Genomic DNA, 72,089 nt, shown 5'->3' with positions numbered 1-72,089 from the left:
TCTACCAAACCTTGCACCAAAATTGACCTTGCATCAAACCCTGGTTCTCTTGGGTCGACTGGCCTCCTTCGCTCTTCGCTATATGGGCGCCTATCATCATAATGTCGGGGCACATATGATTCGCCCCTCGGAGGGGGCGTAGGCACTCGACGGCGGTCATTGATATGTCTCCGTCGTATCTACTTTTCCAAACACTTTTGCCCTTGTTTTGGACTCTAACTTGTATGATTTGAATGGAACTAACCCGGACTGACGCTGTTTTCAGCAGAATTGCCATGATGTTGTTTTATGTGCAGAAAACAAATATTCTCGGAATGACCTGAAACTCCATGGAACATCTTAGAAAAAATAATAATAAATCCTCGCCAAAGATGAAGACCAGGGGGCCCACACCCTTCTCACGAGGGTGGGGGGCGCCTCCCCCCTAGGGCGCGCCCCCTACCTCGTGGGCCCCCTAGATGCCCTCCGACGCCAACTCCAACTCTATATATTTGCTTTCGGAGAGAAAAAAATCAGAGAGAAGAAATCATCGCGTTTTACAATACGGAGCCGCCGCCAAGCCCTAAAACCTCTCGGGAGGGGTGATCTGGAGTCCGTTCAGGGCTCCGGAGAGGGGGATTCATCGCCGTCGTCATCATCAACCATTCTCCATCACCAATTTCATGATGCTCACCGCCATGCGTGAGTAATTCCATCGTAGGCTTGCTGCACGGTGATGGGTTGGATGAGATTTATCATGTAATCGAGTTAGTTTTGTTAGGGTTTGATCCCTAGTATCCACTATGTTCTGAGATTGATGTTGCTATGACTTTGCTATGCTTAATGCTTGTCACTAGGGCCCGAGTGCCATGATTTCAGATCTGAACCTATTATGTTTTCATGAATATATGTGAGTTCTTGATCCTATCTTGCAAGTCTATAGTCACCTACTATGTGTTATGATCCGGCAACCCCGAAGTGACAATAATCGGGACCACTCCCAGTGATGACCATAGTTTGAGGAGTTCATGTATTCACCATGTGCTAATGCTTTGTTCCGGTTCTCTATTAAAAGGAGGCCTTAATATCCCTTAGTTTCCAATAGGACCCCGCTGCCACGGGAGGGTAGGACAAAAGATGCCATGCAAGTTCTTTTCCATAAGCATGTATGACTATATACGGAATACATGCCCACATTACATTGATGAATTGGAGCTAGTTCTGTGTCACCCTATGTTATGACTGTTACATGATGAACCGCATCCGGCATAATCACTACAGGAAACAGTTAATTTGCCGTCTATGGATTACAGACGGCAAAGACCTAAATCCAGACGGCAAATATTTTGCCGTCAGGAAGCAGACGGCAAACTCAGACGGCAAAGATTAGCCGGCAAAATATACTTTGCCGTCAGGCTTTTGTCGAGATGACGGCAAAGATTTTGCCGTCAGTCAAAAATCAGCTTTGCCATCAACCGAATAATTTACAGACGGCAAAGAAAAGCATCTTTGCCATCAGCCAAACGCCATCTTTGCCATCAACCTCAAACATCACAGACGGCATAGAAATATTATTTAATCAAATAAAAACTGAACCCACAGTGCACAATTGAGATCAGCTAGCCAATATTTCACGGGATGGTCGACGCGGTAATCAAACCCCACTACAATCTTCCTATACAATACACATTATCGATATTTCCAGATTGAAAAAAACCTAAATGATGTACCACACTAGATTGTACACAATACACATTATACAATACCCAATACTACATGTCTACATCACAATACACAACAATATTACACGAATAGCCTGCAAAAAAAACAATACTACACGAATATCTTCTCGATCCACCATAGCCTCAATCTGGTGGAGACGAACACCGTTCTCGATCCGCCGCTCCTCTTGTGTAGGCCACTGCGGGACGCGCTCGATCTGGTGGCGCCGGCAGTGGCGGCCCCCAGCGGGCGGACGGAGCGGGCGGACGCAGGACGGAGCGGGCGGACGCATGCGAAGGCGGGCGGACGTGGGCGGCGCGTGGCCGGTTGCTGGGGCGGCGCGCGACCGGTTGCGCGGGCGGAGGAGGGCAGGCGGCGCGCAGCCGGTGGAACGGGTGGACGCAGGCGAAGGCGGGCAGACATGGGCGACGCGTGGCCGGTTGCGGTGGTGGCACGGCCGGTTGCGCGGGCGGAGGAGGGCAGGCGGCGCGTAGCCGGTGGCACGGGTGGAGGCGGGCTCCAGTGGCGCGGCGGAGGCGGACGGCGCGCGACGGAGGATGGGGTGTGGAAGCCGGCAGGGGCGGCGGCGGGGGATGGGGCAGGGGCCGGTGGCGCGGGGGTCTGAGAGGAAGGGGCCGGGGCTGGTGGGCTAAGGTGGGGGCGGTGGATGAGGTGGTGTCGGGTGCCGGTTGTTGTGGATCGAGAGCAGAGAGAGAAGGGAGAGAGACGTGGTGTGGGTGGGTGTCGGGAGGATAAGGGAGAGAGAGATAGTGGTGGGGGCGCGTGGGGCGTGGGGCGTGGGGGGCGCTGTGGGGAGTTGGGATGAGTGGACTAGATCGTGCCATGTCATCGATCCATGTGATCGATCCGCGTCTTGTGTTTCTTCTTTGCCGTCTGTAAAAAAAACCGCAGACGGCAAAGAGCTCACTTTGCCGTCTGCTAATAAAAACACATACGGCAAAGATTTTTTGCCGTCTGCGAGAGCAAAAACTGACGGCAAAGATTCTTTGCTGTCTGTGATTTGTTTCACAGATGGCAAAGTGCGCTCTTTGCCGTTTGTGTTTTTTTTGCAGACGGCGAAGTATATTTTGCCGTCAGTTTTTCTTTGCCGTCTGGTGATAACGGCAAACCTTTCTTTGCCGTCTTGCCCGATGAAAAGCTGACGGCAAAGACGCCCCCTGATGGCAAATTAGCTGTTTCCCGTAGTGAATTATCCATCACTGATCCGGTGCCTACGAGTTTTCCATATACTGGTTCTCGCTTATTTACTTTCCCGCTGCTACTGTTACAATCACTACAAAATACCAAAAAACATTACTTTTGCTGTCTTTACTTTTGTTGCCGCTACCACCACTATCATATTACTTTGCTACTAAACACTTTGCTGCAGATACTAAGTTTCTAGGTGTGGTTGAATTGAAAACTCAGCTGCTAATACTTGAGAATATTCTTTGGCTCCCCTTGTGTCGAATCAATAAATTTGGGTTGAATACTCTACCCTCGAAAGCTGTTGCAATCCCCTATACTTGTGGGTTATCAAGACCAATTTCTGGCGCCGTTGCCGGGGAGCATAGCTTTATTCTTTGAGTCACTTGGGATTTATATCTGCTTATCACTATGAAGAACTTGAGAGATCCAAAAATCAAGATCTATCCATCAACTACGAGGGGAGGTAAGGAACTGCCATCTAGCTCTGCACTTGATTCACCTTCTGTTATGAGTAAGTTTGCGACACCTACACCTGCTTCTGCTATTCGTTCTGATATGTCGCATGTTATTGATGATGTCACTTCTGCTATGCATGATACTTATGATGAAACTGCTTCTATGCCTGATACTACTGTGCCCCTTAGTGAATTTCTTGATGAACAAATTGCTAGGGCTAGAGAAAAAGAAATTATTGAATCTGAATACGATGATGATAGTGATGATGAAAATATGCCTGTTATTCCTGAGGGTTATCTTTTTGATATGGAATCTTCTGCCGCTATTTTAGCTTGCAAAGATAGATATGAGCTTAAGAGGTTATTAGTTAAATGGAACAAAGAATCACTTAGAGATAAAATGAAACCCGACCCTGCTTTTGCTACTTCACCTATCTGTGTTCCTAATAAGGATTATGAATTCTCTGTTGATCCTGATATAATTACTTTGGTGGAATCTGATCTGTTTTATGGCTATGAATCTGAAACTGTTGTGGCACATCTTACTAAGTTAAATGATATAGCTGCCGTGTTCACTAATGATGAGAGATCGTGTTACTTCTATATACTCAAAATATTTCCGTTCTCATTAAAGGGTGATGCTAAGATATGGTTTAATTCTCTTGATCCTGGTTGTGTGCGTAGTCCCCAGGATATGATTTATTACTTCTCTGCTAAACATTTCATTGCTCATAAGAAACAAGCTGCTTTGAGGGAAATATAAAACTTCGTGCAAATTAAAGAAGAGAGTCTCCCACAAGCTTGGAGGAGGCTTCTCAAGTTACTTAATGCTTTTCCTGATCATCCTCTTAAGAAACCTGAAATACTTGATATCTTTTATAATGGACTAACCGATGCTTCCAGAGATTACCTGGATAGTTGTGTTGGTTCTCTTTTCAGGGAAAGAACACCGGATGAAGCTGAAATTCTATTGAATAATATGTTGACAAATGAAAATAATTGGGCACCTACTGAGCCAGCTCCTGCTCCAATTACTGAGTCTATTCCTAAACCAACTCCGAAGAAGAGAGGTGTTCTATTCCTCAGTCCCGAAGATATGCAAGAGGCAAAGAAATCTATGAAAGAGAAAGGTATTAAAGCTGAAGATGTTAAGAATTTACCTCCTATTGAAGAAATACATGGTCTTAATTCACCGCCTGTTGAAGAAACATATGATCTTAATTCTTTATTTATTGAAGAACCTCCTGATCCCGATATCCCGACACAGGTAGTAAAGGTAAATTCTCTCTATAGATATGATAAAGCTGAAGTCCCTCCTACTAAAATTGCTAGTTAGTGCTTGGATGAGTTTGATAACTTTATGTTTAAGCAAGACGACTTCAATGCTTATTTTGGTAGACAATTAAAAGAAAATGCTTATATGATTAGACGCTTGGGTGATTATATGGCGGATATTAAAGGTGAACTTAAACTTGTTAGCAAACATGCTTCTATGGTTACCACTCAAGTAGAACAAGTACTTAAGGCTCAAAAAGAAGTGCTTGATGAAATGAATAGTAAGAAAAATGATTATGCTGTTAGAGTGGCTACTAGAACTGGTAGAATGACTCAGGAACCTTTGTATCCTGAAGGCCACCCTAAGAGAATCGAGCAAGATTCTCAAAGAAATAATATTGATGTTCCTAGTTCTTCTAAAAAGAAGAAGAAGAAAAATGATAGAACTGTGCAAACTTCTAGTGAACCTATTGTTGAACCACCTGATAATCCAAATGATATTTCTATGTCTGATGCTGAAACACAATCTGGTAATGAACATGAACCTAATGAAAATATTGATAATGATGTTCATGATGATGCTCAACCTAGTAATGATAATGATGTAGAAGTTGAACCTGCTGTTGATCTTGATAACCCACAATCAAAGAATCAACGTTATGATAAAAGAGACTTTGTTGCTAGGAAACATGGTAAAGAAAGGGAACCTTGGGTTCAGAAACCCATGCCTTTTCCTCCGAAACCATCCAAGAAAAAGGATGATGAGGATTTTGAGCGCTTTGCTAAAATGACTAGGCCTATCATTTTGCGTATCAGATTAACTGATGTGCTCAAAACAAATCCTTATGCTAAATATATGAAGGATATCATTACTAATAAAAGAAAGATACCGGAAGCTGAAATTTCCACCATGCTTGCTAATTATACTTTTAAGGGTGGAATACCAAAGAAACTTGGAGACCCCGGAGTACCTACTATACCTTGCTCCATTAAAAGAAATTATATTAAAACTGCTTTATGTGATCTTGGAGCCGGTGTTAGTGTTATGCCTCTCTCTTTATATCGTAGACTTGACTTGAATAAGTTGACACCTACCGAAATATCTTTGCAAATGGCTGATAAATCAACTGCTATACCTGTCGGTATTTGTGAGGATGTGCCTGTTGTGGTTGCAAACATTACTATTTTAACGGACTTTGTTATTCTTGATATTCCCGAGGATGATAGTATGTCTATTATTCTTGGAAGACCTTTTCTTAATACTGCAGGGGCTGTTATTGATTGCAACAAAGGCACTGTCACTTTTCATGTTAATGGTAATGAGCATACGGTACACATTTCGAGGAAACAACCTCAAGTTCATAGTATCAACTCTATTAGAAAAATTCCATCGATTATATTTGGAGGTTTTGAATTTCCTCTTCCTACTGTCAAGAACAAATATGATATTCTTATTATTGGGGATGTGCATATCCCCATTGAGGTAACTTAGTGTTATTTGAAATTTCTCCGGTTTCATGATTATCGGAATGAGTTTGTTTACAAGACTTGATCAACCTTGTTAGTGGATTCTTTTTTATGAGCATGAGATGGATGAAACTAGAAGCACAAACTTTTGTACCCTCTCTATACTTTCTGTTAATTAGTAGAAATAAAGTAAAAATAGTATTTTTCTGTCTGTTTCCTGACTTATCCGAGCAACATAAAAATATCCCAAAAATAAAAGTCCTCAGAATGACATGCCAATTTAATATGATTTTTCCGGGAATATTTGAGGATTTAGTGTGCAAAAATTACCGCAGGAGGAGCTGCCACCTGGCCATGAGGGTGGTGGCGCCCCCCCTCTAGGGCGCGCCCCCTGCCTCGTGGGCCCACGGTGGCCCTCCTCCACTTATCCCAGCACCCATCTTCTTCCTTTGTCTCACACAAACCCGAAAAACCAACTCAAGCACGAGTTCCAGCCACTTTTGCTGTGATTTTCAATCTCCTTGCTCAAGGCACCTCTCGCAAAACTGCTTGGGGAGCTTGTTCCTTGGTATGTGACTCCTCCATTGGTCCAATTAGTTTTTGTTCTAGTGTTTTATTCTTTGCAAAATTGTGCTGCATAGGTGACCATGTTCTTGAGCTTGCATGTCAAATTTATATGGTTTCAAGTAGTTCTAATGCTTGATTTAGGCTTTAGGCACTTGTAGGAGTAGTTGCTATCAATATTATTGAAGTTGGTTCATTTTTGTTTGAAGTTACTAAAAATTTCAGATTATTTCAGAAAAATAATGTGGAGATTTTTGAGGGGCTCATCAAGCCAAAGCTCGAAGGAAAAGGCACCGAAGCCTAAGTATAATTTGCCGCGCACCGCGGAGATTCGGGCGTGTGAATGGCCTTCTGATGATTTCTTGAGAGCAGTCGGTATCTATGAAGATTTTCATGAATTGGCTCACAATGCAGGCCTCACCGCTTTCCTCCACGACCAATGCGATTAGTATCTCTTACTCACAAATACTTTTGTGCAAAACTTTCATTTTCATTCTAGGAACTCACCACCTATGGTGGAGTTTCATTTATATGATGAGCATAAAGAGATGTCACTTTATGATTTCTGTCGGATTTGTTTAGTCCCTTTTGAGGGCAAGACAGAAGAACCACATCATGATGATGTGGCTGGGTTTATTGATACTATCACTGTAGGAGAAACTAGGAAGGTTTCCGATGCACGAATCACTAGCATAGATTTTCCTGTTTTGCGTTACTTTGCATTATTTGCTAGCCGTTGTTTAATTGGACGCGGAAACTATGGAAACCTTAGTATCCCTGGTATAATTATTCTGCACCACGGTTTATACAGTGATAACACTTTTAGTATGGGCGGTATTATTGCTAGACGGTTAAGTATGAACTGTACCAAAGGCCCCATCTTTGGAGGCATCTATGCTACACGCCTAGTCGTACATTTTAACATACCTATTAGGCATGCTGAGAAGGAAGAAAAGGTGCTGCCCCATGTTTATCTAGATCAAAAAAGTATGGTGGCACACGATTTTATTGTTAAGAATAGGGCAGGAGAGCTTAAATATCAATTGTTCTTTAACAAACATCATCGTGAGACTATTATCATGCCTGCTCCTTGTTTGTTTGATTTGACTGTAGGCACGTACCTTGTTCTGTTGACGGCTATTCACGCCTACCGGAACCCTGCACCAGCCGAGGAGCCAGAACCGGAACCACAATTTGATCCTTCACAGCAGTCTAACTATCAGTGGGATCCGGAGATGATTGCCAGCCAGTGGCAATCGGAGCCTTCTTCTTCCTCATCACAGTACGACCCCAACAACTATTATTATGGATATCCGCCAGGCCAGCCGTGGCCATAGACCAACTTAGGCCAAAAGCCTAAGCTTGGGGGAGTACGTATTTCTCACCGACATTACATTTATGTTCACACACACACTCATTACTAGATGTCGGTGCTCATACTTTTTCACTGTAATATCCATGCTAGTTTATTTTCTTTTTCCTGCTTTCTTCTTGTGTGTTTGTTAAACCTTAAGAAAAACCAAAAAAAATTAGTAGTAGTCTATTTTTCTGCTGTATAGTAATAATTAAAAAGAAAACCCAAAAATATGTCCCGTTCTTCTTTTGCTTGTTGGGAGCTTTCCCGTGTAAATAGTTTTATTTCTTTTATTTTTTGGGGGGGTTAGTAGGAGAAGACCATAATTAAATTGTTGAAGTGGCTCTTATATGCATTATTGTTGGTTTAACCAAGAGCCCGTATTGCCTTGTCTTCTCGTGTTTATTGAATGCTCGCAGATTCCAGCTTAGTCCAATGCACGTACACTCTTATTATTATTCACACCGTTCGGTCGTGCAAGTGAAAGGCAATTATGATGATATATGATGGACTGACTGAGATGAGAAAAACTGGTATGAACTCGACCTCTTTTGTTTTTGTAAATATGATGAGTCCCTTGTTCTTGATTCAGCTTATTATGAATAAACATGTTTGCAATGACAATTAGAGATCGTAGTTGCTTGTGCCATGCTTGATTAGCTATGAGTTATAAAGATTTACCTTGTGTGCCAACATGTTATTGAGGTGGTTATGATGTGGTATGATGGGGTGGTATCCTCCTTTGAATGATTTAAGTGACTTGACTTGGCACATGTTCACGCATGTAGTTGAAACAAAATCAGCATAGCCTTCACGATATTTATGTTCATGGTGGATTATATCCTACTCATGCTTGCATCCAATGTTTATTAATTTTAATGCAGGTACATGGCTGTTGTCGCTCTCTAGTTGGTCGCTTCCCAGTCTTTTGCTAGCCTTCACTTGTACTAAGTGGGAATACTGCTTGTGCATCCAATCCCTTAAACCCCAAAGTTATTCCAGATGAGTCCACTATACCTACCTATATGCGGTATCTACCTGCCGTTCCGAGTAAATTTGTATGTGCCAAACTCTAAACCTTCAAATAACCATTCTGTTTTGTATGCTCGAATAGCTCATGTATCAACCAAGGTTGTCCTTATCTTCCGTGTTAGGCGGGTTATTCTCAAGAGGAGTGGACTCCTCTCCTCACTCACGAGAAAATGGCTGGTCACCGGGATGCCGAGTCCCATGCTTTATGCAAACTAAATCAAAATTAATTGCAAACAAAACTCCCCCTGGGACTTGATGTATGTTGGAGGCACTCGTTGTTTCGAGCAAGACATGGATTGATGCTTGTTGGTGGAGGGGGAGTATAAACTTTACCATTCTGTTTAGGAACCGCCTATAATGTGTTTAGCATGGAAGATATCGCCATCTCTTAGTTGTTAAGTTGACAATGAAAGTATACCGCTCAAAATACAATTTATCTCTATTTCAAAACCGAGCTCTGGCACCTCTACAAATCCTTGCTTCCCTCTGCGAAGGGCCTATCCATTTACTTTTATGTTGAGTCATCACCCTCTTATTAAAAAGCACTAGCTGGAGAGCACAGCTTTCATTTGCATTCATCACTATTAATCTATGTTGGGTATGACTATGATTGGATCTCTTTTACCATGAATTACAATGTCTAGTCAGTCCTTGATCTTTAAAGGTGCTCTGCATTTATGTTTTGCGGTCTCAGAAAGGGCTAGCGAGATACCATCTTGTTATATCATATTATGATTGTTTTGAGAAAGTGTTGTCATCCGAGATTTATTATTATGACTTGCTAGTTGATTATGCTATTGATATGAGTAATTATGAGACCTGAGAATTATTGCAAATGTGGTTAGTTATGATCTATGCTGAAAACTTGAATGCTGGCTTGACATAGTTACAATAACAAGAGCAAACAGAGTTTGTAAAAGTTTTACTTTCTTTTTGTCAGTTTGTCAACTGAATTGCTTGAGGACAAGCAAGGGTTTAAGCTTGGGGGAGTTGATACGTCTCCGTCGTATCTACTTTTCCAAACACTTTTGCCCTTGTTTTGGACTCTAACTTGTATGATTTGAATGGAACTAACCCGGACTGACGCTGTTTTCAGCAGAATTGCCATGATGTTGTTTTATGTGCAGAAAACAAATATTCTCGGAATGACCTGAAACTCCACGGAACATCTTAGAAAAAATAAAAAAAATCCTCGCCAAAGATGAAGACTAGGGGGCCCACACCCTTCTCACGAGGGTGGGGGCGCCCCCCCTAGGGCGCGCCCCCTACCTCGTGGGCCCCCTGGATGCCCTCCAACGCCAACTCCAACTCTATATATTTGCTTTCGGAGAGAAAAAAAATCAGAGAGAAGAAATCATCGCGTTTTATGATACGGAGCCGCCGCCAAGCCCTAAAACCTCTCGGGAGGGCTGATCTGGAGTCTGTTCAGGGCTCCGGAGAGGGGGATTCGTCGCCGTCGTCATCATCAACCATCCTCCATCACCAATTTCATGATGCTCACCGCCGTGCATGAGTAATTCCATCGTAGGCTTGCTGGACGGTGATGGGCTGAATGAGATTTATCATGTATAGTATCCACTATGTTCTGAGATTGATGTTGCTATGACTTTGCTATGCTTAATGCTTGTCACTAGGGCCCGAGTGCCATGATTTTAGATCTGAACCTATTATGTTTTCATGAATATATGTGAGTTCTTGATCCTATCTTGCAAGTCTATAATCACCTACTATGTGTTATGATCCGGCAACCCCGAAGTGACAATAATCGGGACCACTCCCGGTGATGACCATAGTTTGAGGAGTTCATGTATTCACCATGTGCTAATGCTTTGTTCCGGTTCTCTATTAAAAGGAGGCCTTAATATCCCTTAGTTTCTGTTGGGGAACGTAGTAATTTCAAAAAAATTCCTACGCACACGCAAGATCATGGTGATGCATAGCAACGAGATGGGAGAGTGTGATCTACGTACCCTTGTAGACCGACAGCGGAAGCGTTATGACAACGCGGTTGATGTAGTCGTACGTCTTCACGGCCCGACCGATCAAGCACCGAAACTACGGCACCTCCAAGTTTTAGCACACGTTCAGCTCGATGACGATCCCCGGTCTCCGATCCAGCAAAGTGTTGGGGAAGAGTTCCGTCAGCACGATGGCGTGGTGTCGATCTTGATGTACTACCGTCGCAGGGCTTTGCCTAAGCACCGCTACAATATTATCGAGGATTATGGTGGAAGGGGGCACTGCACACGGCTAAGAATATGATCACGTGGATCAACTTGTGTGTCTAGAGGTGCCCCCTGCCCCCGTATATAAAGGAGCAAGGGGGAGGAGGCCGGCCCTAGGAGGGGCGCGCCAGGGAGTAGGATTCCTACTCCTAGTTGGAGTAGGTTTCCTCCTTTCCTAGTCCAACTAGGAGAAGGGGGGGAAGGGGGGAAGAGGGGAAGGAAGGGAGAGAGGGGTCGCGCCCCAAACCCCTTGTCCAATTCGGACTGGGCTTGGGAGGGGCGCGCGCCACCTCCTGCTCCTTTCCACTAAGGCCCATTAAGGCCCATATACTTCTTCCTCGTATTCCTGTAACTCCCCGGTACTCCGAAAAATACCCGAACCACTCAGAACCTTTCCGATGTCCGAATATAGTCGTCCAATATATCGATCTTTACGTCTCGACCATATCGAGACTCCTCGTCATGTCCCCGATCTCATCCGAGACTCCGAACTCCTTCGGTACATCAAAACTCATAAACTCATAATATAACTGTCATCGAAACCTTAAGCGTGCGGACCCTACGGGTTCGAGAACAATGTAAACATGACCGAGACACGTCTCCGGTCAATAACCAATAGCGGAACCTGGATGCTCATATTGGCTCCTACATATTCTACGAAGATCTTTTATCGGTCAGACCGCATAACAACATACGTTGTTCCCGTTGTCATCGGTATGTTACTTGCCCGAGATTCGATCGTCGGTATCTTAATACCTAGTTCAATCTCGTTACCGGCAAGTCTCTTTACTCGTTTCGTAATACATCATCTCACAACTAACTCATTAGTTGTAATGCTTGCAAGGCTTATGTGATGTGCATTACCGAGAGGGCCCAGAGATATCTCTCCGACAATCGGAGTGACAAATCCTAATCTTGAAATACGCCAACCCAACATGTACCTTTGGAGACACCTGTAGAGCTCCTTTATAATCACCCAGCTACGTTGTGACGTTTGGTAGCACACAAAGTGTTCCTCCGGCAAACGGGAGTTGCATAATCTCATAGTCATAAGAACATGTATAAGTCATGAAGAAAGCAATAGCAACATACTAAACGATCGGGTGCTAAGCTAATGGAATGGGTCATGTCAATCACATCATTCTCCTAATGATGTGATCCCGTTAATCAAATAAAAACTCTTTGTCTATGGTTAGGAAACATAACCATCTTTGATCAACGAGCTAGTCAAGTAGAGGCATACTAGTGACACTCTGTTTGTCTATGTATTCACACATGTATTATGTTTCCGGTTAATACAATTATAGCATGAATAATAAACATTTATCATGAAATAAGGAAATAAATAATAACTTTATTATTGCCTCTAGGGCATATTTCCTTCACCTAGTACCGAAAGTATGGCACCTCCATGATCTGCACACGTTCGGCTCGGTGACGTCCCACGAACTCATGATCCAGTAGAGTTTCAAGGGAGAGCTTCGTCAGCACGACGGCGTGATGACAATGATGATGATGCTACCCGAACAGGGCTTTGCCTAAGCACTGCTACGATATGACCGAGGTGGATTATGGTGGAGGGGGGCTCCGCACACGGCTAAGGGATCAATGATCAACTTGTGTGTCTATGGGGTGCCCCCTCCCCGTATATAAAGGAGTGGAGGAGGGGGAGGGTCGGCCCTCTACTATGGCGCGCCCTGGGGAATCCTACTCCCATCAGGAGTATGATTCCCCCCTTTCCATGTAGTAGGAGTAGGAGAGTAGGAAAGGGAAGAGAGAAGAGAAGGAAGGAAGGGGCGCCGCCCCTCCCCCTTAGTCCAATTAGGACTAGGCCTTGGGAGGCGCATGGAATGCCCTAGGCAGCCCCTCCCTCTCCCCCTAAAGCCCATTAGGGCCCATATACTCCCCGGGGGGGTCCGGTAACCCCCCAGTACTCCGGTTAATGTCCAAACTCACTCGGAACAATTTCGATGTCCAAACATAGTCATCCAATATATCGATCTTTATGTCTCGACCATTTCGAGACTCCTCGTCATGCCCATGATCACATCCGGGACTCCGAACAACCTTCGGTTCATCAAAACACATAAAGTCATAATACCGATCATCACCGAACGTTAAGCGTGCGGACCCTACGGGTCCGAGAACTATGTAAACATGACCGAGACATGTCTCCGGTCAATAACCAATAGCCGAACAAGGATGTTCATATTGGCTCCCACATATTCTATGAAGATCTTTATCGGTCAAACCGCATAACGATATACGTTGTTCCCTTTGTCATCGGTATGTTACTTGCCCGAGATTTGATCGTCGGTATCTCAATACCTAGTTCAATATTGTTACTGGCAAGTCTCTTTACTCGTTCCGTAATGCTACATCCCGTAACTAACTCATTAGCTACATTGCTTGGAAGGCTTATATTGATGTGCATTACCGAGAGGGCCTAGAGATACCTCTCCGACAATCGGAGTGACAAATCCTAATCTCGATCTATGCCAACTCAACAAACACCATCGAAGACACCTATAGAGCATCTTTATAATCACCCAGTTACGTTGTGACATTTGATAGCACACAAGGTGTTCCTCCGGTATCCGGGAGTTGCATAATCTCATAGTTAGAGGAACATGTATAAGTCATGATGAAAGCAATACCAATAAAACTAAACGATCATTTATCCTAAGCTAACGGATGGGTCTTGTCCATCACATCATTCTCTAATGATGTGATCCCGCTCATCAAATGACAACACATGTCTATGGTCAGGAAACTTAACCATCTTTGATTAACGAGCTAGTCAAGTAGAGGCATACTAGGGACACTCTGTTTTGTCTATGTATTCACACATGTACTGAGTTTCTGGTTAATACAATTCTAGCATGAATAATAAACGTTTATCATGATATAAGGAAATATAAATAACAACTTTATTATTGCCTCTAGGGCATATTTCCTTCACTTACAACTGTAGAACTTGTCGAAGACTTCATATCTCTCGACCCGAGCATGAGCTTGGAAAACCATTTTCAGCTCTTGGAACATTTCATATGCTCCGTGCTGCTCAAAACGCTTTTGGAGCCCCGGTTCTAAGCTGTAAAGCATGCTGCACTGAACCAGGGAGTAATCATCACTACGTGACTGCCAGGCGTTCATAACGTCTTGAGTTGCTGGGAAAATGGGTGCGTCATCTAGCGGTGCTTCAAGGACATATGCTTTCTTGGCGATGATCCTCAAGTTATGAACCCAATCTGTATAGTTTCTACCATCGTCTTTCAGCTTGGTTTTCTCTAGGAACGCGTTGAAGTTGAGGGCAACATTAGCGTGGGACATTTGATCTACAAGACATATCGTAAAGACATTTTAGACTAAGTTCATTATAATTAAGTTCATCTAATCAAATTATTTAATGAACTCCCACTCAGATAGACATCCCTCTAGTCATCCAAGTGATACATGATCCGAATCGACTAGGCCGTGTCCGATCATCATGTGAGATGGACTAGTCATCAAGGGTGAACATCTCCATGTTGATCGTATCTGCTATACAACTCATGTTCGACCTTTCGGTCTCTCGTGTTCTGAGGCCATGTCTATACATGCTAGGCTCGTCAAGTCAACCTAAGTGTTTTGCATGTGTAAATCTAGCTTATACCCGTTGTATGCGAACGTTAGAATCTATCACAACCGATCATCACGTGGTTCTTCGAAACAACGAACCTTCGCAACGGTGCACAGTTAGGGGAAACACTTTTCTTGAAATTTTAGTCAGGGATCATCTTATTTATGCTACCGTCATTCTAAGCAAATAAGACGTAAACATGACAAACATCACATGCAAATCATAAAGTGACATGATATGGCCAATATCATCTTGCACCTTTTGATCTCCATCTTCGAGGCGCGGCATGATCAACTTCATCACCGACATGACACCATGATCTCCATCATAATGATCTCCATCATCGTGTCTTCATGAAGTTGTCTCGCCAACTATTACTTCTACTACTATGGCTAACGGTTAGCGATAAAGTAAAGTAATTACATGGTGTTTTCATTGACACGCGGGTCATACAATAAATTAAGACAACTCCTATGGCTCCTGCCGGTTGTCATACTCATCGACATGCAAGTCGTGATTCCTATTACAAGAACACGATCAATCTCATACATCACATATATCATTCATCACATCCTTTTGGCCATATCACATCACATAGCATACCCTGCAAAAACAAGTTAGACGTCCTCTAATTGTTGTTGCATGTTTTACGTGGCTGCTATGCGTTTCTAGCAAGAACGTTTCTTACCTACGCCAAAGCCACAACGGTGATATGCCAATTGCTATTTACCCTTCATAAGGACCCTTTTCATCGAATTCGATCCGACTAAAGTGGGAGAGACAGACACCCACTAGCCACCTTATGCATCAAGTGCATGTCAGTCGGTGGAACCAGTCTCACGTAAGCGTACGTGTAAGGTCGGTCCGGGCCGCTTCATCCCACACTGCCGCCAAATCAAGATAAGACTAGTAACGGTAAGCAAATTGAACAAATCATCGCCCACAACTACTTTGTGTTCTACTCTGCATAGAATCTACGCATAGACCTAGCTCATGATGCCACTGTTGGGGAACATAGCAATAATTCAAAAAAATTCCTATGTGTCACCAAGATCAATCTAGGAGATGCTAGCAATGAGAGATAGGGAGTGCATCTTCATACCCTTGAAGATCGCTAAGCGGAATCGTTGCAAGAACGCGGTTGGTGGAGTCGTACACGCAGCGATTCAGATCGCAGTCGATTCTGATCTAAGCGCCAAACAACGGCACCTCCGCGTTCAACACACGTACAGGCCGGTGATGTCTCCTCCTTTTTTATCCAACAAGGGGAGAGGATAATTTGAGGGAGAACTCCGACAGCACGACGGTGTGGTGGTGATGGAGCTCGTGGTTCTCCGGTAGGGCTTCGCCAAGCGCTACGGGGGAGGAGGAGGAGGAGGAGGAGGTGTAGGAGAGGGGAGGGGTTGTGCCAGGGGAAGGGTACAGCTGCCCTCCCGCCCCCACTATATATAGGGGCAAGGGAGAGGGGGCCAGCCCCCTAGATGCATCTAGAGGGGTCGGCGGCCAAGGGGAGGCTTGCCCCCCAAGCCATGTGGGGGCGCCTCCTCTAGGGTTTCCCCCAACCCTAGGCGCATGGGCCCCAGGGGGGGAGTTGGTGCCCAGCCCACCTAGGGGCTGGTTCCCCTCTATATTCAGCCCATAGGGCCCTCCGGGGCAGGTGGACCCTCCCGGTGGACCCCCGGAACCCCTTCGGTGGTCCCGGTACAATATCGGTAACCCCCAAACACTTCCGATGACTGAATAAGGACTTCCCATATATAAATCTTCATCTCCGGACCATTCCGAAACTCCTCGTGACATCCGGGATCTCATCCGGGACTCCGAACAACCTTCGGTAACCACATACTATTTCCCATAACAACTCTAGCGTCACCGAACCTTAAGTTAGTAGACCCTACGGGTTCGCGAACCATGCAGACATGACCGAGACATCTCTCCGGCCAATAACCAACAGCGGAATCTGGATACCCATGTTGGCTCCCACATGTTCCATGATGATCTCATCGGATGAACCACAATGTCGGGGATTCAATCAATCCCGTATACAATTCCCTTTGTCCATCGGTATGTTACTTGCCCGAGATTCGATTGTCGGTATCTCTATACCTCGTTCAATCTCGTTACCGGCAGGTCTCTTTACTCGTTCCGTAATGCATGATCCTGTGGCTAACTCCTTAGTCACATTGAGCTCATTATGATGATTGAGGGAGTCCTGGATTAGGGGGTGTTCGGGTAGCCGGACTATACCTTCAGCCAGACTCCTGGACTATGAAGATACAAGATTGAAGACTTCGTCCAGCGTTCGGATGGGACTTTCCTTGGCGTAGAAGGAAAGCTTGGCGATGCGGATATTCAAGATCTCCTACCATTGTAACCGACTTTATGTAGCCCTAACCCTATCCGGTGTCTATTTAAACCGGAGGGTTGTAGTCTGTAGGCAATGAACTCCATACACAACAGTCATACCATAGGCTAGCTTTTAGGGTTTAGCCTCCTTGATCTCGCGGTAGATCTACTCTTGTACTACCCATATCATCAATATTAATCAAGCAGGAGTAGGGTATTACCTCCATCGAGAGGGCCCGAACCTGGGTAAAAAACATCGTGTCCCTTGTCTCCTGTTACCATCCGGCCTTGACGCACAGTTCGGGACCCCCTACCCGAGATCCGCCGGTTTTGACACCGACATTGGTGCTTTCATTGAGAGTTCCTCTGTGTCGTCGCCTTTAGGCCCGATGGCTCCTTTGATCATCAACAATGATACGGTCCAGGGTGAGACTTTTCTCCCCGGACAGATCTTCGTCTTCGGCGGCTTCGCTCTGCGGGCCAATTCGCTCGGCCACCTGGAGCAGATCGAAAGCTACGCCCCTGGCCATCAGGTCAGGTTTGGAAGCTAAACTACACGGCTGATATCCACGGGGACTTGATCTTCGACGGATTCGAGCCACAGCCAAGCGTGCTGCACTGTCTCGATGGGCATGATATAGCTCTGCCGCCGAACAGCGCCTTGGAGGCCGCACACGCATCGGTTTCGACCATTGATTCGAAGCCTACTGCGCTGATCGAGGATCAGCGGTTGGACGCTGCCTCAGGGGCTGCGATCTCAGAGGCGATCGAGCCGAACTCCAGCCCCGCACTCCGCATGGCCCGTGACTCCGAGGAGCCGGATTCCTCTCCGAACTCCGAGCCCCCCACGCCCCTGCCGATCGAATCCGATTGGGCGCCGATAATGGAGTTCACCGGCACGGACATCTTTCAGCACTCGCCCTTCAGCGACATCCTGAATTCTCTAAAGTCTCTCTCTTTATCAGGAGAGACCTGGCCGGACTACGGTCAGCAAGGTTGGGATACAGACGATGAAGAAATTCAAAACCCACCCACCACCCACTTCATAGCCACTGTCGACGACTTAACCGACATGCTTGACTTCGACTCCAAAGACATCGACGGCATGGACGATGATGCAGGAGACGAACAAGAACCAGCACCTATAGGGCGCTGGAAGGCCACCTTGTCATATGACATATATATGGTGGATACTCCAAAAGATGGAGATGGCGATGGCGATGGAACAGTGGGGGATGACGCCCCAAAGAAATAGCCAAAGTGCCGACGTCAGCGGCGCCGCTCTAAATCCCGCCAAAGCAAAAAACGGTGATTCTGGCACGGGAGATAATACTACCCCGGATAGCGTCGAAGAACACCCACCTCAACAAGATTCGGCACGGGAAGATGGAGAAGCCAGCCCTCATGAGAGAGCGGCAGACCGAGAGGTCGAGGATGATAACTATACGCCTCCCTCCGAAGACGAGGCAAGCCTCGATGACGACGAATTCGTCATACCATCAGACCCCGCCGAACAAGAGCGTTTTAAACGCAGGCTTTTAGCCACGACAAGCAGCCTCAAGAAAAAGCAGCAACAGCTTAGAGCTGCCCAAGATTTGCTAGCTGACAGACAGACTGAAGTCCTTGCAGCCGAAGAGTATGAACTCGAACGCCCCTCCAAGAGTTACCCGAAGCGCAGGCCGCTACCCCGATCAGAGGAGGAAGCACCTACATCACCAGCGCATGACATGGCAGACCGGCCACCTCGCAGCCGCGACAGAGAGGCCTGTCAGCCCTCCACCCAAGCCATGCCCAACGCCGCTCAACTAAGGCACGGGAAAATGCGCCCGACCTGCGAGACATACTGGAGGATAAGGCAAGACAAACTAGATCGATCTACGGATCGCGCAGGCGCCCTACGGCATGTGACAATGATGTTCACTCCGGATACAACAAATCCGACCGGGCCGAACACAACAGACATAGCTCCTTTGAGCTGCGTCGTGATATAGCCCAGTACAGAGGCGCCGCACACCTGCTATGCTTCATGAATGAAGTAATGGATCATACAATCCCGGAGGGTTTCAAACCCGTAAACATCGAATCATACGATGGCACAACAGATCCGGCGATATGGATCGAGGATTATCTCCTTCACATCCACATGGCACGCGGCGATGATCTACACGCCATCAAATACCTCCCGCTCAAACTTAATGGACCGGCCCGGCATTGGCTTAACAGCTTGCCAGCAGACTCAATCGGTTCTTGGGAAGACCTGGAAGCCGCATTCCTCGACAACTTCCAGGGCACTTACGTGCGACCGCCGGATGCCGATGACTTAAGCCACATAATTCAGCAGCCAGAGGAATCGGGCAGACAATTCTGGACACGATTCCTAACAAAGAAAAACCAGATAGTCGACTGTCCGGACGCAGAGGCCCTAGCAGCCTTCAAGCATAACATCCGCGACGAGTGTCTTGCCCGGCACCTGGGACAGGAAAAGCCGAAATCCATGGCAGCCCTCACGACACTCATGACCCGCTTTTGCGCGGGAGAAGACAGCTGGTTAGCTCGCAGTAACAACTTATCAAAGAACCCTGGTAATTCGGATACCAAGGACAAAAGTGGCAGGACACGTCGGAATAAGCAAAAATGCCGTGTTAACAACGACAGCAATGAAGACACGGCAGTCAATGCCGGATTCAAAGGCTATAAATCCGGTCAGCGGAAAAAGCCACTCATAAAGAATACTCAGGGCCCGTCCAGTTTGGACCAAATACTCGATCGCTTGTGCCAGATACATGGAACCCCCGAAAGGCCAGCCAATCACACTAACAGGGATTGTTGGGTGTTCAAGCAGGCTGGCAAGTTAAGGGCCGAAAACAGAGACAAGGGGCTGCACAGCGACGACGAGGAGCCCAGCCGCCGAACAACAATGGACAGAAGGGCTTTCCCCCACAAGTGCGGATGGTGAACATCATATACGCAACCCACATTCCCAAGCGGGAGCGGAAGTGCGCTACGGGACGTATACGCGATAGAGCCAGTCGCCCCAAAGTTCAACCCATGGTCCTCCTGCCCGATCACTTTTGATCGAAGGGACCATCCCACAAGCATCCGTCATGGCGGCTTCGCCACATTGGTTCTCGACCCAATCATCGACGGATTTCATCTCACAAGAGTCCTCATGGACGGCGGCAGTAGCCTGAACCTGCTTTATCAGGATACAGTGCGGAAAATGGGCATAGATCCCTCAAGGATTAAGCCCACAAGAACGACCTTTAAAGGCGTTATACCAGGTGTAGAAGCCAACTATACAGGCTCAGTAACACTTGACGTGGTCTTCGGATCCCCGGACAATTTCCGAAGCGAAGAGTTAATCTTCGATATAGTCCCGTTTCGCAGTGGCTATCACGCCCTGCTCGGACGAACCGCATTCGCAAAGTTCAATGTGGTGCCGCACTACGCATATCTCAAGCTCAAGATTCCAGGCCCTCGAGGAGTAATTACGGTCAACGGAAACACCGAACGCTCCCTCCGTACGGAGGAGCATACGGCGGCTCTCGCAGCGGAGGTACAAAGTAGCCTTCTCAGGCAATTCTCCAGTCCGGCCATTAAAAAGCCAAACACTGCCAAGCGCGCCTGGAGTAACCCACAGCAGGACCGCCTGGCACACTCTGAGCAAGCGTAGCAATGCGGCCCCAACCCCAGCTTTCGCGACATAGCGAAACCAGTACCTCGCGTACATAACTACGCCCTTGAAATACCATGGGCACAGGGGAAGGGGCACAATAACGGCACGCCCAAAATACGGCTTAAAACATACTAGGGGCTGCCGGATTCTTTTTTTTAATTTTTTTTCTTACTTTCAGGACTCCATACTTCGGACGACCTGTTCGGAAATTCGACTGCCGCACAAACGATGCAAGATCCAGGGAGGCAGACAAGCCATGCCGCATTATGGAACTCCCAGGTGGTCTCTGTTACGAGCGCTATACCTGTTTTAAATACAATTCCGCGGCCTGCCCCTGGTCAGGACATACTGAATAGTCCAATATCTTTTGCTTACCGCACTATTTGTATCGTTCGGCTTTGATAAATAGCTCTCTATAAACAATGCTTAGCTTTTTGTCTATTTTTTGCATTACTCTCTTTTATATATGTTCATTAATGACATGTTGCACCCGTACACTGTGGTACGGCAAGTACGCCAGGGGCTTCAGTACCCTTTAATATGGTGTGAGAAGTCCGTACACTTTCACAAGTGCGGCACCCCGAACTTGTAGCACTATATGCATCGGCTCTGAATCATGATTTGGGTCAATAGTTGGGTTTGCCCGGCTCCTATGTTTTGGTGCCTTACGTTCCGCTATATCGGCTAAGGTAGCACTAGGAGAATCACTGCGATTGTGCCCCGGTTGAGCTGGGTTAAGCACCTCAGTGGAGAAAGCTAAAACTGACTGTCATGATGAGGCGAGAGACCGGTTGCTGTTCGAGAGGTTTTTCGAGTCCCTAAAGACTTATGCCGCTTCGAGCGAGGAGCCGGATTTGTCCGGCCAAGGCGTGGATAGCGCCCCGAACTCGGTCTTCCGAACTAGGGGCTTCGCCGAAATTTAAAATTATAAAGTTCTATGGCTAAGTGAGAGTGTTCAAACATTATAGTCCGATTGCCTGGTTCGTTGTGCTGAGCGCCTCCCTCGAAGGACCCAACTATGGGAAAAAGAGCGCTCAGGTTTATCCCGAACACCCCAGCACTAGTGGCATGGGGGCAGAAGCCGACGACTGGCCATCTCTCAATTTTTTGATAAACGGCCGCACAGAAAATAATATTTTAAATTCAACAAGCATTGCTTAAGCACCTATGAACAAGTTTTCAACGCACAGGATAAAAACGAGCGAGTTTATTCAAAAATTACATCCTTGGTACATTCATCCGCCACAAGGCGGGCACCCGCAAGAACATCCTTGTAATAGTTCTCGGGCTTGCGATGCTCCTTCCCCGGCGGCGGCCCGTCCTTCACAAGCTTCTCACCGTCCAGCTTACCCCAGTGCACCTTTGCACGGGCAAGGGCCCGACGGGCACCTTCAATGCAGACGGAGCGCTTGATGACCTCGAGCCTTGGACAGGCCTCCACCAGCCGCCGCACCAGCCCGAAGTAGCTCCCAGGCAGGGCCTCTCCGGGCCACGGCCGAACTATGAAGCCCTTCATGGCCTGTTCGGCCACCTTGTGGAGCTCGACCAGCTGTTTCCACAAGATGAGCAGTGCACAGAACAAATCCTTTGACATTGGGAACCTTCTCCTAATTTTTTTAAACCGAACACTGGATTCTCTCCAAAGTAGTCACCCATTAGCTTGTCATGAATAGCTTGCTTGTTTTGAAAGAGTACGATATGCTGAACCTCCCTGCCCGCCTTCTTGTTTGATATTGTGTCCACATATAAAGCAATCACCATTTGAAGTTCGTCATCCTCGTCCGAGGATGAGTCCTAAAAAAACAACTCGACAAGAGAGTTCATCTACAATGCAATATGAGCACACACAATCTCAACAAATAATTCTTTTGGTCATATAAAAAAATGGGCGAAGAAACTCGTCGAATACCTTAGGGATGAAATGGAGCCGAGTGAGCGTTCGGCAGGGGTGGGAGGTGGGCGGCTTGACCGGGCGGCGGGGGCTAGTGCAGGGAGGCAGACGTATGGACGAGAAGTTGGGCATATTATACGAAATCCCTTAAATTTATTTATCAAGTTTACACAGCTGTTGAAACATTTTTTTGACAACTTATTCTAAACTAGGATATTTTTTTTGGATATATGGGAACTTTTGGAGATGCTTTATAAATAGCCAAAATATTTAGAGAACTCCGAAGGCTCTGGTTATTACTTTTTCTCGCTTGATTGGCCGGCGGCCAAGGTGAGCGCCGCCGCGATAGCACCCCCAGCCCCCATCCACAGACCCACACGCAGCCAGTCGTCGCATACCGTGAGGGGCGAGGAGAGTGGCTGACTAGCCATCACCTCCCTCCAGATCCGCGGCGAGCCGTGAACGAGGTACTATCCCGCCGCACGCACGCCGCACGCACATCGCTCTCGTTTGATATCTGATCTGTTACATATGGTTTCTGTGCGTGACGAAGTGTGCCGAATCTTGCCCTAGAGTACTGATGAAATTGTCAACTGGGCCTTCTCTGATACATTTATGGTCGACTATAGCTGATTATAAAACCTAGACAAACTAGAAGAACGCCCGTGCGTTGCAACGGGGCCACATTAACTTTAAGAGTGCAATATTAATCATGTTAATAATACATTTAATATTCTCATACATATCAAGTGACACTGGCGACCTTTTTTGTCAATTTAGCAACGGGCTCAGTTGCAACGGGCTCTTTATACATATCAGACAACTCGCTACTACTTAAACTACAACTATGGCTACCAATATTTTTTTGTCAATTTAGCTCAGCAATAGTGCCTGGCTTAATAGACTGCTTTGTATTCACCCCCTCAAAAGACAGAGAAAACCAACTCAACATGTCAGAAGATTAACAGAAATTTCATTTGTATGGCATGAACATATAGCAGGAGCACCAACACATAGATCAGCAGAGAGCAGAGCACAGCATGCACACACTCGGGCCATCTATATCATACACACACAGCAACGCACACACGCATCACGCTGGCATACACATACAGAAAAGCAGGCACACACACATCATGCGCATTGGCCGGTGCGACGCACGCAGAGCAAGTACGTACGCACGGAGAGCAAGCTAGCAAGCACGCACGCGTCCAACCCCGCCGCTGCATGCGCTGGCAGAAGGTGAGGCAGCAAGGGAGACTGCACATTGAAGCTGTCCATGCAAGGCTGGAGGTGCTGGGCCGGCGACGGCGGTGTCGGGACGGCGCTTGATTCGTTCCCGGTGGCATGGAGCTTGGGACGGCAACACGGCGATAGCTAGTGCTCGGGGATGGGGGTTTGGAGCGGGGGCAGTCGACCCGATGGCTGGCGAAGTTAACGGGCTCGGGCGGCTGGAAATTCGGCGGGTGGCGGCGGCACAGCGCGAGGATGGGACAGGCGGAAAACCTAGCGGGCGTTCAACTACCAATACCCACGCCTTTTTTTAGGAGAATTGCTTGTGAAAATAACGTGCGACGATGACTTAGCGAGCGGATCCCCTTAAAAAAGACATAGCGAGCAGATTCCCTTAAAACTGGTAGGAATGGATACGATTGATGACGTTCATAAATAGTGGTGAATGTTGGCCTAATTTACTATCATCATGCATGGAAACGAATCATCAAGAAAAAGAATACTTCCTATTACTACACTCATAGGAAGCTTCCTAATCTCTGCTACCAAACAGTTTCTGCCCAAACAAGGAAGGAAAGTTATGGACGTGATTCGGAAGGAAACAAACGTTATGAAGATTAATTAATTTAGATTTGATCTTTAGAGATTGATTGTGATTGATTCTTTTACATAAAGACATTACTAAATAATTTGCGTCAGTATGGAAAGTTCTGATCCGTTCAGTTTTTTTCGTTGTGTGAGAGGGTGAAGTGAAAATAAACCGATAAAGTGGGGGAGGCGACGAAAAAAATCTACGACGGTTAACCTACGAAAAAAACCCGGACAAAAGTGGTGGGACGAAAAAAAATCAAGAAGCGAGATTATCAACTGCTCCATTAAGAATAGATATTACTACTGTTGCTCGTTCTTGATTAATCTGGTTTCCGATCTAGTATAAAACTCTGACGGTTGAGCTAATGTCTCGCCCCATATTGTAAGTTTTGCTGATTTTTTCCTGACTCTTGAGTGACAAGTTCCTTAAAGTTTGAAACCGCTATTTAGATACATTAAAACCGAGCATTTTTCCAGCCCTCTCAGGTCATCAACACTCCCAACCGTCTGATCATCAATTTTGAGCATTGCCGGCCGTTAGATTAGCTGTGAATCGCTTTTAATCTCGTATCGTTCGCTAATACAGATCGCTCACATCATGGGCCGTTGCTCTGCTAGCATTTTTAGACGCTCCAGGTTAACTTGGGCCTAATGGGTCGTGGCAGTTTTCCCACGTGAAGCGGATGGACACGGCGAACCCTTGCCGTGGCTCTCTAAAAAAAAGTTGGGATCAACAGCGCTTACATTCTATGGTGTTCCTCGTATCAAAATGTCAAATCTTAACCTTGGACTGGAAGCTTTGCTGATTTTTTCCTGACTCTTGAGTGACAAGTTCCTTAAACTTTGAAACCGATATCTGCCTTAAAGTTGGGATCAACATCCGTTAGTTAAATGGTGTTTCTCAGACTATCCATAATGGGAGTAATATAGATAGTAACATCATGCATATCTAGGTTAAATAGATGATGTGACATGCAATAAATGAAGAAAGAGATGAAAGTGGTAACATAGCTAGTTACTACTAGTATGAGTAACATCACATATATCAAGACAAGATATGTCTATAGTCTAATAAATGAAGTGCTTCATGTTATCACGCATATGTTACTATCCATTGTGGCTAGTCTCATATCAAAATTTCAAATCTGAACCTTGGACAGGAAGCTTAATTTATTGCACCTCGTTTTGCAGCGCAGCATTTAGTCTCGTTTTGTGATCAGGAACCAAGCTTGCTAGCAATGTATATTGGGTCGGCCATTAAGTGGGAGATGCATGAGCACCAATTCTTCTAAAAGCATGATTAATATTATAGCCAGCTGCACGCGATAAGTCAGTGCCATGTCATCTATAACCTGTCTTATAGTCAACATGTATAATAGTAGATCAAAAGAGTGTACTACTTTTTTATTATGTGGCCGACCTTTTATTCTTACAAAGTGCCTAGGAGCACGTGCTAGAGCTGACTCTTCACAAAGAGCCCGCTTATCTTCTCTCTCGTCTTCTCTTTCCTCCAACTAAGCAGAAATATACTACTTTATTCCTTATAGCCCGCTGACTCAACTCTATTGTACTTGCTCTAACCGGCGCGGATGGCGCCGAGACCTCTTATTCCGCACCTTTAGCGCAGAGGCAACTCACACTCATTGCAGCTGGTGGGCCAATCCAAGAACGCACATCACAACGAATACTATATATACTAGATGATACCCCGCACGTTGTTGTGGCATAGTTTGCAACATATTTCAATGAGATTCCTTGCATGAAACATGAATGTTTGGAGACGACTGGAGTAATAATATAAGAGATAGAACTAAAAATACATATGGCATATTGTGTTTGATTATTGTATAGTTATATAATATTTATTAAATATAGATATCACAATAGAATGAAAATTCCCATGCATATTTGCATGTTCTCTTTCCATGCATGCTGCATCATGATGTGGCATGCCTGCATGTTTAGAGAAATATGTTAGTGGGGTGGGCTTTTTTCATACATGTTGTCTGATAAGGTGGCATGCTTGCATGTTGAGATAAATAGGTTAGTAGGGCCTAGATTAGGCGAGTCACTTTCAAGCATGTTGCATGATCATGTGGCATGCCCGCATGTTTAGAGAAATAGATTAGTGGAGTGGGCTTTTTTATGCATGTTGTCTGCATGCTTGCATGTTGAGAGAAATAGGTTAGTGAGTGCTAACTATTTAGATATAAAGATATCTAAATAGTTAGCACTCACTAACCTATTTCTCTCAACATGCAAGCATGCCTTCTCACAATACAATTATGAATGGGATAAGTCTCACCTCAACATGCAATCATGCATGGAAAAAATCCACCACAACAATCAGTCGTGCATGGGAAAATGTTTTCCATTAAATTATTCTATTTGCATTTAATAAATATTTTACAACTATACATACTCAAATATAATAAGTCATGTGTATTTACAAATTTTGACTCTCATCTCATCAGAGGCGGAGACAAGGGTGCGAGCAGGGGTCAGACACCCCCATCCCCTCCCCTTATTAGGTTACGTTAGTTTCTACTTCTAGTAGTAATAGTTTAGACATATAGTAGTGGCCGACCTATTGTAGTTATACGTCTGTTTAGCGATAATGGTCAGCATGCCAACTTCCTAGCCCAAGAATCAAACAACATGTGAAAGGCACAAAGACATGTATCATGATCTTGCCTCCAGCCGCCAGGGCGCTTTCCTCCGTTGTCGTCCTACGACGGCTCCCCTCTGCCCACGACCTTGGTTATCGGTGATGAGGGGGGTCGCAGGATCCACGTGTGTGGGTTGTTTTAGGCATTAGTAGCTTAGGGTTTTCGGTTGTTCATCTTTTTGGCTTTGGTGGTGGCGATGGCGGCACCGACTAATAAGTATTTAGATCCTTCCTCAACGAGACGGTCCATTTTAGGGGTGGATTTTAGAAACTAGTCCGTCCAAGCAAGGATGGTGCGGCGGCGACATCCTCGTGGTGAACCTGTGTGCTCGGGCTCTGCCGTTGCGGCGGCATTTGCTCTAGCACCGGCACAGAGCTTGGGAGGTAGTCCAGGAGCAGATGCAGATTGTGGTCTGCATCGGCGTCATCTATAAGATGGTGGATCGTGTGCTGGATTCGTGGTTTGTGGCAGGCAAGTATTGTTTTCTCCTCCGACGCCTTAGCCGCGCGGGGGTGCCAGATCTGGAGTTCGATGGCGTGTCCGGGGTGTTACCCCGGTTTGATTCGTTCAACGGCAATCAGCGATGGAGCCGCGTCGACCTCGGGTGTGAAAATGATTCGTCATTTTCTCCTTTGGTGGCTGATGTGGTGGTGCGACAGGTAGATGACGGATGTTTGTATCAAGTTCAGAGCATTCTTCAATCTTGTTTGCAATTTTATTTCTTGGGTGATGTTCCTATATGCAAAGACTAGCGTTCTGTCGTCTTTTCAATTTTGTCAGGTTACGTACGTGACTTATAATATGATCCTTATGATATAAATAAGATACGTATTACCATAAAAAAATACTTCCTTTTTTGAATAAAAAAATACTTGCCAGCTCAAAAGCCCAAAGCATAGCTTGATCGCTAGGTTATACATGGACGTGTCTACCGAGCGGTCAGTGGCTCGGTAACACTCGAGGGCAGCCTTCCCTTTATAGTATATTTTTGTCCTAATTAAACAGATTAGGAAATATTTTGTCCTCTTAGCAAGAAAAGGACAAAGACCATACACCGTGTTTTAACATAATTGAAAAAGCACACACGGGAACAAGTGTGAACACATTTAATTCGGATTTTAAAATTTAGAAAAGTCACAACTTTTGAATCGAACATCGAAATTAAGATCCGCTTTCACCGTTGAAATCCTCGCGATGTGCTCTTCGAAACTAGATCCCACATGGTATGTTTTGACAAACTTTTTTGTACAATTTTGCCTCCATTTTGTGCAACTACCTAATAGTCGATATGCAACTTTCTCTATATCCATGAATGTGTGGTTTTCGTTGATGGCACCTCACCCTAAACTACCCACTATCAAGTGAGATGTGCAATTTAGTCTACTGCCCCAGTCAACTTCTTAGTAGTCGATGTGCAACTTTTTCTCTATAGTTGGAAGTGCATTTTTTACTGTTTGCTTCCCCGGTCAACTGTCAAGCAGTGGACGTGCAACTTCGAAAACTATCTCAACCAACTATCTAATGGTCGATGTGCAACTTTCCCCCGTATCCGTGGGTGTGTAGTTTTCATTGCGAGCACCCCTTCCCATCCACCCCAGCTAGTGAGATGTGCATCTGGAAAAATATCAGGTGCTACCAGCACTTAGGTGATATCGTGATACGGACTTCTGGACCGTTGGATCTCATATCCAATGGCTCTGGAAGTCTATTGTACCTACGTGAAATTTTGAGACTCCTGAATGACTTTTTTTGCAAAATGCTCAAGAACTCCCAGGAGCCGTCGGATCTGAAATCCAACGGCTCCTAGAAGCATGTATCATGGTATCACATGATATCTTCTCATGTGCATCTTTAGGGTCTCGCCTATACACAACTTTTCTACCCTCATGGTCGTATGGATGTGCAGTTTTCCCATCCAACAAATCCATGTCGATGAGATGTGCAACTTTATCTGCTAGCCCAACCAACTGCCTAGCAGATTATGTGCAACTTCGCCTGTTGCCACCGCCAACTAAAACTAAATATCCACAAGTATGGAGGGGAAGGAGCTGCCCATTGACTACTATAAAGTTACATGAAATAACAGAGTAAGTTGCACATATAGTTGGTAAGATAGGTGGGGCATGGTATGACAGTAATGAAAACCTATATCATCCATGAATAGAGAATGTGAGGGTTGCACATCAACTACTAGATAGTTGGCCAGGTAGTAGACTAGTTGCACATCACTAAAAATCGGTTGTCATGGTTGCTAGGCTCCAAATCTCATAAGAATTTCGATCATGTAGCTTTACAAAAAAATGGTTTTGAACAAAGTTGCACCATGATGTATTAAAATTGCACGATGTAGTAATAGAGTTGCACCATATAGCATCAAAGTTGGCATCAATTTTTTTTTATCAAACATATCCATGCAGGATCTAGTTTCGAAGATCTCACCGTGAGAATTCCAACGGTGAAAACGAATCTGAATTTCAACGCATGGTTTGAAATATACGACTTTTTGAAAATTTATGAAACTGAATAAATGCATATGCAAATCCAACAGACATGGAATCAAATGTGTTGGCCTTCCCATATGACCATCCTATTAGTATATGCCATGTCATGAATAAAGACAAATTTTAAACCACAGAACTGCATGTATGCTTGTGTGATAGCTGACCGCTCGTTTTCACCAAATAATGCGTACGCACTTTTTAGATTTTAGGGTTATACATAGGTTACCCTAAAAAAGATTATACATAGGCGTTACCGCGTGAGTAAAAAAGGATTACATCCAGCGTTAGATCGAGTAGTTAATTCCCTATCCTTCCCATAATTACGTTTGTGGCTTCTAGGTTTGCTAGCTCGGTTTGTTCTTGCATCGTCGCCCTCAGTCGCGGCGTCGCTTCTTGCTGTTTCCACCGTTGTGGTTGTGGGACAGCCCGCACAGGGCAGAAGGCAGGACTCCCGGGGCAAGAGAATCTATGAGAGAGATCACAACTACTCTCTCTGTTCATAAATATTTGTCTTTTTAGACATTTTAAATAGACTATCACATATGGATATATATAGACATATTTTAGAGTATAAATTTACTCTTTTTTTTTGTATGTAGTTACTTGTTGAAATATCTAGAAAGACAAATATTTAGGAACGAAGGGAGTACTAGTCTGCAACACGCCAACATCAGCGTCACACATCAACCGATCGACTTCCAAGGAATCAAGGTACGCCACTGGTATATAGTAATCCATGTGAATCAATACAATTCGTTTCAAACCAATGATTTAATTTACTAATTAGGTAAGGTTGTAATTTATGTATCTAATTTCACTTCTAGTTTATTATTTCATGGAAAATAGATTCATTTTACAAGCTCAATTGCTTCCAACTCAAATATTACTGAGAATTCAAATCAACTTGAGGATCAACCTATTCTACATGATAATTCAATCTCATGTTGTTACCAAACATATGTTTCCATTCATGTCAATTCCTATTTTTCAGACTATATTTTTGTGTTGTGTCTATTATTATCTTTCTCACCCCTTATGTCTAAATCCTAGCTCCGCCCTTGCAAGTCATCAATCCAAATTTTCATCAACCAATTTTGACAAAGAAGTGTCTCTCCCGAGGAATCGAACTCGCGCCGTTACACTTTTGTACGTGTTTGGCTAACCACCAGACCTATTGGGTGTTCATGACTAATTGCACCGTGAATAATTTAATAACAACCGTAGTCGCGCTATCTATTGCACATTATATTGTACCATTTTTTTCACAATAATTTGACTTTGAAAAAAATATGAAAAATTCATAAAAACTGAAAGAAAACTTGATTTGAAGAAAGTTCATAAGCTTGCAAAAAAAATTCACGAAATATGAAAAGGTTATTTAAAAAAATCCATGACATTTGAAAAAAGTTCACTAAAAAAGTTGGCAAAAAACTGGAAAAATTACGTGGATTTGAAAAAAAATCATGAAATTTGAAAAGAAGTTCTTGAAGTTGAAAGTTTTCACAAATTCTATTTTTTATGATTTTCCTAAAATTTCACTTAATTGAAAAATCAGACAAAATAAAAAATTTCAAAAGTAAAATAAAACAAAAACTCAGAATAAAACAGAACAAAACCCGGTTCGAAAAAAAAACAGAAACAAAAAGGAAAAAAGTGCTTTATGGGCTGGCCCATTTTGAATCGGATGGTTCTGGTTGTTACTTTTTTTCGCTTAGTGGCCGACGTGCCGTCACCTCCCTCCAGATCCGCGGCGAGATATCAGCTCCCTCCAGATCCGCGGCGAGCTGTGAACGAGGTACTACCATCGCACCGCACGGACACCGCTCTCGTTGATATCTGATCTGTTATGTATGGTTTGTGATGAAGTGTGCCGAATCTTGCCCTAGAGATGAAATTGTCGGTCGGGCTTTCTCTGATACGTTTACGGTCGACTACAGCTGATTATATAATGCCTAGATAAATTATTGCTGTTGCATCGTTCTTGATTGATATATAATTTCCAATCTATAAAACTAGCTGAGGTTCTCTGTAATAAAGAGCTAATGTCTCGTCCCATATCGTCAAGCCTTGTTGATTTTATTTCTGACTGTTGATTCACAAGTTCCTTACAAAGAGATGTGGCGGTTATTTCAAGTGAAAGGAACTCGTGACAAAAAAACACAAACCGGATGCATTAGCACTGGCTGTATCTTGAAAAAGATGGAATCTTTCCCTGATCGGAAGAAGGGGATGAATCCTTTGCAGGTCAGAAGAAATATATCATCAGATAAGCAGCTAAATTGGAGCCGGGGGTGGTGGCAGTGGATGTGGGGGTTGGGGGTGGGGGGATGGGGTTGGGGTTGGGGTTGGTGGGGGCGATGGGGTTGCCTGAGGGCCGAGAGGATTTCATGATGTTGGGAGGATGGAGGGAGTGTGGTTTCTGGAATCCTGTCCCACTCGCTCGATGATGAGTGGCTAGAAATACGAGTATGAGATTGGTTTTGGCAGATAGCAAGTCCTTGCCCTCGGGCGTGCCAATACAGATTGGAGGACGACAAGAGCTTGGACGCTGTTTTAGACCTATGAAAATGCCAGGCCAGTATGGGACGGGCCTCAAGAAACTCCTCATGACCGCGCAGCCGCAAATCCCTCTGCTCTTGCCTTGTTGTAAGGCCAAGTTTGAAACAACTATCTGCTTTAAAGTTCTGATCAGCATTCACTGGTTACAGCCCTCAGATTCTATATTGTTCCTCGTGTCAGAATGTCAAATCTGAATCTTGGACTGAACGCTTAGTTTTCTTGAACCTCGTTTTGTCGGCGCAGTATTTAGTCTCAGTTGCTTCCTAGCCATCTCTATGTGTATCTACTCTGCGAGTTGTATATAAGACAATTGAGTCATGACGTGCTTTTTTTATATGTGAAGTAAATATGATACTCAAAATGCAATTCCTGTTTTTTGTTTGGTTGGTTTGCTGACCTTATGCATGCGAGGATTTCTCATTGTGCTTTGAGTGGCGTCAGTAAGGGCAAGTTAGCTATTTGTGGGAGCCATTAACCAGTGAATATCTACTTCTTGTTGAACTGTAACATCAAATATAGCTTTTGGTTCTAGATTTTCATAATTTATATGCACCGGAGTTTCTAGCACCTGGTCAACTGGTATTTGATAAACTTGTTTGGCCCTTCATTTTGCATATAGCATCAGGATTTATACATAGTAAATGTAATGTTTTCTATTTTCAGCACATGTTTATGCTTCCGCGATGCAATCCATTTTAGATTGGACTCATTTTATCTCAGGGTCTTCTGTATCATTGTTTGACCATGGCAGGATTGTAGTAATCTTGTTTGGAGCATAATTCAAAATTAAATTTCCTTGTTTCAGAAAAACGGAAGTATGGAATTGAAATTTGAGGAGGTTGTTGCCCTAGACAAAGATAACGTTAATGGTGAAGATGGATCAATTACAGTAAGAAGTGCGTATCCACTGGGTCCTTGCCCTCACTTTGAATATACTGAGGGAATCGATATGACAAAGATCGATGAGGTATGATGACTATCCATCTCTGTGATATTCTTTCCCCTTCTTTTTTCTTTCCCAGTGCTGGCTCTTGACATCCTCTCTTTCAGCTTATGGCAGAAAGGTCTCTTTCCATGGCCAAGTCCAGAGCAAATGACATAATCATCCCATACCCTACTCCTGAGGTTTTTGTTACCTTACCTTCATTTACAGAATCCGTTTGATGAGTCATTCCATTATATTAGTTGTTTGGTTTAACTCTGTAATATTATTGGGTACTTACGTTTACTGAAACAATATATTTATCGTTGTCATATATGAACCTTAGATAGGAACCATGATAGCTTTAGACCCCCTTGCTTTTTCTTCTCTCCTTGTTGGTACCTCATGTTCGGTATCTGTAGCCTACACAACTTGCTTGGGTTACAAGGTTTTGTTGTTTTATTGTTGTTGTTGTTGTCATATATTCACCTCCAGTTAATTTTGTTGTGCTTTTAGTCGGATAACTGATGCCTTTCACCTTTTTCGACTGTGACGGATCCATCTAGTGGGTGTGTGATGACTTCTTCGACAAGTATGCCAAATTGGAGCCCATCTTTTTAAAAGATAATGTTCGGTGCTTCCTCCGATTATTTAGGAACGGTGGGGGCAAGGCCATGTCATGGGATCTTTCCATCACAGCAGAAACCTTAACCTTCTTGGTCAGTTTCAATGCCCTGCAATGTGCACAACTTGTGTTGGAGGGCGAGGCACCTGAGCTCCGTGGGATGCACGCCAATCCAACTGCATAAACAAATATGGATACTTCCCGCTCCACCAAGCTGCTGAAAGGTTCTCTGTTGACATGATCAAGCTGCTTTTACGTCATGGTGCATCAGCCAATGTACGCACAGTTGGCAAGGAAATTATTGAAGATCTACTCCCGCTGCATGTCGCAGTAGAGAATACTTGCTTGCATAAGTATCTGGAGGACAATCTGAAGGACAATCTTTCTCCCAGCCAGAATCATCTGGATTATATCTACAAGCTCATCCGTCTGCTGTGTCTACCTGAAATGGTCTGTTTCACTTCCCTCCCTTTACGAATTACTACTTTTGCAGCATGACATACGAGTAACTGTGGTCATACCATAGATCCCTAACAGCTGTTATAATGATATTAGTGATACTAAGGACTGGGCATCCTTTCATCTCCATTTGTCAGAGAAAGTAGAGTTTCTGTTTGTTACTGCATGTTCTTATAGTAAACGATAACGAGTCTTCATTGGACTATACAAAAACTATTGCTAGTAACTAATTTCATTTTCTTTTCCTTGGAAATTGGACCTAATCCATATTTACTTTGATAGAGGAAACAAAGCGAAATATAGAAAGTTATTTAACTGTATTTGCTTGCATACAAATGCTAAATGCACTTAGATTTTTGTTCCTTGTTGTTCTACAGAAGATCTTCTTGGATACAACTAGACTGCTTGTAGAAAAAACAAATAATCTACTTGAAGAGCTCTGGAAGTACATTGAGGATGGAAAACTTATCCAGTCTGCAGTTCTACTACTGGCTGCTCAAGAGCAGATACGTGGAGGTTGTTCCTCCAGTAGTAAGAAAGATGGGTTTGACATTATCAAGAGCAGTATACTGAGGCTTTCATTTGCCTTGATATGGGGGAAAGGTTCAAATGAAATGCCACAGAAGCTTCTGGAGGAAATGAAGGCACTTCATTGCGCAGGGCTGCTTGTTGATGTAATTTCTCGTGTCGGTGAACCTCTTTCTGCATACATTCAAGCACATTCAGAGGTACACGTTTTTGGTACATTGCAGCTGTGGTGCCTCATATCTGTTACTAATGTTTTAATACTATTTGTAAATACATGCACTAGTCTTAGCAAGAAGTATGTTAATAATCTGATGTCAACTGAAAAGAACAATATCTTATGCTCCCTCCGTCTGGGTTTACGGGGCTGGCGGGCGTCCGGACAACAGCCACGCCTGCTTCTGACCACCCAAAACCCTCCTTCCTCTCCCGCACGCGTTCCCGCCAGGCGCCAGCTACCCACATTCATGCTGATGTAGAGCAGCCGCTCTATATTGAAGCCGACACAGAGCGGATGCGATCTCTCACTGGCTCTGCCATTGAAGCGGTGTGCCGGCCGAGGGTGCGGCCCGTTGCACGTCTGGCTGAACACGCCTCCTCGCCGTATTCAAACATCTCCATTAAACCCGTGTGTGCCGAGAAACCTACTTCGGCCACACGTCTGTTCACGAGTGGGTCGGCATTAACCACAACGCCGTGCAAGGTCCTCTCGTCAGCCGGCTATTTAAAGGAGGCCAGACGCCGGGCAAGGATTGCACCACTCCACCGCCTCCCATCTTGCCCTTCCACCATTTTCTCCACCCTTCCGATGGCATCCGACGAGCAGGAAGAGCAGTTCACCGGCATAAAAGACGACTAGGTGGCCCGCCGAGCCCATCGGATACGAGCCAGGCAACTCGCTGCTCCACCTCCCTCGCCTAGCCCAATGGAGCAAGTTGCCTCTCCAAGCTGGCGCGTGGTTCAACAACTTGCCACTCCAAGCTAGTTCGCAAAGGAGTGGCACGTTGCTCCAAGCAGGCACGCGGGGGAGCACGGCGGAACGGGCATCGTGGCTGCCATGGGTGAGGCCATCCCCCGTACCATCCGCCGTCAATGTTGGCGGAACCGCGCTCGGTTAGTGGAGAAATACGTGGAGATCGACGAGTCGGTGGCGACCAGTGCGTCCGCGCCCGCTGCCGCCGTTAACATCGAGGAAAAGTAGAACACGGGAGGCCACTGCCGCTTGGGTCCCAGGAAGGCCACTGCCGATGCGTCACCGGCATGCACAGTCGGTGACTTCATCGGTTCAGCGCAGACCATCGTCGACCCACGCATCGGCTTCATGGAAGCGGAGTACGCACCCTTCCCCTCCGGCTGAAGCACCCCCTTTGCCACTCGATGAGCGGTGCAGCCGGACATAGGGAAGATACGGGGGAAGAGTATACCTCCGGGGCTAACGGGGCTCCCGGCAGTCCGATGAGCGGGCTGTCGGACATGGGGAAGACAAAGGGATCCGCCGCGGCTGGCCGTAGACTAGTGTACATACTTTTACCTTTTTAGTGGTTCAGCGTTGGAGATGCCCTTAGCAACAAAATAGCCTGTATGAACATCAAGTGTTTTGCCAATGCTATTGCATGGTGCATGAATAGAGAACATGCTAAGAGTAACGTGGTTACTCTTGCTCCTCAAAAAAAAAGAATAGAGAACATGCGCTTGTGTCATTTCTCTCTGTCTATTTTCAACGCATGGCAGATAAACTAGCAAAAATGAGCACTTCCATGTTTTCATGGCCGCAGCTATTTGGCAGGGCTCCAGCTCCAAATATTCTAGGTGCTGGAGGCGGGGGTATGTTAAGGGTGTTGACATGAGCCTTCTTTGTTCATGTTAGACTGGAAATTTATGCTTAAGATACAAAATTTAGCCTACAAACTCCAGGTTCTGCAAGAAACAGGGAGTTGTAGCTCATACCTTAACTTCTCTGTGGCTCTGGAGGACAGTCTAATTCAATTCAAAAACACTAGGTGTATGCAATTCATGACTAACCTTTTTAGTTTGTCTGAACTTTATTTTATTTCATATAGCCCAAATCAAATACGTTTATTATAGTTGGAATTTGAGTAACTGTAAAGTTTAGTTAAGTGTGATGCGGTTCTTGACTACTTTTCAAAGTCTGGATCATAAGCTTTGGACTACAAAACTTGGGGCAGCTAATAGGTTTTGCTTTAAGATATCAAAGATACATCAATCTAGATGAATCCACATAGGTATATTATGTACTCCCTCCGTCCCATAACGTAAGACGTTATTACATCTGATATGTGTACATTATGGGATGGAGGGAGTAGTTTATAAAACCTAGTAGTGATTGTATGTTTGTAACTGTTTTTGCACACTGTTCTATTGCCTTCCAATTCATGTTGTATAACTGCAGTTTCTCCTTCAAACAATTTTTTCCATCATCTCGCTGCTTACCCTTGGTTATATGTTTGCTAAATTGTATATACAGTAGATCTGTGTTAGCCATATATTGCCTTATACAACAGTTTGTATGTCATGTAGGTGCCCCATGCTGAGGTCTTGGAACATGTTTCATCTATCCTGAAGGAGTATGGATTTTGCCCTACTGGAGATTCCATGGACACTTTAAACCTGTACTACTCTTTGTATTACTTCACACAACAATTTTCTATGTAAATAAATGGTCGTTTTGCTGATTATTTTATTTTATCTTCTTGAAGCCAGTCTTATGACTGCAAAATGTCGAACGGAGAGTCATGTGGTACAGTTGTGTCAGGCTCAAGTGATTCTTGTTAAGTTTATCAAACATGAGTCTAATATCTCCTTTTTTTCTTTAAATGGATAATAGGGTCTACAGATGCAAACAGGGCAGCTATGAAAACAGCCAATCTGCATGCTGCAAAGGAAAAGGTAATGCGTCTACTTTTGGATAGACTGATGGTGGTTGGTAATGAGTAACAATGTTGTGGCGGCAAAATGAAAGGAAGCTATAAGAAATTTTGCCCTTTCCCCTTTCTTTCACCTTATTTAAAATTATGCGAAGTGAAAATTTCCCAAATTGACGAATCCCATGAAGGCTTTTGGATACATAGTAAAATCTTTGTTTTAAGGTTTGCTTTTTTGACTTTTGACTGCTCGACTTGCCCTAATCTCGGGTCCAGGTCACTACTGTTGGAGGTGAGGGCCTCTCCCTTATGGCATGGGAGCACAGTACACAAACACAAGTCACCATTAGACCTTAATGCTAATTTTGGTGCAGCAGCACCGAGCAGCTTTGCCTACACCTTATGGCAGCACAAAATAGGTCACTAACTAGAGCACAAAGTGATGGTTTTGGTGCTGCAAAGCTGGGTGCTTTCTAGTGGTGTATTCATCCATATTTAAGGAGTACAAGTATTCGCGTTCTAATGGACTTCGGCTACTGAACCTGGACAGGTTCAAGCTGCTTCCAGTGCTCATTAATTGAGCTACTCCCTCTGATCCATATTACTTGTCGCTCACACTTGATGTATCTAGACGTATTTCAGTGCTAGATACATCCATTTGAGTGACAACTAATATGGATCGGAGGAATACAAAATATCTAAATTCTAGCCTACAATAATACCTAGTTTGTGTTCACACACACTGCCTACAATACCTAGTGTGTGTGTGTGTATATAAACTAGGTTTTACTACTAGGACAAAGAACCCAAAAAAGGCAGCCTGGTGCATGTAGCTCCCGCTTGTGCAGGGTGTGCAGGGTCCGGGAAGGGTCTGAACACTTTGGGTTTTTTGTACGCAGCCTTCCCTGCATTTCTGCAAGAGGCTGTTTCCAGGGTTTTCGTACTAGGACAGCCAAGCAGAAAACAGTCATCCAATACTTGTCTGTACGGATGGAACTCTATTTATCTATGCAATTCCCCATATCCGACGCACTTGACAGCAATCTTCGCCGCCTTGCTTGCTGGCTAAGCCACCATGGTTGGTTTGCCTTCCTTCTTTGAAGCAGAAAGAAATAGCTAGTTTGGCACTGCTTTGAGTTGCCTCCAAATGCGTATGACCTATCGCAGTGCCATGGCATTCCAACTATGATTCATCTCTGCCATCCTAATGTGCTGTGTTTTCCATCAGATTCTTTACCAAAGAAAAGGGCTAAATGCAATAAAAAGTAGGCATAATTAGCTTAATAAGTTGCTGAACTGTGTAGATTCCAAGTAAGACTTGCACATTGTTGTTATTACTTATTTCCAACAGCTTAGTGTTCTTGAATGATTTGTTGCATCTGAAATTTCTTTGGTGCCTGCGAGAAAGATTCTGATAAAAGAATATGCGGGTAATATAATCGTTGAGGCAATAAAAAATGCATGTTTCAGTTGCTATGTTTGTGCCATGTCTTGTACTGGTTCAATAGCTTATTACCCCCTCCTTTCCGGTTTAAGGGCCCTAGGGCTCATCTTTAAAAAAAATGTTTTTCTGTTTTCTTAGTCTCAATTCTACTACTTACCATCACATGTTCAGATTTTAAGGTGCATTAAATCACTGCATGCAAGAATCAAGAGACAACTCACATATGCATGCACAAGTTCTTGGTCATTTAGTGGTCATGCATGCATGCATTGTAATTAATGCATCGATAACACAACTTTTTGGGGGAAACGAGTGTACTAATCAAGTAATTTTGCAAACTACAAAATTTATTCCACCACTCACCATCTATCTTGGTTGGAGGAATTTTCAAATTAAGCCCTATAAACCGGAAAGGAGGGAGTATGTTGCTTTAGGCTGGTCATAGTGGGAGTAATTTAGCTAGTAACATAGTGCAACCCAAGATAACTTTGCTTATGTGGCATGTACTAGTTAATGAGGAGGTGTTTTGAGTAACATAATATGTTACCATCGCATAACACTTATGACATGTTTTGAGTTACATAAAATGAGTCTACAAGCTAATAAATACAACCACCTTTGACACTACCTCTATGTTACTCCCCACTATGAATGTAGTAACATACTTAGACTAGTGTCATATGCATGACACTAGTGTAAGTTACTCCCCACTATCATAGTAGTAGTAACATAACATACCCCAAGGCAAATTTGCTTATGTGGCAAGAATTTAATGAGGGGAGAGATGCTTGTGGTGACATAATATGTTACTTAACACACCCTGAGGCAAAATGAGTCTACATCTCAATTAATGAAGGCTTGCATCCATATGTAACTATCCATTAGAGCATGGTTAATAATATAGCCAGCTGCTGGCTATATGAAACTGCCATGTCACCTATACTCATCATTCATAGTCACTTTATACAATAGTGTAGGCTATAAGGTTGGCTATCTTATCTCTTTCTCTTCCTTCACATTTATTGTAATTGCCTTGGAATACATATAGCTAGGCTCTTGCATGAGAGCCTACTTTCTTTACTTTCTCACATCTTTACTTTCTATAAGCCCACTATCGTACTTGCTCTTATGGAGGTAGTAACATAGACTAGTAACATATGCATGTTACTAGTCTAAGATACTTCCCACTACTTAATTACTGCACTGTAGTAACTTCATTCATATCTTATGATACCCAATTTTGTGTATTGATCAACATACAACATCTCAAGTGAGAGGTGCTGGCTGATCATGCTCATCTGGTTTCTTATGTTGTATCTGTATTGCAATATGTGACAGGCTGCGAGAAAGGAAGCAGGTGGAGGATGGGATCCCACATATGCAAGGAGAAGTTTTTTCCCATATTGGAGATCAGTGTTACAAGCCCGGTTTCCTGTGAAGGTGTATCCAGCCTATGCAAGAACAGATGCTAGGTCTGGGCTTGATCTTGAACAACTCCGTGTCTCTCTGAGAAGCTCAAAGGCCAATGGATCTACTCCAACTCCAAATATAGTCCTTCCGGTGCGAAGGATCTCACCACTTACAAAAAACAATCAACCCACAAGGCGCTTTATCACTACTACTACTGGTGCATTCAAGCTCTTGAAGGCGCTAAAGTAGAGTAGAAAGGTATGCCAGGAGTTTCATCTCACTGTCCCAAGTTTTCTAAACATGCACCACATAAACACATGGAAAGAAAGAGCTGTCGTGCTGCCACCTTTAACTAGTAAGATAAGTTGTTGATATAACATTAAGGAGTGGTGATTTGCTTGATAGGGTTGGGTATTCTATTATTTTGTCATTTTCCCACTGTTGTAAGTTTGTAGTTTCCATGTTCTTCTACTTCAACACGGCTACGCCAAGCTTGGGTGTATGTTTGTTTGCTTGGCAATGAGCAACCCTGCTGTTATCTCTTTCCTCCAACTGGTCCATATGCAAATAATTTAGATGATAGTGACATCCAAATCCTTGTGGATGTGAAGCAACAGAGATGTACTTACTGTGTAGTATGTTAGCCCTGGAAATGTACAACACATTTGATCTTAGTAGTCATCCTAACACCGATAATGTGGGTTGAGAAGCCAGTGCTCAATGTGGTGCTGCTCCATTAACTAAACCATGTGAAAGCTGAGCTAATAATAAGTGGCTTCTATTGATGCCACTGACAACAAGTTGTTGAGAAGCTTTCAAGTGCTTCTTCAACCTCCTGCACGTAGACATGCTTTGTGTTCAGTTATTTGTCCTTAGTGTTTCCTAACAACCCACTACTACTTGCTTACACATCCTTGTCCGAATAGACACAGGTGAAGACCTTGGTTGGTAGGCTGGGTTCTTTCATGTCGCATCATAGTAGGTCATTGATAATTGGATGTGGAGATGCAGTCCTACCTTAAGCTTATGTCCTATGACAACCTCTAAAGTTTGTACTCCAGTTGATCACTAAAGTAAAGCTAGTGATCTCTGAGTTGAGTGTGAAAAAGGATTTGGCTTCAACTAAATTTTTGGCTTTTGATGCCGAACAATGTGTCAATGAGCCTAAACCTGCATTAGCATGGGAGAATTTCATTTCCTTTTTGTCCATGTCAGTTTTCATTTTCTATCCAAGTTCTGATTTTGTTGATTTCCCCCCATTTTGGTGAACTCTGCAGGGGGCTCAACTTCTTGGAAATAATCGGGTTGATCAGCATCATCAGCATAACCTTGTCACCAGGGAGGCGATCTGAGGTTTTAGACTGATTCCTGACCATAATCTGTGATTCGAGTCATGTAGATGTGGTGGTGTCCTGTAATGTATGTCAAATGTGTGTGTGGTCTGTTCTAATCTTGTCGCGGAATAAGTCTGGATGGAGGAATTCCCTCGAAAAAGAGAAGATTGGATGGAGATGGCTCGTAACATTGAGGTTTAGCCTTTGCACAGTTTCAAGTACGCTGGAAAATCTGCGATTTTGTTGTCTGCACCTCTCGACTGGACCGTGGCAATGCTTAACGTTATCTCTGATTTTTTTTTAAACTTCAATGTTGTACTAGCACACATGTCCGTGTGTTGCAATGGGAGAGGGAGAAAAAATATATATTTTGCAGTGTCAAAAAACGTCTTACATTATGGGACGGAGGGAGTAACTCTAAAACATGTACTATTAACAAGCTTCAGAGATCATACTGAGACTCACTGATTTTAACTCTTAAGGACGAGCCTAGCAAAATGACACGAAAAGTTCATGTCAAAACGCTATTCTGATTGTCACATCACACATTGATCGTGTCGGAGAGAATGTCAATTTTCATGAAGCGGGTTGGCCAGATTCAGGAAACACGTGTAAAGTGTAGTGTTATTATTAGGTTATAGACTTATATTGTATTGGGATATGTGATGTTACGGTAACTAGCTAAATTACCGAAACTATCTCTCTCCTCATTAACTCATTGCCATATAGGCAAATTCGCTGAGTTGGACTTCATGTTACCGTTAAAGTTACTCCCACTATGACTAGTTTTATAGCTCGGACCCTGTTGCTTTTAGACCTGGCGAACAACCTGGTGTCGGCGGAGGTTTGACCGGGCACATTCACTATCTGTTTCTTTGGATCTTTTGTGACCTTGAGGCAGGTGAGTATGGTGCTCAAAGTGGCCGAGACAATCTTGTACTCCCCCCTTCCTAAATGTAAGCCATTTTAGAGATTCTAATATGGACTGAATGCGGAACAAAATGAGTGAATCTATATTTTAAAATATGTCTATAGATCTGTTCGTAGTTTGTATTGAAATTTTAAAAGTTTTCTATTCAGAAACGGAAGGAGTACTTGTGCATGATAAAATCGTTGTTGGAAGGTAAGGGAATCTCCAACGGCAACCCGCAAATTCCTCTGGTATATGTCTGTTTTTGTGTTCAGACATGGTTCGCAGATATGATATGGGAGGGAGCCATCCAACGCTAATTACAAAGTATCCGACTGGGAGGAGAAAACATAGGTGGGGACCATGCATATGCTGGGATATTGTGGTGTGGTGTCCGGTTGGGAGGAGAGAGAGGAGAGGGGGACTATGCGTGTGCAGATAGAGAGAGTAGAGAGCAGGACCACGCAGATGCTTTTGGTTGGTCAAGTGGATGTCCGGACTTCAGTATAGCTCCTCATGTTTGTCTTCACTTTGCCAGAAAACGAACGTTCAAACTACTTCGTGGACTGCTGCAGGACCATGTTGGATTGCAAAAGTGAACAAAAGTGTCCGGTGAGACATACCGAAGTTTTGCGGTCCCCCTTGAAGATGTTAAAAGATTATGGATGTCGCCTAGAGGGGGAGGGGGTGAATAGGCGATTTAAAATAATTACGGTTTAGGCTTGAACACATGCGGAATAAACCTAGTGGTTAATTTGTCAAGCACAAAATCTACAACGAATAGGCTCACCTAGGTGCACCAACAATTTATGCTAAGCAAGATAAACAGCTAAGTGATAGCAAGATATATAACATGAGACACTATGTCTATCACAAAGTAAAGTGCATAAGTAAAGGGTTCGGGTAAGAGATAAACGAGGCACGCGGAGACGATGATGTATTCCGAAATTCACACCCTTGTGGATGCTAATCTTCGTTCGGAGCGGTGTGGAGGAACAATGCTCCCCCAAGAAGCCACTAGGGCCACCGTAATCTCCACACACCCTCGCACAAACAAGATGTCGTGATTCCACTAAGAGACCCTTGAGGGCGGTCACCGAACCCGTACAAATGGCAACCCTTGGGGGTGGTCACCGAATCCGTACACTTTGGCAATCATTGGAGGCGGTCACCAAAACCCGTCAAATTGCTCGGGGCACCTAATTGGAGACCCCGACGCTTAACCAGAGCTTTACACCATAATGATTGAACTCCGACAGCACCAACCGTCTAGGGCACCAAGGCACCCAAGAGGACAGGCTCTAGGGTGCCCAAACACCCAAGAGTAGCAAGCTTCTCAACTTCAGTTCCACGTATCACCACAGAGAACTCAAACTGATGCACCAAATGCAATGGCAAGGGCACACAGAGTGCTCAAGTCCTTCTCTCCCAAATTCTAACAAAGCAACTAATGCTAGGGAGGAAAATAAGAAGAAGAACGAAGAAGACCTCTATACCAAATCTTATAATTATCCACATCATTTCAAGAAAACCACCTTTTTCCCATGCCTACAGTTATCTGGGAAGATTTCTCTAACTGTTTTGAGTGTGTGCTCTCGGCACTAACTTCTGAAAATACTCAAATTAAATACTCAAAACACAACAAAAAACTCAGAATAAAACAGAACAAAACCCGGTTCGAAAAAAACAGAAACAAAAAGGAAAAAAGTGCTTTATGGGCTGGCCCATTTTGAATCGGATGGTCTGGTTGTTACTTTTTTTCGCTTAGTGGGCTGGCGGCCCAGGTGAGGGCCGCCGCGATATTTGCACGCATAAAGAACATGCTATAGCCACCCCCAAGCTCCCATTTCCCAGACCCACACGCAGCCAGCCACATACCGTGAGGAGCGAGGGGAGTGGCCGACGTGCCGTCACCTCCCTCCAGATCCGTGGCGAGACATCAGCTCCCTCCAAATCCGCGGCGAGCCGTGAACGAGGTACTACCATCGCACCTCACGGACACCGCTCTCGTTGATATCTGATCTGTTATGTATGGTTTGTGATGAAGTGTGCCGAATCTTGCCCTAGAATCTTGCCCTAGAGTACTGATGAAATTGTCGGTCGGGCTTTCTCTGATACGTTTACGGTCGACTACAGCTGATTATATAAAGCCTAGATAAATTATTACTGTTGTATAGTTCCTGATTGATCTAGTTTCCGATCTATCAATTCGCTGACGGTTCTCTATAATGAACATCTAATGTCTCGTCCCATATCGTCAAGCCTTGCTGTTTTTTTTGTGACTGTTGATTCACAAGTTCCTTACAAAGAGATGCCGCGGTTATTTCAAGAGGAAGGAACTCGTGTCAAAAAATCACAAACCGGATGCATTACCACTGGCTGTATCTTGAGAAAGATGGAATCTTTCCCTGGTCGGCAGAAGAGGATGAATCCTTTGCAGATCAGAAGAAATATATCATCAGATAAGCAGTTAAATTGGAGGGGGGGGGGGGGGGGGGGGGGGGGGGGGGGGGGGGGGGGGGGGGGACAAATGGGGTTGCCTGAGGGCCGAGAGGATTTCATGATGTTGGGAGGATGGAGAGCGTGAGGTTTCTGGAATCCTGTCCTACTCGCTCGGTGATGAGTGACGGAAATATGAGATTGGTTTCGGCAGATAGCAAGGCCTTGCTCTCGAGCGTGCCAGTAAGATTTGGAGGACAACGACAAGAGCTTGGATGCTGTTTTAGACCTGTGAAAATGCCAGGCCAGAATGGGCCGGGCCTCAAGAAACTCCTCATGACTGCACAGCTGTAAATCCCTCTGCTCTTGCCTTGCTGTAAGGCCAAGTTTGAAACAGCTATCTGCTTTAAAGTTGGGATCAGCATCTGCTGGTTACAGCCCTCAGATTCTATGTTGTTCCTCGTATGAAAATGTCAAATCTGGACCTTGGACTGAAAGCTTAATTTTCTTGAACCTCGTTTTGTCTGCGCAATATTTATTCTCAGTTGCTTCCTAGCCATCTGTATGTGTATCTACTCTGCGAGTTTTATATAAGACAACTGAGTCATGATGTCCTTTTTCTATACGAAGTAAATATGATACTCAAAATGCAGTTCCTGTTTTTTGTTTGGTTGGTTTGCCGACCTTCAGCATGTGAAGATCTCTCATTTTGCTTTGAGTGGCATCAGTAAGGGCAAGTTAGCTATTCATGGGAGATGTTGAACAGTAACATCAAATTTAGCTTTTAGTTCTAGATTTCCATAATTTATATGCACAGGAGTTTCTAGCACCTGGTCAACTGGTATTTGATAAACTTGTTTGGCCCTTCATTTTGCATATAGCATAAGGATTTATACAAAGTAAATGTAGCATTTTCTATTTGCACCATATATTTATGTTTCAGTGATGCGTGACCCATTTTAGATAGAACTCATTTTATCTCGGGGTCTTCTGGATCATTGTTTGACCATTGCAAGCCTTGTAGTAGTCTTGTTTGGAGCATAATAAAAATTAAATTTCCTTGTTTCAGACAAACTGAAGGATGGAATTGAAATTTGAGGAGGTATCTGCCCTAGACAAAGATAACGTTAGTGGTGAAGATGGATTAATTACAGTAAAAAGTGCGTATCCACGGACCCGTGGCCCTCACTTTAAACTCACTGAGGGATTTGATATGAGAAAGATTGAAGAGGTATGATAACTGCCCATCTGTGTGATATATTTCTCCCCCTTCGTTTTTCATTCCCAGTGCTGACTCTTGACATTCTCTCTTTCAGCTTATGCTAGAAAAGTCTGTTTCGATGGCCAAGTCCATAGCAAATGACATAATCATCCCAGACCCTACTCCCCAGGTTTTTGTTACCTTCATTTATGGAATCCGTTTGATGTTTCATTCCACTATATTAGTTATACTTTGTAAAGCTGTAATATTATGGGGTACTTACGTCTACTGAAACAATATTTTTATTACTGTCATATATATGAACCTTAGATAGGAACTGTGATAGCTTTAGATCCCCTTGCTTTCTGTTCCCTCCTTGATGGTGCCTCATGTTCGGTATCTTTAGCCTACACCAACTTGCTTGGGTTACAAGGTTTTGTTGTTTTTATTGTTGTTATCATATATGCACCTCCATAGACCACAAGAGAATTAATTTTGTTGTGCTTTTAGTTGGATAACTGATGCCTTTCACCCTTTTCAATTGTGATGGATCAATCTAGTGGGTGTGTGATATCTTCTTCGACAAATACGCCAAATTGGAGCCCATCTTTTTGAAGGATAGTGTCCAGTGCTTCCTTGGATTATTCAAGAGCTGTGGGGGCAGGGGCATGTCATGGAATCTTACCATCACTGCACAAACCTTAACCTTCATGATCAGTTTCAATGCCCTGCAATGTGCACAACTTGTATTGGAGGGCGAGGCACTTGAGCTCCGTGGGATGCACGCCAATCCCAACTGCATAAACAAATATGGATACTTCCCGCTCCACGAAGCTGCTGAAAGGTTCTCTGTTGACATGATCAAGCTACTTTTACGCCATGGTGCATCAGCCAATGTACGCACAGTTGGCAAGGATATCATTGAGGATCTACTCCCGCTCCATGTCGCAGTTGAGAATACTTGCCTGCATAAGTATTTGGAGGACAATGTTTCTCCCAGCCTGAATCATCTGGATTATATCTACAATCTTATCCGTCTGCTGTGTCTACCTGAAATGGTCTGTTTCACTTCCCTTCCTTTATGAATTACCACTTTTGCAGCATGACATAAAAGTAACTGTGGTCATACCATAGATCCCTGACAGCTGTTATAATGATATTAGTGGTACTAACGACCGGGCATCCTTTCATCTCCATTTGTCAAAGAAAGTAGAATTTCTATTTGTTAGTACATGTTCTTATAGTAAAGGATAGTTAGTCTTCATTGAACTTACAAAAACTATTGCTAGTAACTAATTTCATTTTCTTTGCCTTGGAGATTGTCCCTAATCCATATTTACTTTGATAGGAGAAAACAAAGCGGAATATAGAAAGTTATTTAACACTACTTGCGTGCATACAAATGCTAAATGCACTTAGATTTTTGTTCATTGTTGTTTTACAGAAGATCTTGGATACAACTAGACTGCTTGCAGAAAAAACAAATAATCTACTTGGAGAGCTCTGGAAATACATTGAGGATGGAAAACTTACCCGGTCTGCAATTCTACTGCTGGCCGCTCAAGATCAGATCTGTGGAGGCTGTTCATCCAGTAGTAAGAAAGATGGGTTTGACATCATCAAGAGCAGTATACTGAGGCTTTCATTTACCTTGATATGGGGGAAATGTTCAAATGAAATGCCACAGAAGCTTCTGGACGAAATGAAGGCACTTTATTGCGCAGGTCTGCTTGTTGATGTAATTTCCCGTGTCGGTGAACCTCTTTCTGCATACATTCAAGCACATTCAGAGGTACACATTTTTGGTACATTGCAGTCGTGGTGACTCAGATGTCTGTTACTTACTGTTTTAATACTATTTGTATTTTACTGTTGTTAGTGATGTTATCTTAAAAAAACATGCACTAGTCTTAGCAAGAAGTATGTTAATAATCTGATGTCAACTGAAAAGAACAGCACTATATCTTTATACTCCCTCTGTCTGTGTTTACTGGGCTGGTGGGCCAAATCCTAGGACAGGGCACAACGCAGATTTCTGGTGCTTCACATCCAATTAAAGCGAATGAGCTTTTTTGCCTCACGTAATTAACAAGAGTTGCCCCTGGACGTGCACGCTGTGCATGCTCCTGATATTTATTAGCTCCAAATTTCTCTTCTCCTAGTTATCCAGCCAGCCGATTGTTACACAGGAATAGCAAGGAGATCGAGGGGGAAATCTGCACCTTTAATGCGGACTTAATCACGCGTTCCTATGCTCGCTGTCGCTGGCCTAACACACACGGACAGAGGTAGTATTTGACAACTTTGTTATAATATTTCGTTCTGTTTAACAAATCTATACAGAAATGAAATTCATAAAAAATAACACTTCCTCAAGATCATTAGTTGTTTCACAACCATTGGGTCTGGTACTCTGGTTGCATTGAGTGGCTATAGCATAACCAGCATAACTTCATTCTGTTGCGGATTCCCAGTAAAAAAAGACCGTTGTGTCGAGATTTCTATTGCCTTCTAACTCATATTGTATAACTGCAGTTTTCTCCTCCAAGCAATTTTTTCCATGATCTTGCTGCTTACCTTGGTTATATGTTTGCTAAATTGTATCTACAGTAGATCTATGTTAGCCATATATTGCCTAATACAACAGCTTGTATGTCATGTAGGTGCCCCATGAGAAGGTCTTGGAACATGTTTCATCTATCCTCAAGGAGTATGGGTTTTGCCCTACTGGAGATTCCATGGACACTTTAAACCTGTACTACTCTTTGTATTACTTCACACAATAATTTTCTATGTTAATAAATGGTCATTTAGCTGATTATCCTATTTTTTTCCTTCTCAAAGCCAGCCTTATGACTGCAAAAAGTCGGACGGAGAGTCATGCGGTACAGTTGTGTCAGGCTCAAGTGATCCTTTTTACATTTAACAAACATGAGTCTAATCTCTCCTCTCTATTTTTCTTTATAAATGGATAATAGGGTCTACAGATGCAAACAGGGCAGCTACGAAAACGGCAAATCTGCATGCTGCAAAGAAAAAGGTAATCAATCTACTTTTGGATAGACCGATGGTGTTTGGTAATGAGTAACAATATTGTGGCGGCAAAAATAAAGGAAATTATAAGAATTTCTGCTCTTTCCCTTTTTTTACACCTCACTTTTTAAAAATTATGTGAAGTAAAATTTTCCCAAATTGACGAATCCCTTGAACGTTTCGGATACATCGTAGAATCTTTGTTTTAGGGTGTGTTTTCTTCACTTTCTGCTCAACTTGCCCTAATCTTGTGTCCAGGTCACTGCTGTTGGAGATGATGGTCTCTCCCTTATGGCACGGCAGCACATACACAAACACAAGTAACCATTAGACCTTAGTGCCGATTTTGGTGCAGCAGCACCAAGCAGCTTTGCCTACACCTTAGGGCAGCACCCGCAAAAAAAAGAGCACAAAATGGGTCGCTAGCTAGAGCACAAAGTGATGATTTTGGTGCTGCAAAGCTGGGAAGCTTTCTAGTAATGTATTCAGCCATATTTAAAGAGTACAAGTATTCGTGTTCTAATGGACTTTAGCTACTGAACCTGGACAAGGTTCAAGCTGCTTCCAGTTCTCATTAAATGAGCTACAAAATATCTAAATTCTAGCCTACAATACCTAGCGTGTGTTCACACACACATTTATACAAACTAGATTGTGCCACTAGAACAGCCCAGCAAAAAAAGCCAGCAAGACTTGTCTGTACGGACGGGAACTCTATTCATCGATGCAATTCCCCATATCCGACGCACTCGATTGCACTGTTTGCTGCCTTGCTTGCTGCTAAGCCATCAAGGTTGGTTTGCCTTCCTTTCGGCACTGCTTCGAGTTGCCTCCAAATACGTATGCCCTATTGCAATGCCATGGCATTCCAACTATGATTCATCTCTGCCATCTTAATGTGATGTGTTTCCCACCAGGTTCTTTACCAAGGAACGTGTAGATTCCAAGTAACATCAACATTTGGACTTCACCAAGGGGACTTGCACATTGTTGTTATTTCTAACACCTTATTAGTGTTGATTTGTTGCATCTGAAAAAAAAATGGTGCCTCCGAGGAAGATTCTGATAAAAGAATATGCAGTGTAATGTAATCGTTGATGCAATAAGAAAAGCATGTTTCAGTTGCTATGTCTGTGCCATGCCTTGTGCTGGTTCAACAGCTTAGTATGTTTCTTAAGCATGCTGCTTAATTACTACCCTGTAGTAACGTCATTCATATCTGATGATACCCAATTTTGTGCATTGATCAACATACAACATCTCAAGTGAGAGGTGCTGGCTGATCATCCTGGAATATGGATGTATCTGCTTTCTTATGTTGTATCTCTATTGAAATATGTGACAGGCTGCGAGAAAGGAAGTAGGTGGTGGATGGGATCCCACATATGCAAGGAGAAGGTTTTTCCCATATTGGAGATCAGTATTACAAGCCCGGTTTCCTTTTAAGGTGTATCCAACCTATGCAAGAACAGATGCTAGGTCTGTGCTTGATATTGAACACCTCCACGCCTCTGTGAGAAACTCAATGGCCAATGGATCTACTCCAACTCCTATTATAGTTGGTCCAGTGGGAAGAATCTCACCACTTACAAGAAATAATCAACCCAGAAGACGCATTATCACTACTGCTACTGGTGCATTGAAGCTCTTGAAGGCGCTAAAGTAGAGTAGAAAGGTATGCCATGAGTTTCATCTTGCTATCCCAAGTTTTCTAAACATGCCCCAGATAAACACATGGAAAAAATGAACTGTGGTGCTGCCACCTTTAACTAGTAAGATAAGTATTTTATTATTGTGGCTTATTTCCCACTGTTTTAAGTTTGTAGTCTCCAGGTTCTTGTACTTCAACACGGCTACGCCAAGCTTGGGTATGTTTGTTTGCTTGGCAATGAGCAACCCTGCAATTATCTCTTTCCTCCAACTGGTCCATATGCAGATAATTTAGATGATTTTGACATCCGAATCCTTGTGGATGGGAAGCAATAGAGATCCACTTAATTTGTACTCCCTCTGATCCATAATAAGTGTCGCAGTTTTGAACAAAAGTTGAACTAACCTTAGTTCAAAATTGCGACACTTATTTTGGATAGTAGGGAGTAGTGTGTTTTAGTTTCTTAGGGAATTCTCAGCCATGGAAAATGTATAGCACATTTGATTTTATGGATATATAGTAGTAGTTAACCGAACATCGATAATGTGGGTAGGTAGCCAGTGCTCAACGCATAATGAGCGGCTTCTTTTTTTTCTTTCAACTGATGAGCGTATTCTATTGATGCTCACCGACAACATGTTGTTGAGTAGCTTTGGAGTGCTTCTTCAACCTCCTGCACATAGGGACATGCCTTTGTCTTCAATTATTCATCCTTAGAGCATCTCCAACAGATGATGTAAAAGTTAGTGCCCAAAAATGATTTTAGGGCAAGAGAGTCTTTGGGCATCAGAAAATTTTCTGCCGTAACAGTGGGGAGGCCAAGAGGCGGATCTGACGGCAGGGAGGAACTCGGTGGGATGGCGATGGTGATAGCGGAATCCGGCGGTGGGGAAGTTGGGGGCCGGTTGCAAGAGCTCAGGGACAACGGCGAGGTGCTTGGGGCCGGCGGCGCAACGGAGGTTGTCGAGGGGCGGGCACCGTGGTGGAGGTCGCCGAGGGGCGGGATGGGGCAGTGGGGTGGTGGCTGGGTTCACGGTGGCCGGTGGAGTGGTGGCGGCGGGGGTTCATGGTGGTGGCGGAGTGGTGGTGGCGGCGGTTCACAGTGGTCGGCGGAGTGGTGGCGGCGGTGGCCGGAATCTGCCGGTGAGGTGGGGGTGAGGCAGTGGTGGAAGTTCACACTGGCGATTGGGTTCCCACCACAGCCGTAAAAATTTAGGCAGCCACTAGTAATGCTGCGAATATGCAGCACTTGGAGCTAAAATTTGGGGTTCCCAAACAAAATTTCATCACCAAATAGAGATGCATATCTATTGGAGCTAGTTTTTTACCCAAATGCCTCAAACGCAGTTTTTTGGGCACCGCAGCTGTTTTACATCATCTGTTCGAGATGCTCTTGCTTGCCTACGCATCCTTGTCCGAATAGACGCGGGTGAAGACCTTGGTTGGTAGTCGGGGTTCATCCACGTTGCATCATAGATTCATAGTAGATCATTCATAATTGGACGTGGAGATGCAATCCTACCTTAAGCTCATGTCCTATGCCAACCTCTTCAGTTTGTACTCCAGTTGATCGCCAAAGGAAAGCCGGTGATATCTGAATTGAGTGTGAAAAAGGATTGGGTTGAACTAAATTTCTGGCTTACGATGAGTCAATGAGCCTGAAACCTGCATTGGCATGGGAAAACTTCTTTTCCTTTCTGTCCATGTCAGTGTTCATTTTCTAGCGAAGTGGTTCTGATTTCGTCGATTTCCTTCCGTTTTGATGAACTCTGCAGGGGGCTCAACCTGGGAATAATCGGGCTGATCCGCGTCGTCAGCATCAACCTTGTCACGAGGGAGGGGATCTGAGGTTTTGGACTGACGCCTGACAATAGCCACTGTTCAGGATGTAAGTGGACAAATTGCTGGACATTCTGGGACTTGCCCGCACCGGCCACCACTTATGTTGCATCTCCATCCACATCCAGCTTCCATGTACTACCATAGTAGATAGTACCATGCATTACAAAGCAGAAACTAGAAATACGGATACAATGGATCAATTAGCAGATCAAGTAAGAATTCGGTGGGAGCTGGAGGGGGCGGCGGCCGATGAAGGCCCTGTTCGGAATCCCGCTAACTCCACGAAATACGGGGAGCTGGAGAGCCAGGAAACAGGCGCTCCGCCGTTTTCCACTCTAACTCCACCTGCTCCCGGAGTGGAGCTGTGGAGTGGAGATACTCTGAACAGGGCGGAAGTTACTGTCAGGGTACTGGTTCTTGGGACGGAGTCGAGTTCGGTGGCACCTGGCCGGGGGTGTGAGACGGCGGTGCTTCCTAGTTCGGCGGCTGTTGGTGCCTCGTGGAGGCTGAGAAGACGAGGAAGAGGTGCTGCTCGATGGAGAGGAAGGGCGGGTGACGATCGGTGGAAAGCACTCTTTTTTAGGGCTCGGAGCACTAGAGAATGGCGTTTTCCCGCTCTGGCCGGGAATTAAAACAACAACGCGGCTGGACTCCATGGGCTATCCCGCATGTCATTTAATTTTACTGGGCACTCACGTATGCTATTTAGATTTAATTTCGTGGGTGGCAGGACATGTGGATGCCGCCACCACTTTACATCCTGAGGTGCTGTGATTCGAGCAATTTTGATGTGGTGGTGTCTTTTAAAATTTGGAGTGTCAGTCTGTTCTATTCTCGTCACGGAATAAGATTGGATGGAGATGGTTGGTAACATCAAGGTTTATCTTTTGCACAGTTTCAAGTGCGGTGGAAAAGCCTACTCGGCACTTAAGGCGTGAAATATAGGCTTCACTAGCAAAAGGGTCCGTGCGTTGCAACGGAAGAAAAAGAAAATCATAATTTCCAATGCTCATGATCACATTTTGCTGCATCATCAATATACACAATCACTCTCAATTTTCGTGAAATCATGAAAAAATTAAACTTGTGTACATAGTTGACATCGTGAATATTTTTTAAATTTGTTAACACTTCTACAAATTTCCGAACATTTTCTAAAATAAAAAAAATATTTGTTGAATTCATGAACATTTTATGCTATTTGCAAAAAAATGTGATTTTTTAAACAATTTTCTAGGATCAGCGAACATTTTTGTGGAAATTGGCGAAACCATTTTTGAAATTCATGAACATTCTTTTGATTTAACAAACATTTTATTTTTATTTAACAAACAATTTATGAATCAATGAACATTCTATGAATGAATAAACTACTCCCTCTGTTCCTAAATATAGGGTGTATAGTTTTTGGCACGAAAATTAAAGAACGCACATGGAGTGAAAATTTCACAAGTTTTGGGCGAGATTACACCTGACTAATTGACATGAGAAAATAGAGGAGTTTTCCTAATATAAGTAAATGTAATCAAATCCCTAAAAAAATATTCAAACGAGTGGTGCAACGCAAGACACCTTATATTTCGAACTTTTTCTAAAAAATCTATACACCTTATATCAAGGAACGGAGGCAGTATTTTGTAGGTCACGAACAGATTTTGCATTTTTATGATATTTTTCCATTAATGAACATTTTTTTAATTACAAAATTTTGTTCAATTTCATTAACTTTTATAATACATGAACTGTTTAAAAAATCATAATTTTTTAATTTCATAAACATTTATTTCAAAATTTCGAACATTTTTGGAATAATCAAACATCTTTTACATAATCGTGAACATTTTTTGAATCAACAAATATTTTATGATTTGTTAAACATTTTATTGAAAAAATTTATTTTTCTTATATCTCGGTGCTTTTCTGAAGTCTGAAATTGTGAACATTTTTTAAATTATTGAGTAGAAAAAATTAATAGAAAAATGAAAAATAGAAAATGAAATTTAAAAAACAGGCTGCCCAGACATGGGCCGGTTCAAACACACGTGTTGCGTCTTCTCCCAGCGCGCATAGCGCGATATAGAAGGCCCCTATTGCATGGGCCAGCCCAGGTGAGGGATTCCTGTGTGAAACGCTTTTTATCATTTATAGGTGGCATTGCTGGGTAATATTTTATAATTTTAGGTGCAATTTTCCAATAGCCCATTATTATTAGGTAGAGATTGTAGATAGCGTACACCCCGTTCGATTCAATGTGGGCCGGCTCATCTAAGGTATCGTCCTCACATAAGCTCTTGTGACCCAAGCTTTTTCTCTTTGTTTTTTTCCTTTTCCTTTTGCTTTTTTACTTTCCTTTTTTATATTTTAAAATCTATTTAGTTTTCTTTTATAAATTTATGAACATTTCAATCCACATATTTTCTTAAGAATTTATGATTTTTCTTTCAAATTTGTCAACATTTGTCAAATTTGTGATTTTTTTCAAGTTCGTAATATTTTTTTAAAGTATCATAATATTTTTCAAATTCATGATTTTTTTCATATTCGTGATCATTTTCTCAAATTCATGAGCATTTTTAAAATCCATGAAAATTATATGATTTACCAAGTTTATTAAAAAGAGCCGATTGTTCTCTAAGAACACTGGACTAGTTATAGCAACTTGAGGAGAAGAAAATCTACCATCGGGATGGCAAGCGAGCGAGTGGGAGACGCACCAGGGGCTGGGCAACGTCATTGGCAGCCACGAAGGCGGAGAAGGAACGGGCCTAGGCTAAATTGGAGCGGCGGGAGGAGTACAAGGGAGGAGGCGAAGCTCGAGATTGGATTGAGTTGTGCTCGGGGATGGCTGGGAGCCTATGATTGCTGGGCCATCGCTTGCCCAAGCGCACTCGCTCGTGTGGCTTGGTGTTGTGAGCGTGTGTTATCTGTGTTGGTCGAGCTATGCGCGAGGCAACGCGGTGAGAAGGAAAGAGAGCGGTGGAGGTGAGTGTAGATCTTCAGCGTGCTAATCAAGGTGAAATGGTGCTCTAAGAACCAGCAAGAGCGCCATGGGCGAGTGGCGGGGGGGGGGGATTTTTGCAAGTCAGCAGCTCAAGTGCAAAACCATCCTAAATGTGACGTAAATCCACTCAAGGGCTACATTAAACTAGTTTAGAGAATCTCTAGCAGATCCTCTAAAACACGATACCACAAATTTTGTTTAAGGGATCATATAAAACGAATTTGTGGTACAACGGAAGGCACGAAAGAACAAATCCGGTATACAATACTGCATAATTTAAACTTAAACTTCACGCCACCATAGTTCACCGGAGTTCATCACACATTTGAACACACAAACTTAAAAACATAGTAGATAAACCTAATCTAAACTACTCTAGGGCTTCAAGTTAAGGTAGTACTCGGCCGCGGAGTTGGATAGAACATACGTGAGCTCGTACCCCTCCTTGGCACCCTCGAGCCGCGCAGCAGCACCTTCTTCACCGGCTGCCACCACCTCATTCGCCTCGTGGAGCTCAAGCTACGCCTTGCGGATCCCATTGGTGGCCGGCCAAAGGAGGGACCCATCTCGTCGAACTTGCTCCACGCCCTCCGTCCGCTGCTGCGGGAGAGGGCGTCATGCTCCTGCACCCGCTTGGAGTGTCATGCCTCGACCGGGGGATGGAGGGAGTTGTCGGCCTTGTCATCGTGGTGGGCTCGCTTGTGTGGCAGTGAGCCGCCGCGGCCCCCATGACCACCACGCCCACGACCTCCGCTCGACATGGATGTACTCGGAAATGGGTTGTGCGCGCTAGAAACGGTCATCGGAGAGGGTGGATTTGGCGCTCGAGCGGCGGGGGGGGGGGGGTTGCAGCGGAGGAGGGTGCAACAAATGCTGAATAGGAACTCTAAATCGGGTGGGATACGGTAAATATAGTGGCGGAGCTGGGGTTTTACGGGCCGCCTGTATATATTTTACGGGCCAGGATTTATTTATCAGATCTATTCGGGCCGATATTTTACCGAATTCTGTAAATCGACCGAAATTATAAGGGCCGGCAGGTTTTAAATGATCTGCTAGAGATGCTCTTATTAACTTCAGGGTACAAATCATATGGTTTTTTAAACTTCAGGGTACAAACTCGGAACTTTAATCATAATTTGTTCGCTCATTATAATAGAGAGAGCAATCACGTTGCCCATGAAATAGTTAAGTTAGGTCTTGTTTATTGTATCTGATACGTTGGTTCTCACAGTTGATTAAATAATGTATCATTTGTCAAAAAAAATGATTTGAGGTTGAAAAATATATTTTTCCTCCTCACAAAACAACATTACATAGTACTCCCTCCGTTCTGAATTACTTGTCACAGGTATGAATGTATCTAGATGTATTTTAGTTGTAGATACATCCATTTCTGCGACGAGTAATTTGAAACGGAGGGAGTATATGGAAACTGACCATGAAAATCGCCCTCTAAAAACATAACCTACCCTAAAAAAATTGGTGCACAACGAACCTATCCAACGCTCTCGAAATGGTCCATGGGCTACTAAACTCTGAATACTTACATTTATAACTTCAGTTTGAACGAAAAGAAAATGCAAAGTCAAAGGAATCGATGTGGTCTACCGTGGATCCGGCAACGGTTACACACTGGAGTAGTTCCCAGCAAGTTCACCAGCCTGGATGATGCTAGCAGCTCTGAATTTTAATCTAGCGACTGCTGTGCCCCTGGGAGGAACACCTACTTAAAATTGCAAATGGGCGCTCGTTCAAAAAAAAATTGCAAATGGGCGCACGCATTGTTTGTTAACGTTGTTTGATTCGTTGACATGTCGATTTTGCAGATCGTATGGGATTATGGTACGAACGCGCATGGCGTGCTAGTGCTAAGCACAAACAACATTCTCAAGTCGAGCGTTGTGTGTGTCGTCTTGAGATCTCTGGGCATTATGGTGGTACTGTGGATCTACATCGGACCACGTGAAGCTATATATGACCGGCTTTATCTATTATCGTAGTGGGAAGAACGTTTCCTCGTCAAGTTTTGCTTCCACTACGGAGACAACAGGAGAGGAGACATGAGAACTTCTTTGTTTTGTGGATTTTCTAACAACTAATGCAGCACATTCGGTGTTCTGATACCTTTCGATCGACCAGCCAGTGTACCTAAAGTAATGCAATTGTTCGTGTTCCATACTATTGTACTATCATACATGGATCATATAATTTCTTAAAGAAAAGGTCTACTTCTGTGACACAACAATCCCTAAATTCCCAAGCTAGAAAACCACACAAGTTTGACTTGCTTCTTTTGACACCACAGATATCTGGTGCGCCCGAGTTTAAAGCGGTACAACCAAACTAAAAATTGGTGGCCTAAAGTTATGGCATTGCATTTATTATAATTTAGGTGGTAGGAAATTTTTCAGTAAAGGATAATATATTAATATTAAGATGATACTAAACACACCCAACCTCTACAACGACATGATGTTGAGAAATCACACAACAACGAAAAAGGAAGAAGAAAACAAAAATAAAAGACATATACCATCAGCCTTGACAACACAACTACTCCAAGAAAGGTTACCCAAAAGCAACGCCTCAAGGATGGTTGTGACTTACAAGTGTCACTGTCGTCAGATCAAGCCACCGAAGACCAGATCAAATGTTTTCAGAGGATCAAGCCCGAGCAGAACATAGTATGATAGAGGCTAAACATACTATAGTTATACGGATTGTATATGGTAATTAGGAAACCAGTTGAGTATTTGAGGAAGATAGGGTACGGAGTTTCCGATCTAGATCTCACATGCACCCTCATGAACAGTGAAATCACAAAATAGTAAAAATATTTGCGTACGAGCAAATTTTCATGAAGAAAAAACATTCCCAATGCTCTAGGAGAACAAAGACAAAATCGATGCTCTCAAAAGACTTTTTCTGAAAGAATTTTTGAGCACTGATTCTTTTTCCAGAGCATTAGGAATGTTTTCTCTTCATAAAAAATATGTACGCAGGCAGAACATTAAACAATATTTGTTGTAAAAAAGCTGATTTCTATGATAGTTTCTTACTCCCTCTACTCCTAAATGTAGTGCGCATGAAATTTCCTAGAAGTCAAACATTGTTTAGTTTGACCAAGTTTAGTGAGAAAAGTATCAACAAACATAGTACCAAACAAATATAATATAAATATATGCTTAATGATGCATCTAATGATATTTACTTAATACTGTAGATGTAGATATTTGTCCTCTATAAATGTAGTCAAAATAGGGGGAGTTTGACTTTTGAACTTTCCTCTGCGCACTACATTTAGGAATAGAGGGAGTATTACTTTTTACGATTTCACAGTTCATAGTGGTGCATCTGAGCCCGAGATAAGAAGAGTATTTTCGAGGAAGATAGTGTTACATGGAGGTAAGAACAGAACATGCACCAAATTAACAATAGAATTACCCATGGATCAGATGTATACCACACTAAAAAATACTAACGGCGCTCGAGCTGCAGGGAGCTCGTTTTCAAAATACCAATTTCCATGGTGCCAATTTTTTTGTGAACATGCGCACACATGCATACAATGCATGTGTAAAATTCCATAACATTATACCTTCAAATGACGTGTATAAAAAAAACACAAATACATGTTTCCAAAATGGACCGACCTTTTTTGTTGTTTGGTCGGATTTTTTTTTGTACAGCCTACAAATCACAATAGTTTGTAACGACTTTTTACACGTTCGTACCGAACACACATAAGTTTTCATGAAAAAGAGTCGAGTTTTTTGAAACTTTTAAATGGGCCTTTTGACGTTTTGAAAATAATGGCCTCCCTGGTACTCGAGCACCACTCACTCCATACCAACCACACCCGTTTATATAAGAAACATGTTATCGGACTACGTACATTCTCCACACATATTGTCTTCGAGGGCGCGCGCGCGATCCATTTGAAATGCGCACCCGGGTCGAAAGCTCGGGACACAGAGGAGCTCGCACCGTCAAGTCGCGCCCATGTCAAGCGTATCTTTCCAGCTCGCAAAAGCTCACCCCCGCCCTGGAATCGCAGCTCGATGTGTCCGGCCACGAGGGGACTGGACCGAAACCGGACAGGACACGCTGCACAGCGCCGCATCATCGCCCCGTCGTCATTATCGCCCAGGATAAGCAGATAAGATCGGCCCTAATAACGACGACGCCGCATCCGCTGCGATGTGCAGTGCACCCCCCCGCCGTGCTAGTGGGCAAGGCGTGCGTGGGCGTGACCGCGCGATGCATGGGCTCTTTTGCCGTGGGCTGTCGCGCGCGCGCGGCCGGCATGCGTCGGCACGGCATGGGCGCGCGCTCGGCTCGGCCGGTGGAGAGCGACTGGTGGTTGGTTAGGGCGTAGGGTCATCTCCAGCGCCGACCTGTAATAGGACATGGTATTTGTCCGAAATTCGGTTCGGACTGGTCTCCGGACATGGATACGGGACACATTCATCTAACCCTATAACACAAATGTTCGCCTAAAAAACGGCAACTGCGATTTGTAGTTTGTTTAATAGCTAAGCTACTAGTTTCCGCCAAATGCTACTCGTAAGGATTTGAGGGAAAGCTAGCTTCTGCCAAATGAAGCTACTAAGCTCCGCCTAATCTACCACCTAATCAAAAGCATAATTAGCACCTTCCGCCAAATGCAGGAACGTCTTCTACACTGCCTTCCAACAAAATGTAACGCAATTAGCGTAAACGCTTCTGTCAAATGCTAGCCATTCTGAGCGGACGTAAAATAGAGACGGTACCTGATGCCTTTTGATTAACTAGACGAACGTCCAAACTCCCACAAAATCCCTCATGTTTTGTTTCAGTTCGTTGGAAGAACATGATCCGGATCGCTTAACTCAATGGGCCGATACAGAGCCGCATTGGATGGTACAATACGCTCAGACCACGCGGTCCGGACAATTACGGTTGTTTGAGGGTTGACGTGGAAGATCGCCTAATTTTTCTAAGCCGTTTATTATAGTAAAAATAACTTTTCTAAGCCGTTTTCGGCACAGTCGGCTGAGTGGTGGCGCGAGGACGATCTGCCTCCCCCATCCGTCCCCCACGTCGCGTGTGCCGCGGCCCATGCCGGTGGGTCGCCGCGGCGGGCGGCCGGGCGATCGGTCGAATCCCCGCGACACGTCGGCATGTGCCCATGTGCCGCCGCTCGACGCACGCGCCGGTCCGTGGCCCGGCCAGCGTCCGTGCGCGTGCATGCACTGATGCACGCGCGGCACCGCGCCGCACCAGCGCGCCGGACGCGGCAGGGTTGGACTTTGCGCGGGGGAGGGGAAGGACGGTCTACAAGCGACGTCGCGGTCATAGGCCGACCGGGCGGGTCAGGGCTCAGCCTCAGGTTCAGTGGCCTGCTGGTCGCTGGAGTAGTAGGGGGGCTTTCTCGCGTGTCGTGCTGTCAACCGTTGGTGGCCTTGTCGCGCGTGGGTTGGAAGCATTCGCGGCCGAGTATGCCTGCCTGCATGCATGCCTATGGGCGGGCTATAGACCTCAAGCTCAATGACGTACGGCGACGGAGGCTCCGCGTGTGTGTGTGGAACTGTGGGTTCACATTTTTATATGGGTGGGATCATCTGGATGGCGTTCGCCCACCGGTTGTCAGATTAACCACAATCTTGTCGTTTACCCAAATTAACAGTCGATCAAGATTAGGGTTTGCTCCAGCAAATTATTGACCGGCTCGAACTTTACTGCTTGCAATAGACTTCTTCTGTTCCATTTCACTTTGCATTTAGACAATCTACACATGCCAACCAGGAGTTGGGTGCATTTGATTCTTGTCTAAAATCCTCATGCATGCATTGGCTTGCTGCGTCTAGGTACAATGTAATACTCCTTCCGTCTGGAAATACTTGTCCTAGAAATGTTTGAAAATAAATGTATCTATAACTAAAATAAGTCTAGACACAACCATTTCTAAGACAAGTATTTTTGAACTGAAGGAGTATGTACAAAGAACTGGAAAAACCAATATGTGAGGTAAAGTATGTCTAAAAAGATACTCCTTTCGTCCCAAAATAAGTGTCTTAACCTTAGTACAATTTTGTACTAAAGCTAGTACAAAATTAAAACACATATTTTAGGACGAAGGGAGTACTACCTACTGTTAAAAAACGTCTTGCATTTTAGGACAAAGAGAGTAGTAGTGCACATAACATAATATGGTTGAGGTTTTGAAATATTGACTACACACACAATTATGTGCTTTATTCTAAAATACTCTCTCCGTTTTTATTTACTCTGCATAGTAGGTTTGACTAAAGTCAAACTTCATAAAATTTGACCAAGTTTATAGAAAAAAATATAAACATCTACCATAACAAATTTATATGATATGAAAGCACATTCACTAATGAATCTAAGGGTATTGATATGTTATTATATATGTTATAATATTTTTGTTTATAAACTTTGTCAAAATTCATAAAATTTGACTTTAACCAAAGCTAATACACAGACTAAATAAAAACGAAGGAAGTACATAAATATGCATCATCTCTCTTTTGTATTAATGTTGAATTTGATGGCACGCGGAGAAATGACGAGCTTCCACATAGACAACTACATGTACCACATGTTTATATATTTCTTGGATTAGAATACGGTGCAAATGCATGGAGTAGTGTTGGATTGGAGCACTTTCCGCGGACAAAAAACCACGTTATGGAACCAGCTGGCCGCATTTGTATATCGCACGCTCTTTGGTCTCACGGCACAACTTCCTATACGGATTAGTTATTTACCTATTTTTATACTCTGAATTATTTCCCATCCTAATCTGGGCACTGACTTTCTTGAGCTGGTAATCAGTGCACTCGATCCGAGAGCTAATTATTCAAGTCTCAGCGCCACCGGCTCTTTTGTCCCTCTCCGAAGAACATATCCGTCAGTACCAAATTAGGCAAGGTGTTCCATGAGCGCCTCGCCCTACTAAACTCTATACAACCTTGTACCACTCCCGTTAATAGCCATCATGCGTATAATAGAGCGGAGCCGCACGTAGGAATGATAGAGCGGGGTACTATGGAGCATTGTTCTTAGAAATATAGCAAGCAGAAGGTCCTTACATGAATTATTTCTTTTGCACCCTAAAAAAATATTTTTTTGCGGTGAAGTCCCCACTACAATTACTAATGCCGTGGAATGTTCTATTAACTGGTGTGCAAGGGAGGCATATTAGTTTTTCTTTAACACGGTACAATCGCAGATGCTCATATACACGCACATGCACTCGCCTCTATAACACACACACATGCACACCCTATTTCTATAAACATCTTCGAGACACTGGGCCGGCACAAGATGTTAAGATTGACAAAGTCACCACGACTGTCTTCATAGTCAAATATATTACAAATTCAGAACATGTGTGGATATGAGAATACACTGCTGAACATCAATATTTTCATTGAAATATAGTTTTATGAGCGAATTGCAAAAAAGATGTGAGGGTGGATAAATTTGCTTATGTACTGATGGTACTCAAGTAAAATTTTCATTGGAATAGGTCCTACGTTCCAAAATAATTGAGTTCTAGGTTTGTGCAATTTTTCTTTAAGTTTGGTCAAATCTGTAAAAAAAATATCAACATCTACAACACTATATTAATATCATGAGAATTTTTTATAAGATATACAATACTTGCAAAAAAATCATACTACATGTAAGTGGTATTTGAGATCTCCCTCTGATCCATATTACTTGTCGCTCAAACAGACGTATCTAGATGTAATACATCCGTTTGAGCGACAAATAATATGGATCGAAGGGAGTAACACATTTTTTTTTGTAAAGTTGGTCAAACTTAAACAAGTTAAATAAACCCAAAACTTCAATTAGTCTGAAACCAAGGGAGTAGGCTGGTATAGACATTGAGGGATGGATGCTACGATACACCATCTGTTGGAGGCCCCTTGTATTTCTCCCTCAGTCATCTCATCCAAAGATAGATGGCCAAATATATCTTGTGATGAAGAAATGCTCTGATCGTCTCATTCGCGATTCACGAAGAATCGTGAAGAAACCGGAGATGACCAAATATTCTTCTCCTGCTAATTATTTAACCTATCTAATCATATGATAGATCCGGGAGATCGGTTGTGTCTGCCGAATCGCGCTTAGCGTAAGAGATTAGAAGAAATGTTTTTTTATTTCGCGAATGTAGCAGAAATGTTCTTAATCGCATCTACATGCATGCCCATTAGAGTTAGTTTTCAAAACACAATGCATTTGTGAAGTTACATTTCTTTACGGATCATGCTTATGTATGCAAAGTGCATGCACATCCTAAATACGACATGGGAAGATACTCCATGTGTAATCGTATCTTGAAAAGATTCTGGCTCAAAACATTGCACCTGCTACCCTCCAAGGGCAGCACAGAGGAAAGTCAAACAGTGCCCTGTCTGTCCTCCTTTGCTTGCGGCAGCAAGAAGCAGTACCCCTACACCCAAAATGCCAGGATCACAAAATATATTGCAAGAATCAAGAACAACACACGGCAAATCTACCATCTCGACGTGCACCGAACTACCAAGCCACCACAACAAGCTTTGCACATCTCCACATTATGCTTGAGTACCAGCAGTACTTCTTCCACTACATACCCAGCAGAAACTTACAGCTCCTCTCAAGCTCCCACGTAGCATGCACAGCTGCTGCTGAACGGGCCACATAGTAGAAGTAGAGAGAGAGAGAGAGAGAGAGAGAGAGAGAGGAGCAAAGGGGAAGAGGAAGAAGAAGGCAAGAAAGAGGGAGGGAGGGAGAAGAGAGCAATGGAGCAGCTGCAGCACCAGCAGGAGCGGGCGCGGGAGGTGTACAGGGAGTGCCTGCGCAACCACGCGGCGAAGCTGGGCACCTACGCCTCCGACGGCTGCTGCGAGTACACCCCCGACGACAGCCAGCCGGCCGCGCTCCTCTGCGCCGCCTGCGGCTGCCACCGCAACTTCCACCGCAAGGCGTTCCTCGACGGCACGGCCTCTCCCGGCGCCGCCAGCCAGCACGCGCCGCTAATGCTGCCCTCTCCCGGCGCCCCGCCGGGCTACATGCACCACCACCTGGCAATGGCCGGCCCCTCTGGGCCTGGGGTCGCCATGGGCGGCGGCGACGGCGGCGGGTCGCACAGCGGCGGGGGCAGCAGGCGGCGGACGCGGACCAAGTTCACAGACGAGCAGAAGGCGCGGATGCTGCGGTTCGCGGAGCGGCTGGGGTGGCGGATGCCCAAGCGCGAGCCCGGCCGCGCGCCGGGGGACGACGAGGTCGCTCGCTTCTGCCGGGAGATCGGGGTCACCAGGCAGGTCTTCAAGGTCTGGATGCACAACCACAAGGCCGGTGTCGGCGGCAGCGGTGGCGCCGGCGCCCAGACGTCGTCGTCGACCACGCGTGGCGGCGGAGGTGGAGGTGGAGGTGCGGGGGGCATGTCGCCGGCGATGGGTGGCGACGGTGAGGACGACGAGGAGGTGAGGGGCAGCGAGATGTGCATGTAGCAGTTCTCTTCTTCCTACGTGTAGTGGGGTGGCATGGCTAGGCTGGGATAATTTAACTCGTTCTTCTTCGCTGATTTCTTCGGCATTTTTTTCTTCGATCGGCCGGTTGATTCTTGACGATGAGATTAATTGTGTTTAACAGTGATCGATCCTAATGATGTGTTATTTTGGTAATTAATCAATTGATTTTGTTGTTACCCTCAAAGGAGGCTCGTGTCTTTACTTGGTATACTTGATTGTCCACTTGAAATGCATATGGGCTATGAACTAGTACAAATGAGCCATGCATGCTTAATTTCCCTTTGCACTTAGTTTAGCTTGATCTGGCAAGGACTCATTGAGTTTATTCATGAAAGATGGAGAGTAATAAACTTGCTTGAGAAGGCTAGGTTGCCCCACTACACTCCTCTGAATGGCGGGACTCGCAATAAAAATATACGTACTCCCTTTCGATCCATACATCCATTTGAGCGCCAAGTAATATGGAGCGCAGGGAGTATATGGTTTTCCTTTCCTATGAAGTATTTGGTTCAGAACAATTGAACTTCCAAAATTCATTATTCTCCTACGTACTAATTCAGATTTTCTTTTACCAAGAGGTCAAACATCTTGGAGAATTTTTGTGTTCTTAGCGGTGCAATGAAACAACTTTATTGCCTTTTTTTCGGTTCAAGATAGGAAGTACTAAGCCATGGCAATTTATTCCTGTGTTCCAAAGAGGCTGAGGGTTCATCATGTTTTAATCCATTCTGATGAGCCAACATATTCCAAACAGCCTGATTTGTGCTGCATAAATGAGTGCAGTGTAATCTTTCAAACAGCCAGGGTTATCACTTCTCGAATATATTTTCCAGACAGCCACATGGTCCTCTTTTGGTCTCCTATCTCATTTGATCGATAATATGCGGCACCTGCAATTTTACTTATATAGGTATCGCATACTATTGATCATAGTTTATGCATTTCTACTTGTAGTTTTGCATTAATAAAAATTAGTTAGAGACATATCAGTTACTCCCTTCGTCCCATAATATAAAGTGTTTTGGTGTCAAAACGCTCTTATATCATGGGATGGAGGTAATACTATTTAAATGTTACTCTTTGGTATATAGACCAGATCGATGCCTCCAACTTCAGATTCGTTCACCATTTCTATTATAGACTGCAGTAGTATAGTTCTAAAATCCTATAACATCACATAAAAATACATAAATATTATTAAGAATGGTTGCCTATATCCTTAGATTAAGCAAGGGAGATATGCACATTACCACAGAGCAAGGCTTGCCAGGCATTGTGGCCGGTTTGCCGAAGTACGAAGTCCCATAAATAATCATTTACTGATGAGAGATGAAGAGCAACACAAGTACACAACGAACCAACACAAAATAACTAGAGATCGTTCAGTACACCGTAAGCTCGGGTTTGAATGCAGGAGCTAGCTGTATCTGGTTTGTGCGTACGGCCGTGGGTTTGTCAAACGAAATAACTCACGTACTAATTCCGAGCAGAACCATCTCGATCGATCGTACTATTTACGATCATGCAGGGCGTCGCATGTGATTGGGCATGTGGGTTGCAACGGGTACGGTGATAATGCTATATATAGACTGATCTTAGTGGAGTAATGCGTGGGATGGGGTGAAGCTGGAACGGGTATCAGCTAACTCGAGTGTGTGTCCGTATGCGATCATGTACTGTGATCTCATGTGGCGAGATGCATGGCCGTGAGAGGAATATATGTAATCATGGGATATATATCGAGGTATGGCCAGGGATAGATCAGACTGTTTCTAGCTACTTCCTACCGCTGCATTAGATGGATTAATCTATTGTTCTGTCGGCTAACATTTTATGTTCCGTTCGAGAAGATATCGTCTAGTAAAGGGTAAGAACGTCCACACGCAAATCGCGAAACCAAGAGTGATTGGATCAAATTCTGCAAAATCTAACCATATGCTGGTATTCTTGTCATTTTGGGTCACTTATAGAAAGACATGCGCAAGAACACGTCCACTACTAGTAACACATGGGAGAACAATTGGTGGGTATCAGGGATAAATTGGTGATCCCACAAAATTCACACCGAACACCCTGTGATGCAAAAATGCAGTAGAGTTTAAACCCGTACGAGTGAGACTTATGGCGCGGAATATTTCAAAGGTGATTAGATTTTCATTTGCTTCCGGTCACCTTTTTCTGTATCGTTCTATCAGGGATCCGATGACCGAGTGCCCTTCTTCTTCTTCTGTCGTCTTCCTCCTTCTACCCCAACGACCCTACCTCCCCTGACGGCAGCTGAACCGCAGGACCCCGCCACCTATGTGGTTATGCTATCGCATGTGCTTCACCGCCCCTCTGCCAAGTTGTCGCCACCCCGACCTTCCCCCCGAACATCACATTCACCTTAGCGTCGGGAACCCCCGCACCCGAACCAGTCAACCTCAATCATATCCTTCGACGCCAGTAGCAGGCCACGGTGGCCCTGTCTCCGGCCAAGCCCTAGCTTGGGCTTGTCGGAGACACAATGGCTGACTGCGACGTCTATGTCTCACCATCGGGACTGTGTGAAAAAAAAATAGGCACAAATACGGAGATATATACATTCATGTGTCTACCACCCCGCTATTGTAAAGTGGTTCTCACTGGCCAATTATTTTCTAGGGAGCACAACTTAGATCCCCTTCCAGAAAGATAACTAGTCTTTTATAAGACAAGATGTGATGCCCCCTAGCCTTAGGAAAAAGGGATGGTTCCTCTAAAGAGCTTTTTCTTCACATGGACAGCCAAACTTCATCACTTGATTATTGAGAAATAACTTCTTCACGTAATCCCTCCGTTTCCTTTTAGTCTGCATATAAGATTTGGTCAAAGTCAAACTTTGACTAAATTTATAAAAAAAATCAAGATTCACAATATGAAATCAACATTGTTAGATGCATCATGAAATTAATTTTCATGCCATATAGCTTTAGTATTGTAGATGTTGATATTTTTTTCTATAAAATTGGTCAAACATTACAAAGTTTGACTTTAACCAAATCTTATATGCAGACTAAAAAGAAGCGGAGGGAGTACATATAAGGTGTTCCATGGATAATGCAAATGAAAATTATTTGCTGACTCAAGCCTATATTGCCTATGGATCGAAATACTCCAAGACTCTGCCTTAGAAAATTAATTTTTTTAGATGCCAAACACATTGTAGAGGCATACACACGCACACAACTGCAAAAATGCTAGGAGGAAGATATGAGCAACTAAAATCTTCTGCGTATGTGCCACATGCCAAAATCGAGGAGACGTTCTCAAGGTTACACGTCATCATCGCAGGGTGTTTACTTGCTTTGTCCCGATGTGTCACATCACTGGCTGCCGCTCGCTCTCCGGAACCATGCAGAGAGAGACCTGGCACTTGGGTGCACCGCACCGGGAGACGCCCAAGTCTGAAGCCTTTGACTGGCCACCTTCCCCCACACCGGCCGAGTGAACATCACATGATCATAGCAGCGACTACACTCACATCATCACTCATAGGACACGGGTCCGAAACGTGACAGCCCGGATCGGATCCGCGTCGTCACGAACCTGGCCCAAAGTCCAAACTCACCTCAGCGCTTGTACTGCACTGCACTGCACGCATCGTCCAAAACGAGTACTGCCTGCGTACCCCGGCGGCCCGGTGAAGTAAAGATGACCGCCGCACCGCACGGCATGAGGCGGTACGTCGCCACCGCCACGGCCGCCGTACGCAGCGAGCAGTCAGGCGACCGCCTCCTGCGCCGCGCAGCAGCAACACGACGGCAGGCATGCGACCGAACTGATGCAGCGCTGCAAAAGCCGCCGCGCTACGTGCTCCGCCGCTAGCCGCCGAGGCGAGGCGTCGGAGCTCGCCGGTCCCGGACCGGACGCCGTATCCAGGCCCGGGGCCACGGCGAGGCGATCCGCACGGCGGATTCGCTCCCTGGCGCGACGCGGGGTTGCGGCCAAACAGTATCGCCGGTACAAGAGAAATACTCCAGGCAGTGCCCTCCTCTCGACGTGCGACAGCAGCTCAACAGCGGCAGCGGGGCGCCTGCCCTGGCCTCGTCTCTTCTCCCGTAGCCGCGGGGGCGGGGCCAATCGGATCGACTGCACAGGGCTGCCGGCTACAGTCCGAAACACCAGTGGTGTCTACGGTGCACCAGTACCGTCCCATAAGATTCGATTCATCTTTCATGTGATCTTCTCTCTTCGTAAGCACTCATGTCGCGACACGCACGGGCACGTACTATACTACTTCCTCTGTTCGGAAATACTTGTCTTAGAAATAGTTGTATCTAGAACTAAAACAAGTCTAGATATAACCATTTCTAGGACAAGTATTTCCGAACGGAGGAAGTACTAGCTGGTGATACATACTCCCTCGGTCCCTTCCATGATACAACAACGTTTTTGACACTAAGAACAATGTCAAAAACATTCTTGTATTGTGGAACGGACGGAGTAGATCCCACGACAGCATGGTTGACCGCCGACGAGAGTTTGTAGGAGAATTCCACGCGGAAATTTAAGAGCTTTTTGTTGTTTCTACATCCTGGAGCTACGTATTCAGAGGCTAATTGGTTTAATGCCAAATTTTAATAACTACCAAATGTTGACTAGCTATTGGTTGCATACCAACTTTCGTTATCAATCTCATAAACGGTTGTCAAATGTTGGCAACTTTTGATTTTACCAAATGTTAGCTTGCCAAATATTGACAGCCAAACGGTGGTAGCAAACCAATCAGCCTCTGACCTAAGACGTCTTATATTTATTTACGGAGTACTAGTACTTACCAATGGCCTTTGTTGGCACCACATAGTGCATGACTTGAGAAGAATGTCAAGTCAAAATCTTATCAGGATGTGTTTTCTTTGTTCTGGCAAAATCTTATCAGGATGTGTTTTCTTTGTTCTGGCAAAATCTTATCAGGATGTGTTTAGATTCGGAACATCAACCCTGGCCCTGGCTGATCGAGGTGAAATGCAAACGTACGGTCCTAAGTACTCCCTCCGTCCGAAAATACTTGTCATCAAAATGGATAAAAAGATATGTATCTAAAACTAAAATATATCTAGATACATCCCCTTTTATTCATTTTGATGACAAGTATTTCCGGACGGAGGGAGTAGCAAATAACTAAACTTCCAACAAAAATACTGATTCTGATTATTATTTTTGTTGTTGCTACTTTTCCTGAACTTACTGTTCATCACGAGCATCTGTGCCTGGGTTCAGACGTACATTACCAGGAAAAAAATACATTAACCATTTAGGTCCAAACAAACGTGATAAAGTTTCCTGATCCCATCAATACATTCATTCCCCTTCCTCGATTCTTCAGATCGGCCCAAAACTGTTTCTCCAATTTGACTGCATCGGAACAATCCTTACAGATTATTTGCAAAAATTTCCACCAAACCATGTGAACTAATAACTACATGAAAAACCTAACCTTTTACTCTTGGTGTTACATGAGAAGGAGTTTTTAGGAACACAATTTGCGTAACGGTTTCAATAGAATTAATGTTACGGGTCACTTACAATCATTTCTACTCTTTCACCTTAAAGAATGTATAGGAAAGAACTATGTTGTTCACCCCGTCCATTTTGGGGTCCGTCTCAAACTCAGGGTCAATGTAGAAGAATACCTGAAAGTTTTCAGGTGCATGTTACAACAAGCAGCAAAGCTACCATTCGAAAAAGAAAAAAAAGAAGAAAAAAAAACCTAGCAGAGTTACCATGGGTGGATATTATGATACAGTAGTTCAACATACACAGTTTCAGGTCCTATCATTAGAAATAATAGACTTGTATCTGGACTATTATAATAAGTCAGTCCCCACCAAAATAAGCAATGTAGAGTAGACCTTTCTCTTTTTGCCTTGATTTATGACAGGATATCTAGGAATTTTCTTTTATAGGATTGTTCTTGGAATATATATATATATATTCTTTTGCCCTCGGAACGAAAGGCGAGGTGCTCTGAATCTCACTGTTTACGTTGTTTTTCAGTTTGTGCAGAAATAATGGTGGCAACTAGAAAAGTCATCATTACTGCATAGAATGCAAAATTAAACTCACCGGCATGTCAATCTGCTCCCCTGGAAGAAGTGTTTGCTCCTCAAAGCAGAAACATTGTATTTTATTGAAGTAAATTGCAGCCTGTAGGGTAGGAAAAAAGGACTTGTAAACTCAAAACATCAGGAGTCAAGACTTGGCATAGGTACAATACTCTCAACTTAGCTTCAATGTAGCAACAAACTAGGCTGAAAATGTAGTCATCTTAGTCCTCCATGTTAAAAAAAATTAGCCATCACCTCAACAATGGTTTTATATTTACAATTTTCTGAAAGCAATTTCATTTTTCACCTCATTCACAAAAGCCAACAGTGATTCATATTTCCCTCTGGTAGAAACCAAGTTCAGAGCTATTTTACCCAACATAACTAATTATAGGCTAACAAGAACAGAACATGATGAGAAGCCTACAGTGTGA

The 72,089-nt window shown here is 44.1% G+C and overlaps 3 protein-coding genes and 1 pseudogene across 4 annotated transcripts in view; 3 read left to right on the top strand and 1 right to left on the bottom strand.

Moving 5' to 3' along the window:
• The first annotated feature begins 33,423 nt into the window (after nt 1–33,423).
• LOC125554563 lies at nt 33,424–40,886 on the top strand (annotated as a pseudogene).
• A 5,753-nt stretch (nt 40,887–46,639) lies between these two features.
• LOC125554562 lies at nt 46,640–51,220 on the top strand. The gene is made up of 7 exons (XM_048718083.1): nt 46,640–46,711; nt 47,082–47,579; nt 47,966–48,313; nt 49,185–49,276; nt 49,366–49,406; nt 49,500–49,561; nt 50,900–51,220. The coding sequence occupies exons 1-7, from the start codon at nt 46,640–46,642 to the stop codon at nt 51,218–51,220; spliced, it is 1,434 nt and encodes a 477-aa protein (XP_048574040.1).
• A 13,305-nt stretch (nt 51,221–64,525) lies between these two features.
• On the top strand, nt 64,526–65,744 carry LOC125553453 (zinc-finger homeodomain protein 11-like). The gene has a single exon (XM_048717234.1). It carries the CDS (start codon nt 64,856–64,858, stop codon nt 65,564–65,566), a length of 711 nt encoding a protein of 236 aa, XP_048573191.1. The 5' UTR covers nt 64,526–64,855; the 3' UTR covers nt 65,567–65,744.
• Nucleotides 65,745–70,802: 5,058 nt separating this feature from the next.
• Nucleotides 70,803–72,089, bottom strand: part of LOC125550410 (cytochrome c oxidase assembly protein COX11, mitochondrial) — a 5,840-nt gene continuing 4,553 nt past the window's right edge. Inside the window, exons 5-7 of one of the 2 annotated variants that reach the window (XM_048713401.1) lie at nt 71,675–71,755; nt 71,135–71,241; nt 70,803–70,963 (exon numbers count right to left, since the gene is read on the bottom strand). In XM_048713401.1, coding sequence (XP_048569358.1) covers nt 71,143–71,241; nt 71,675–71,755 — 180 coding nt within the window. In that variant the 3' untranslated portion in view covers nt 70,803–70,963; nt 71,135–71,142. Of the gene's footprint in view, nt 71,242–71,674; nt 71,756–72,089 lie in introns of both variants that reach the window. The other variant, XM_048713400.1, reaches the window with a different exon arrangement.

This window comes from Triticum urartu, chromosome 4 (assembly GCF_003073215.2).
Source record: "Triticum urartu cultivar G1812 chromosome 4, Tu2.1, whole genome shotgun sequence".
NCBI lineage: Eukaryota > Viridiplantae > Streptophyta > Magnoliopsida > Poales > Poaceae > Triticum > Triticum urartu.
This window is presented reverse-complemented; position numbering and strand designations above follow the sequence as displayed.

Coding starts and splice junctions, on each gene's coding strand:
- LOC125553453 (XM_048717234.1), top strand. CDS start 64,856: ATGGAGCAGCTGCAGCACCAGCAGGAGCGGGCGCGGGAGGTGTACAGG.
- LOC125554562 (XM_048718083.1), top strand. CDS start 46,640: ATGCTAGAAAAGTCTGTTTCGATGGCCAAGTCCATAGCAAATGACATA. Junction 49,277..49,365: donor TCCATGGACACTTTAAACCT/GTACTACTCTTT, acceptor TCCTTCTCAAAG/CCAGCCTTATGACTGCAAAA. Junction 49,562..50,899: donor TGCATGCTGCAAAGAAAAAG/GTAATCAATCTA, acceptor AATATGTGACAG/GCTGCGAGAAAGGAAGTAGG.